We start from the raw sequence: 53,316 nt of genomic DNA, 5'->3' as shown, positions 1-53,316 counted from the left end.
ATGCCCATTCAAAGTTTGCGATTTCAATCGGTTGCTATAGCGCCCCCCTTTGGCCAATTGATGTAATATTGCTTCATTCACATCCTCCCATGACCCTCTACCACTGTGCCAAATTTCACATGGATTGACCAAGTCAGTGAGGAGAAAAACATGGAACAGACACACAGACAGAGTTTTTGTCATTATATAGTAAGATACAACACAGCCGCCTAAAACAGTCCGTTTAAAGCAAAGTTTGAGAGTTTTGATTTATGTTATTTTTCTCCTCAGTCAATGGGCACAGGTTACCTGAAAGTCACAGCGGAAACTTTCTTTAAAAGTTGGCAAACCAATACAGAACACTTTCACATAAAGCAGCAGCGGATCCAAACATTGTAAACATTCAGTGCTGAGCCCAACAAGCTCCCGAGGGGGGATTTGTTTTCCCATTTACAGCAGCTATATGCAGTGTTTTTTAAGCCATTTCAGATAATAGACTGACTACAAATCTGTGTAACATTTGGGAAAACATGATCGTTGCCATGGGACAAAATCATCCTGTAGAGCCTTCATCTTTGTTTGCGTGTAATTGTTCTCCAACTGTCTTCATTTTGAAACCATATCACAAAAAAAAGTTGAGCATGAATAACTTTCACTCCTGACAGCTACAAAAAGGCAAAAGTTGTCTGGTGTTAATGGAGTGATGCCTGCGAGCTGGTTCAGGCAGTCAGCTTGAGCTGCACTGATTCATACACATATGTCATGCTGCTGCTGCTCGCTCTGTGAGCCCCACCTCCACCCCAGCATCCACCTGCAGGCTCCAGCTAAGGAGGGAAAATATTTAACATCACTCTCCAGTATCTCGTGTAAACATATCCGCAGGGAGCGATGAGGCCGGAGTCAAGACGCAAAACTCTAACTATGTTCTACTGTTGAAATAAACATTTAAAACATGAGTAGTCTGACTGAATTCACAGAAAGGATGACTGTCTGGCACATCAGCTACATTTGAATCCACGGCATAATAATCTGGGCTGCTCTAATTGCAAATCAGGGATCCATAACAATGCCAAGTTAATGTGGTCTTCAATGCTCAGAGGAACATTTACATTTCTTTAGTGAACAGCATGTGGGGTTTTAGAGAAAACATTTGGGGCTGGAGTCCCCAGAGCCACCCCTCGTTTCCGCTCCTGATGTTCCAAAGAACTTGGATACCTCGGAAAGAGTCGACTTGACCCCTTCAAAATGTTCGGAAACATCTCACATAAACAATCCAGCATAATAATGTTTTGTGTTTTAAGTTGCTTATACTGTGTGTAATCCCAGTGTTATTAAACTAATGATTGTGACCATATGCTCCGTGAGTTTAATGTGAAAGGTATAATTACACACCAGAGACATTCGGTACACACAATGTTTTTATTTCCCGTTTGTTTTCTCAACAGAATAATTATGTTTATAGTGTTACGATGGCAACGTGCAGACGCATAATGTGATGATTTTTTAGACGTAAAATTTCTTTGATGAGCTCAGTAAATTAAGGGATATTTACATGTTCTATACACAATACACAGCACTAATACTCCCATACCGACTAAAGGTTGTAAGCTGTTATTCCTCCTGTCCTGTTTGTACAGTCTGAACCCACAATAGAGTTATAGTAAAACAACGAGGGATTTTCATACTGAAGATACTGCAACTCTGAAAGATAGTGACTGATTCACACTGCTGAAGCCTCATGAACGATTACTGTGGGTTTATTCCCAATCACTTCCATTGGAATTGCGTTAAGAGAGGATCTGTTCACAGCCAGTATAGACATGAAAAATGATGACAGCAACCAAGAGTTACTTCAACGTGCATTTGAGAAGAAGAAGAAGAAGGCCCAAAATACACACACATGCACAAACAGGACCTATAAATGCATTAAATGGAGGGATGTAAGAGTGAGGGGGCTGCCCGGAGCAGCTGGGGATTCAGTGCCTTGGTCACTGTGACGACCCCTCCCTCTTTGGTGGTTGTTCCTGTGATGTCCTTTTTTCTGCTCCCCTGCAGGAGGCAGGCCGGCCTGCGCAGGTGTGGCTGGAGGATGACCCACACCTGAATCCAGTTTCCTGATTAAGTCACTAGAGGGCTGGATTTATCAGTTCCAGTCTCTCTCTGCTCCTGGCTAACAGGGTTTTGGGGTTGTTTTGTTATGTTAGTTAGGGTCCGGGCAGCTATGCTGCCAGGACACTATTGTAATCCTAGGTATTCTTCTTTCTTCTTCCGAGGAAATCATACTTCCCATGGGTGAAAACTCACCAAACTTTGCACAAAGGTCCAGTCTCATGCCAGATATCCTCAGCTGTAAACTCAAGCCAATAGTCCTGATGGTGGCGCTACAGCAAGCGTCTAAAGTTCAAAACTTTGAAAATTCATAACAAATCAACCATACGTGCTACAACTTCACAACTTTCATCAAACTGTAGCCCCAATACTGAAGAAACTTTTGTACATTTAAACCTATTAAAAATTATGAAGTTCATCACTCTGTTTTTTTCAAAAACTGTAAAACTTCTTAAACCTATCTCCTCCCACAATTTTTGCTCAATTGACACCAAACTTGCTACAGAGCATCTTCAGACTGTCCTACAAAAACTATGTTTCTCAGATTTTTGATTTATCAAAAATTGAGCCTACAGTGCATCAAAATGTTTGACTGTAAACGGTACTGTAAACATATACATGCAAATTCTTGCTAAATAAATCTTCAATGTTCATGAAAAAAATGACAAAATTCTAGAGTCATGGTAGATGATGTGTGGCAAATTTCAGAATTTTATCTCAAAAACTGAATTTTTGACAGCATTTTGAATTTTGCTCTAATGTGAACAATTGGAGTCAATGTAAAAATGGCAATTTTAAACATCAGTTTTTCACTTATGGAGCAAATCAATAATTGTTACAAACAAATTACCAACATCTTCATGCTGTCTAGATGCAATATGTGTATTTTCAGATTTTTGTTTCGATAACTTGAATTTTTTACAGTGGTTTAAAATCTGCTTTTCTGTGCATGGACGGCTGCTAAACCTGCATGTCTGGCTTAGTGAATTTGTAAAGCTACACATGACTTGTCACTGACTAATTAGCTCAGAGAGATAGAAATTGATTCTTAGTCTCAGAGGTTGTGAGTTCAAGCCTCAGCTGATGCAAAAGGCAGATTGTGCTGCTAAATGTCTTCCAATTCTTCTGCTTGTTGCTCAGAATTGCCTAAAAATGCCCGGACCCAACCCATCGCTGCGCAGCAGCTATAATTTGATTTGCTTTCCCTCACACTCACCTACACCACACATTCATTCCACCCAAGCACTCTTTACATCTTCCCGTGGGATCCTGGACGAGCCCCCATTTTGTCATGAACCGGCTCCATGCTCAGACAAACAACGGAGACCACACAAGTAATTCTGTTTAAAGTAAAATAAATGTACTAAACCAATTTTAAACAATACTAAAAAAAATAAGGTGAAAAGTGCAAATCAGTATTATCAGTGATGTCATTGGGTGGTCACAGTCAGGGGCACTTTGGCAGTGCCCAGGAGGTGACTTGGCACCTCTCCTGCTACCACTTCCAACACTCCATACTTGGTCCAGACAGGGCCTTAGCCAGCAATCCTTCAGTCCCCAGCCAAAGTCCCTATGGGCTGAGCTACTGCCACCACGAGCCAGTACTGCTTTGAAACACATTTGACAACGTGAGCCCATCCTTTAACTTCACATTTTACTACCACAGCAGTGGGTGCAATTGATGCAACTGTCTTATAATCTTTCAAATACAAGTTATAATGCAGCATTTAGCTTCAGCGGTCTGTAAACACCTTCTTCTACACTTTGTCAGATCAATATATTGTTGAAACAAAACCACATAACAAGGAAAAACTAAATGTAGTTGCAACATTTTTTCTCCATAGACCTTTTTTTTAAACAAAATAGATAAGTTGCAGGTTACTAATGATGATATGTAAATCCCTATTATGTTGCGGTGGCAGCAGTTGTTTCCACAGGACAAAAAGTGCAGTTTGTGCCTATGAAAGAAAAACCTAAATCTAATCAGCCAAGACGTGCTCACCTGACAAGGCTTTCATTACTGCAACACTGAGGTCGTTTTCACTCGCTTTATTCAGGCATCTTAAACAAACCCCTCCATAAACCTGCTCAGGACGCCATCTGGACCAGCTGCCTGTCTCCATTCACCTTCCTCAACCTCCTCTGAGCCTTCAATGGATAAACTGTCAAGCTGAGCTGCAGACGAGTCAACAAAGCCAGAGGAGGGTCGGCCGGGGGAAGGGACTGTTTACTACACAGCAGATAAAACCTGTTGGGTCTGTTCGTTCTTCTACTGTCACCTGGACGGAGGGTAGTCGAGGTCGATCTGAAAATTTTTAAATATGGAATTTTAGTGAATTTGTTATTATGGAAGAAAATGTCATGTTTGCACAGAGCAGATTAAATCATGGTTGGAAAAGAGATCTCCTTTGAACAGATAAAAAATAAATTTGGTATAAGGTGTCCCGTAGGTGTGGGACAACAGAGAGCAGGTTGGTCAGTAGTGTGACATGTGTTACCGTTTACCTGAATGTAACAGCAAAGAAAACAGTCGATTCCAATTTAAACTCTCTTGTAAATTGGATTTACTCTAATAATAATAACCTCAAGTTGTATAAAGCAACATTTGCTTCTTTTTCTGATAACTGAAATGGATTTCTTAAAAGCATGAATTTTAAGGAATCCATCTAGTTTGATCCAGTGCTATTTTCAGTTGCATTGCTCTTTTGCAGGAAGTTGCTGCTCCTCAAAAAGTTGCGCAGCACAACCACTTTCTAACGTGTAACACTTTGATATAACTGGATATATAGGCTTTTGAGGAGTAGTCACGACACAGTGTGGCAGTTAGATTTGCTTAAAGAGAGAGTTCACCTTCAAATCAAAAGTACACATTTTTCCTGTTACCCATAGAGCTATTTATCAGTCTAGATTATTTTGGTGTGAGTTGCCGAGTGTTGGAGATAACAGCCATAGAGATGTCTGCCTTCTCTCCAATATAATGGAACTAGACGGCACTCAGCTTGTGGTGCTATACATTTTTGACTGAACCTGGCCGTCGGGTAGGCCTACCGTCGGGACCCGTCGGGTTCGGATCGGGTAGCCACACTCTAGTGTGTGTATGTGTCCCCTATCTATAGGGGCCTATCTGAATTTCTGTCTTCGAGAGATGTTATTTTGTAATATAACTGAATTTTCTATCTATACATATAAACTTTAAATATATTAAAATTATAAGGCATCTTTGAGTAAACTGCGAGTATCATTTAAGTAGGCTATCTCGTGGCCGGGCCAAGTGTCCTCTTTTGTGGAAATCATAATATGGTCACCCTATACTACAGGTAATAGGAAAAATATGTATTTTTGATTTGCCGATGAACTGCCCCTTTAAGCTCAAATATAACGTGACTCTTTAAAACTCAAACTGTTGCTTGAAGCCTGTTTATGCCATCGCTGCATTCATCAAAGAACAGAGATGAGGGGACAAAATGCACCTTGTATTCTCAACATGTCAGCCAGGTGCCATTCTCACCACTGAGTGGCAGTGCTGTGCAGACTGTGCTAGATTAACCAGCACTGCAGCTCAGATGAGGAAGATGTAGTGTTGTCCTGTGGGTGGGAAAGAGGTGGACTGAAGAGTACCACAGATGTCTGGTTTACACCTGTCCTCAGATCCTCTGCGCTGGTAGCATTTACAGTGAAAGGATGCTTAGAGGAATGCAGGTTTGTCTGTATCAACAAGGTACAACAATCCCACAAGATACACAGCCAATAAGAAAAAAACAAAAGAGGTTCTGAGAATATATTTTGGCCTCTGCGTTCTTCCTCTTTTGCGCAACACACAGACTGTTTACCTGCAGGCAACCAAAGCTCGCTCAAATGTCGTTGGTAAATACTGCTCAGACTACACGCACAACCCAAAATGCCTTTCTTACCAAAATGGTGTCCTGTTGCCTACATATTCTGCAAACATATGCAGATATCTGTTCATAGAGATTAGACATATTAGGATGTATATCACTGTCAGTATAGAAACAAGACTACAGTTACGCTAGCACAGCTGCGCTTTGACTTAAATGCTAACATCAGTATGCTAACATGCCCACAATTATAATGTAATGGGAGCACATTCAGACAAGAATGTTCCTGTAAAGAATAAAAATACCAATGAAAACCTAAAAAAAAAGCAGAAATCTGAGTTCATAAAGCTGCTGCCATTTTTGTCCTCTGTTTAAACACACAAACCATCTATTGGAGGGACTGCCCCTGAGACCACTTTATAGATTCACAGTGCACCACTTGATTTTGTTGACAGCAAAAAATGTAATGGCATGTATTAATATTTGTTTTGTATATACGTAGGATTGAAGGTTATGAATTTGCACTATGTTTTATAGGCATATGAGCAGTGGGGAACAAGGGAGGGAGGGTTGAGGGAAGAGGCCACTGAAACAGTTTTTGGCCTCTCCATGGAAATAACTGGAGGTGGATGTTCCTGTCATTAAAAGGCTGTGGCACACTCATTTTTTAAGCTATCGCAAATATAGTGGTATCTTGTGTAACTAGACAACGTAAGGCATCCATTGGTACCAAGCATTTCAGCATAGCTTCTTTGTAAGGGTAATAAATAATGCTGGGAAATTAGGCTTAATTTTGGCGAGGGAACAGTTAGCATGGCCATTTTCACAGGGTTATATCTGATATCTGAATGAAAACGGGACCAATGGATAGCCTAAACTTGCGCAGGCTTGTTGGCAGTAAATGTTTTGTTCCTTATAGTCAATGTGCTCCTTCAAACTTAAGCTGTATATCTGTCTTTTAATGGAAGGGGACAACCAGACTATTTGACAGTGAAGGCAGTGCGGTTGTGCTGTGGCCCATGGGATGGAGCGGCCCGACTGCCACCTGGAAATACGCCCGTGTTCAAAGAAGAACTCACATTAAAACAAAAATGGTGCTATTTTCCAAACATGCCCTGAATAAGGCAAACCCATCTCCATCATGGTTTTCTGGTTTTGTAAAACAGTGTCAATCTTTAACAAATTATAAACTTATTCTACATAAACTATTTAAAAAACTATAATTTACCAATAAAAAACTATCAAGTTCAACTAATAATTTCCTGTTTTCTTTTGTAGATTTGTCTTATACAGATATGTAATGATGATTGCTGTGTAATATGTATGTTAATGTGACCAATATAAAGTATCTGCAAGTGGATGTAACGTAAAAGTGGCAGTAAGACACACTGTTGCTAAAATATATATACACCTAAAACTGTGCGTGTGTGTGTGTGTGTGTGTGCTTCATAACTCGTAACTAGGGCATAATAGGGCCGCTCATAATAGCGTGCACTGGGGCCCATTGTCACTACCTTACGCCACTGATTTGACAGGGATGAGCGAGTACACCACTATCTGTGTCTGTGTCCGTATCTGTTGAATCAACTAAATCATCTGTATCTGTACTCGGCCTTTGAGAAAAGTATTTACAGAGCAGCCTCAGAATTGAGCTTCAAATTATTTATTTGTTTTTTTTATTTATCACAAGAATAATACATTAAACTTAGCTACCCAAGGGTAATAATAAGGGTTTTGGTGTGCCAACCAAGATTTTCAGATGAAAGATTTCTGGGGGCATCACTGCTTGAGGTACAAGAAGAATCAAAGCGTAACACATAATAAGATTAAATGAGCTATTATTTAGTTATCAGTTTCAGTGAAGGAGGAATATAGACAGAGAAGATAGAGATCATCGGCCTGTTTTCATGATCATTCGTGTTTTTCCTACACCTGCTGGCTTCCCACGGGGCATCTGGATCGTTGACCTCTGACCCCCAGCTGCAGCTCTGTGCTGGGGACACTTGAGATGCCCTCTGGTGTATGTATGGAACACACATACAGATGCACACACACAAACAGAGGCGGACACCTAATCACATTACCTGCCATAATGCAATACACTGACGGACAGGTGCTCTCATAAACTGAATTAGGAAACACCATGCGTCTGTNCCTGTTGTTGCCCGACATTATGGTCTGTGTGTGTGTGTGTGTGTGTGTGTGTGTGTGTGTGCCACTCATGTATTTGTGTGCAAATAAACGGCCTATGGAGAGCAGAAGGCTGCAGGCTGTTATCTGTTCATGTGAATGTTTGCTGTTACAACAGAGCCCTGGCTTCTGTGCAACAACCAAAGGAAATTTACTCTGACATTAAGATAATACCATCTCTCTCCCTCACACACACACACACACACACACACACACACACACAGGCAGACACTAAGAGAGTAGACAGATGTGATGTGGACACAATCACTGGAGAGCACTCGTGGGAATATTGGGAATAGGATTAGGGACAAGAGCACTAGTCAGGAGAGCTCTGAGACAAAGAAAACGGGATAAGGTTGATCAGATATGATGAAAGATATTGTAAATTGAGCAGAGGATTGATCTTTTGAGTTACCTATAGCGCTGTAAGGTCATATACAGCCCAGTCTGATGAGGATAGTCACACCCTTCTGCACTTCTAATATGTGTAAAGCATGACAGATGTGCCTGCCTGGTCTCAGTCCTCCAGCCCTGGAGTAACCAACCACCTAATCAGTCCCGCAAGCCTTCTGCAGTGGGCCATAAAATGCAAATATGTGCCACTCGGATACCGACCTACTGCTCATTCAGTCTCACAGAATAATACCAATCATAGGTGGGAGGGCCCTTTCGATTGATTCTGAAGGAATAGTGGCTCAAAGTGGGAATAGCAGGTGTGACCAGTAAGGATGAGGCCCAGTTTAGATAATCTTATCCAGGCATCTACTGTCACACTGTATGTGGATCTGTCAGTTTGTGATCTAACTTAGATGTAACATCTTTAGCGACACCTCTGGCTGCGTGGCTGTGTTTGTGTATGTGCGCATATGTGTGAGTGAGATGGCTGTTTGCAGAAGCTTTATCAGTCAGCAACACAAAGAGCTATTCAGTGCCCAGAGAGACAACAACAAAGGGACAATTTACTGCAACAAAGACACCTCCATCCTGGAGGCCACGCCGGGTGCAAATTTGAACAAAAACCCTCCCATGAGCTGGCATTAAAACTGCAGGCTGCCATGCAGAATCATAACCTCAGGTGGAACAAGCCTTTTTGTCCTCGAGTCTAGATGAATAGGGGAACAGTGACAAGTTAAAGGGCCAGTTCAACCAAACTATAAAAAAGTACATTTTTGCCAACCATGAAAATGTTAAATTCCCATGTTTCATATATATCAACATTTCTAAAGTGATGTAATATATAAGCTGGCTTTGTCATCTGGAGGTGGAGGGGATGGTGGATGGTGTGACACCTAGGCAAGACCCCTGCCAAGCTGCAGACCATTGTTCCAGACTGACAAACAGCAAAACCGATCGTGATTTATTGAGTCAGTGCTGTTTCCAGCTTTTTTTTAGGCACAATAAGCAGCTGTTTCTGAGCGAGACATGGCTGCTTTCCCCGCCTGGATGAGGCTTAAAAAGCGATTGTTTTTCACTGAGACATTACTGCTTTTTTGTGACCCATCACTGTTTTTCCAGCAGCTTGTTAGGCACAATAAGTAGTCGTGTTTTTTCCCAAGACATCGCTGCTTTTCATGATAGGATAGTGGCCCAAAACGCACTTGTTTTTGAGTGAGACATTGCTGCTTTTCCTGCCTGGATAGTGGCACGAGAGGCGATTGTTTTTCACCAAGACGTATCTGTTTTTTAGCGACCCATCACTGTCATTCTTGCAGCTTTTTTAATGACCCATCGTTGTTTTTCCAGCAGTTTTCAGGCACAATAAGCAGTTGTTTTTTACCAAAACATTGCTGCTTTTCATGATGAGATAGTAGTCCAAAAAGCAATTGTTCCCAAATATAACTAAGTGTTTTTGTGCCTAAACCTAACCTCATGTTAACCACAGCATTGTATCTGCTACATAATAACATGCAAATGTTATGTATCTGCAGTTTGCAGAAACTTACAATGCCAACTTTACTTGCAACTTGATTATTTGGTTGTTCTTGTCAGCGAACCTGATCATTTAACTGCATTGTGAACAGTTTTCTTAAAGACTATTTCTACAGTGCAAAATAGTTCCACTAAGTAGGTTCTCTTCATTATCCAGAGTAATGTGGGCAAATAAAAGTTGTTTTTTTATTTATTTTATCAATTTATAACTTCATTACATTGAGGTGGAGGCAGGCATCTCAGAGACAGATATCAGAAAACCTAAAGAACTTAAAACAAACTGGTCTGCAAAGGTAGGTGTCACCCTAGGTAAATGAGGAAATATATTTTTTGTCATGTGGGTGAACTGAGCCTTTAATAATAAGGAAGCACAAGTGGATGGACTGTGCAAATCGAATTTAAATCTTGTGGTTTTTACCGAGAAAGTAAATCATTGCCACCTCTGCTCAGTGACACCACTGAAATACAAAGCATTCACTGGCACACTACAGGAAACATACTTCCTGTACGCTGAGATAGGATTATAAGAGATGGAACACATCCCAACGATCCCAGAATAGAGTCATCACTGTTGATGGATAGGTCTGTCAAACAGGATGAGCTGATCAATGCTCTCCGCCCAGCCCTTCAAACATACAGAGTGACAGCCCTGAGTCAAACAGAGTAATCAGCCACACAAAAGGGAATGCAGATTACCTGTTGCTATGACGACTGCAGCTGCGGTGTGACAGCCATCCACACTGACAGAGACCTAAATAGAGCTAGCTTTACAAACACAGTGACATGTGATAGTGGGCCAGGTGCTTTCTAATAACCAACAGTAGCAACCAGTAACCTGGTTAAAGTGAAAGTGTTTGTGCTTTATTCTTCACACTTTATATGATGCATCCACATGCATGATCACATATGTTCATTTGTTCTGATATGTTTGTGTCCGCACGTTTATATTTGCATGCACAGGCAACACAGCAAAATCTAAAGGTGACTACAAATGTGCAGAACTATGCTTAAGTCAGACATTTGGATTGACACATTCTGTATGTGGCAGGGCAGCTGGGAGTCAGAGAATAGACCCCTTCCTCTCCCTTTAACACCACCCCCGCCTCCACCCCACCCACCCTGGTTCACCCCCTCCCCCAGCCCATCATCATCAGACACCAGCAGCTGGCAGCCTGCCCCATTTAGCTCCCTCCAGCACTTACTGGGCCTGGCTAATCACTGGTGCTCAGCACCATCCGTGGCCACCACACCTGCCCCCTCGCTGGTGGGACTGTCCCATCTGGGACCTTACGATGGGGAATATCTGCGGGGGTGTCTTCTTACTTCCCAGAACTGCACAAGGTGCTGAGAAAAGGGAGAAATCAAGACATCAGTGAGTGGAGTCAGACTGATGAGGCTAATGTGTTACAACGATGGGAATGTAACATTCTCATCACTATAACTTTTGTACACGCAGGAAATGCTTTCAGGAATGTAACAATGTGTGTGCTCCAAACCCTTCCTGTGTACACACTTGGCAGACGCCCAGCAATCATAAAAACAAACTTTATAACGTTTAGTCTAAAAATATTCCCTGAGTTTTAGGAGAGGTTATGAATTGCTTTTGTGATCAGGTGCTTCTGACTGAAATAAAAGCATTGTATAGGTGACAATGCAGGGTGGAGAGCTGTGTGTAGTTTGTGCTTAGATAAGCTCTCATCATTAGCAGCCACCAGATGGTAAGTTGATCATGCACATTGCTTTGCTTCTCTGGTATCTGTCTTCCTCATTAGAACCACATTAACACACAGTGACTGCGATGATTTATTCAGCTCCAATCATGAGAAAGAGAAATGATCCCTGTCTGTTTATGTTATACAACAAATAATCCCTTCTGTTCACACCAAAGGATAATACACCAAAATATGAATGCAGCTTTAACTCTTTTTATACAAACAAACTGAAGTGTTACTCATTTGCATCTCCCCCAGCTGATACTTGTTTTGTACTTGAATAAAAGTCATCTGCTCTTCATCTGCTGACGGGAAGAGTGACCCTCTGTTGTTTCTCTCTTTAGTCCTCAAACAGAAATGAGCACAGTCAGACACACACACACACACTCACTCTTTCCCATACACACGAAAATGTAATTTGCCAGTAGCCATATAGTGCTGCTGGTGGTGGGGGCCATTTATGAGGCAGATCATATGGTAGGGTTGCTTGTCAGCTTTGAGTTCAGAAACAGGCGATGAAGATTCATCTCCCTTGACACGCGCTGACATAGAAAACTATATTTAGCTGTTGGCGTCCGTGCGTAAAGTGACGCTGGCGCAGACGCACGCACAATGGTTGTGGACTGAATACTGATGGGCACAAGACGCAGCAAGCTGTGCCACACCGTGTAGTCTAGTAAGTTTTAATGAAGACGTGTCAGCGGAGACTTTCTCATTCAAAAGCGAGCAGATGACGTGATTAACATAATGTGACATGGCACATTCTGGAGTTTCATTCATCCTGATCTTGTAGGACTTTAATTGGCTTTGAGTAGGAAGAATACCCTGATTAATACAGAGTCTGTTCGAGGTTGAATGGGAAATAAAATCAGTTGATTCCAAATAAATCAGACATTCTTTATTGATGCCTTAGAGGGAAATTGAGACATTACAGTCGCTTTGTATTTAACAATACAAAAATATATGTTTATAATGTTTATAATAAGTATGGAAAGTGTGTGAAAATATACAAAATATGTCCACTATGCTCCAGTGTATAAAACTTGTATGTGGTGTTTTTAGAAATATAAAAATATGTGTCTTATCCGCAGTATGTAAAGTATGTAAAAGTTATATAAAATATGTGCATTGTGCTGTAATGTTTAACACCAGTATGTAAAATATTTAACATTGCAAAAATTATGTGTATTATGCTATGGAAAGTATGTGAAAATGTATAAAACTAGTATGTAGGCTAGTCTTTAGAAATATAAAAATATATCTGTTATGCTTCAATTTACATTTATAGAGAGAAATAAGAATAAGAAATGTGCACAGCGTGTGTGTCATATATGATATACATTCAAGAGTAGTGTAAGTAAGACAAAATTAAATACTTACCATATAAACATGACAAAACTATGACATAGTTTCAGCCCACATGATAGCCCAGCACTCACATTATATTATAGGGCAACCACAGTGTCATTATAAACTCATTAATGAGAAACAGACTCACTGTAACTCTCTTCAGGAATATTAATGACATATTTGTCTGTGATTAAGCCCACAGTGTCCCTCAGCCCACTGTAGGCTACTTCCCGGGGCTCGGTGAGGGTGTAGGCCTACTGCACTTTATGAATAATGAAAAAAATGACGTAAACAATGCGGTCCTCTTTGCAGCTCGGGCTCGAGGCTGGAGGCGGGCGCACCGAGGCGTGATGCGGTCGTGACGTAGATTCAGTCGGGGATCTTTAATCCTCTGCCGCAGCAGCGCAGCCGGTAACCAGAGGAGGGGGGAGCACGGTCGGACGGGAATGGACCGCACAGGCTAGGCTAGCCTACAGTGAGGCCGACATATCTCGGTCTTTAGATACATGATAATATCACCGAGTCAAAACGAGAGTAGGACCAGAACGAGCCGAGTTTTAGCGAAGGCCAGACCCCCTCCTCTCTGTGTCTGCCTTCAGCCTACAGCCTATTCACAGATCCTATCAAGCAGACCTCATTCACAAACGGAGGTTTAGGTATATTTTCATTTAAAAGCCGAATTCGGTGTCGTTTAGCCGGCTGCCGGATCCTGCGCCTCGTCCTGCCGGTTTCCTGCGCCCCGGTTCGCCCTTCAGCAGCGTCTCCGCGTCCCCGCTGTTCCTGTCAGCTGCTGCGCATCAGCAAAACATGCAGGATGAGCCTGTGGGGGTGACAACCACGCAACTACCCCCGTCAACCGAGGAAAAGGACAGCGAGAGAAGCACGGTCAGCAAATCCGGGCACCGAACCGACAACCAGGACAGCCAGCCGAGCTCCGTGACGCCGGATTATAACCATCTGTACCAGAAGAGAGCTTTCCCCGATTTCGATCGAGATCATTTTTGCCCTACGCAGTCTCTGTGTGACCTTCAGCACAGCCGAAAAATACATCAGCAGTTAAGTCAGCACACTGAGTTTAGCCCCACAGAGTCGCCCCCACCCCAGAGACATTTCGGTCACCTGCCGCAGAGGCAGCCCGGGCACAACGCTGCTGACCCCTGCGGCTCTCCAGTGGAAGAGGCTCAAGCCGATGCTGCGTCGCCATCGCCCACTTCTGTAAATCCACACAAGATCCAAATGGACTCCCCCATCGCCCACCATATAAATAACGGCAATGGCAGCAGCAGCAGCACCGGCAACATGTTGTCCGGAGGTCTCAGCGCCGCTTTCCCGAACCTCCCCACCCAGGAGATGCAGAGCGCCAGCGTAGGCTCGTCTTCACCCTCGATACCTGGGTTCGGCACCCCGTGGTCCGTGCAGACCAGCTCCTCGCCCCCTCCCGCACCCAACTCCATCAACCCCATCCACGCCAACGCCATTAACCAGATGCCCAACACGGACTCTGACAACAGCTTCTACCCAGGTATCCCCTCCTCCATCAACCCGGCCTTCTTCCAGAGTTTTTCGCCAGTGTCAGCTAATCCGTGCGCCGGGATTAATGTGCAGGGCTTCAGCGGTCCTTTCTCGCCCCAGATAAACGTCCCTCAGCAGGCGCAGAGTCGCAGGTCCCCGGTCAGTCCCCAGATGCATCCCCAGCAGGGCGCCTTCCTGCAGCAGAGGAACAACTACAACCAACATCAGGTGAGCTGGTACAGGACATCAATCACATGAAGGTGACACAGCATGGAGGCAGCTCTCCTGTCTTATTTCTCCCACTGCTGTTACATTTGATGAGCAAACATTAGGCCTCAGGCCCACAGCAGCTCCATTTTACTTAGCACATATGAACCATGATGTCAGGTTGGGTGGTGAGGGCCACCACCAGGGTCTCCTCAGGTTAGGGAGCATCTTGTGACACCATAAAGAGTTGTGTGTGTACATTAGCAGTCTTTGAAGCACAAGTAGTCTTTTTGTTACTCATAATGCATTTGTCATGTCCTCTGCAAGGGCTGAAGTCACTACTCTTGAGGCAAAGGAAGGGAGGGGTGGTCAGGGGAACAAGGGAGCATCACTGAATCTAGCTGTTGTTCTCTGGAAGCTGGCAGTGGGATGCAGTCACATGGCAGCGGACCATCCCTGTCTTGTGGTTCAGTCAGTGGGAATACAAAGGCTCGCAGGGTTTGGTGTCCTAAATGGAAGCTTATTTGGGTGAAATGAAGGCATCTAGTATCTTAGAGGTGTGTGTGTGTGTGTGTGTGTGCATACAGTTAGGGGACCCCAAGGAAGGAGCAGGCTGAATGAAGGTTCAGATTGTGCAGTGGTCTTGAGGCCTACGTGTTTGTAGCCTTTGGCCTCAGGTTTCTCATGTGATTTGCACATTGTGTGTGTGTGTGTGTGTGTGTGTGTGTGCTTTGAAGTGCATCTATGGTGTTGTTTCTCTGTCCTTTAACCCCTTGCTTTGATTATGAGTGCTATGTAAATGTTGTAATAGAAAGACAAAGACAGCCAGCCCTGTTGGTTCCACCATCATACGCACATCAACATATTCAAAGCAGAAAAATTTAAAGGTCCAGTGTGTAAGATTTAGGGCAGTGTAGTGGCATCTAGTGATGATGATTGCAGATTCTTTGCTCAGGAGTTTTTTTCCAGAGGACAAATCACCCACAGATGTGTTTTCTTTCCTATTACAAACAGACCAGGTGATTAAAACCAGTTGAAACACTGAATAAAGCAGTTTCACGTTACAAATCAGTGTTTCTCCGATGCTATTTGACACATCACAGGCCCTTAGCTTAGCACCTGCTAACGTGTGCTCATGTGATTAAGACGGAGGTTTTTACCGGTAGCTGAATTATTCGCAGAGGTCTCTTCCTTTCCAAAACAATCAGACCCGGTGCTTTAAACCAATAAAGACCCTGAACAAAGCAGTTTCATGTTACAAATCAGTGTTTCTCCTACGCAGTTCAGCATGTCGGAGACGGGCTAATCAGTGCTCACCTATTTTCTATAACTTAAGATCCAGACCTTTGGGAGGTCTTTATCAGGGGCCGAATTATCCACAGAGGTCTGTTCCTCTCCAAAACAAACAGAACTGGTGATTTAAACTGGCTGCTAACTACGGTGGCCGCCAGGAAAACTTAAATGGTGCTACTTAAAGCCAGTGTTTGGTTTGTCTCTTCTTGGCTACCGTAGAAACATGGCGGACTCTGTGTACGAGGACCCGCTCCCTATGTAGATATAAACTGCTCATTCTAAGGTTATGAAAACATGACGATTGTTATTTTTGGGTATTTTTGTTACGTTTGGGAGTTTTTCCTCATCCACTGTGAGGGTCGAAGAACAGAGGGTGTTGTAAGTTGAAAAGCCCAATTGGCAAAGGCAAATTATGATTTGTGATATTGGGCTATATAAATAAAAAACTGAATTAAACTGAATTATTTTCAGGTGATTACTTATCATATTACATGTCTACAAATGTATCCCTCTAAATCCCACACTGGACATTTAGAAGGAGAAAAAATAATGAATGAATTTGTTAATATTGTACAAGAGTAAAACAGCTACTTTAACGTTATAAATGTCTCCTACGGTTCAAATCCAACCTCTCCAGGAGCGTCCATTTCCTTTAACAGCACTTGCAGTATCCCGTTTTTTATTCTCAAGGCACACCACTATCAGACGTCCCATAGCTGTTTGCAGTTGACACAAAGAGAAAAGGAATTTAGATCACATCATGCACCAAGTGTGTGAGAAACAGAAAGTTGATTGTCCTCTGAGTAGGATTTTCACGTGAGAGCACGCGAGATTAAGCGCGATGCGATTTGATGTATGATATGCTTAAGAGTTGACACAAGGTCCAGGTAGAGAGAGAGAGAGAGAGAGAGTGTGTTACGCTGGTGGTGTCGCAGCGCACGGGATACTTAGTATTAGTCTTAAAGCCTTAAATCTTCTTATCTACCCACCCGTTACAGGAGCAGATCAAGCTGTGGCTGACAGGGAGGAAAGAAAGGATAGAAAGACAGGATGAAATAAAGTGGAAATGATACAGAAAGAGATGCACGTGCCCTTTTTAACCTTCCATCCCTCCACTCCCTCTGTGCCCTGTCCTGTGTGTGTGTGCAGCCCATGGTGAAGCAGTCTCCCTGGGGCAGTCACCAGGGGAACGGCTGGGGTTCGGGGGGGATGTCCTGGGGCCGAGACCACCGCAGAGGGAGTGGCATGGGCGTACCTGGCTCAGTCAGCCACGTCTCGCCTCTGAAGAAGCCCTTCTCGAGCAACATCATCGCTCCACCCAAGTTCCCACGCTCTGGAGGATCACTGGGGCCTAAATCCTGGATAGAGGAGAACATGTTTCGCACAGACAGCAACAGCAACACTCTGTTGCCCCTGCAGGTATGTGTTTGGGGTGATATGTTGATGGTTTTGGGGGAATAATGGGTCTGTGTGTGTTTGTTTGTGAATGGGTTTTGTTTTCATGTTACAGTGTGAGAATCAGTGGCTTTAAAGGTGGGAAAGAACTGGTAACAGAGGCGTTCCTAATTATTTGAACTAGAGATCAGACAAAGGGAAGGATGATGTGTGTGTGCTGGTGTGTGTTTCAGTTGAGATCTCTCTGTGAAATAGAAACTAAAAGAGAATTATTGTAATCAGTAGAGAAACTGAAAGAAAGGGGTCCTTCAGACACACATAGCAGTGTGTAGATGTAAATTACCATAAAAGACCAGCATTGTTAGCATTTCAATCAAATGGGAGGAGTTGGAACTGATTTGCTCTGCAGGTTTCACTGAAGGTGTAACAAAGTGGGGGCTGGGCTGAATTCATTTCAGGAAACCAACATCTTGTACATCTATTTCAGGTGCAGAGACAGCTCCCACTCTTTCTGTGCTCACCTAAAAGAACCAGAAGTCAATCTTATTTCATGATATACTGAGTGGTTTCAAAGGAAATTGCTAGAACTCTGTGAGAGGTCTATCAGTGGTCATCACACGCTGCTGGATTGTGTCCTGTATAATGACATGCTTCTAATTTTCCTTTGTTAAGGTTGCATTGGAGTCTAGATGGTCACCATGTGGTCCTGCTTTAATCAAATTTCAATAATTCTTTTGATTTCTACGACACTGCCAGCAGCAAAATCCCCATTACTTTTCGAAATAAGATTACATCACAGTTATTTTTGACAGATATCCACAATTGCAACATGAGTCACAGGGATTAGTTTTGTGCATTTAATTTTCACTGGAAAAAATAAAAAATAAAATGATGATGATGTGATATTTGCTGGATTCCGTACCAAACAAGCAAGTTCCCTTACGTCTGGAATAAAATTTGTAAGCCAGGGCGTCTCTGTAGCACCGCAATCGTCGTTTATTGTAGTGTGTTGTGACACATTTTACCTTAATCAAAAAATTGCAGCTCTCCTGATAAGGATGTGGCATTTGGTCATGTTGTGATCTGATAATATTTCAATTAATTGTGCAGCCCTACTTAAAATTTTATCTGATTATGCTGATAGCCATGCAGTGTCTCTGTGGGTTCTCTGGTATTTTTGCAAAGAATTAATAGGCATTCTTTAATTATAATATTGGGTCATAATTTCATCACTTTAATGTTGCAGCTGGTAAAGGTGGAGCTCATTTTAATTACTCTATGCACTACTGGGTGGCTTTACTTACATTATAACCTGTTAGTACATTTATTTTTTGTATCAGTAATCTAAATTTGCAAATAACTTAAGTTTTAACATAAATATAATGGAGTAAAGCGTACAGTATTAGCCTCTGAGATGTAGTGGAGTAGAAGTAGCTTCGCATGGGAATACTAAAATAAAATACCTCAAAATTGTGCGTAAAGTGGAAATATACAAGTTTTTTTCTTAAATTATAATATCAGATTATAATTATTGATGTATTTATGCGTACATCACTTAAATGTGGAGCTCATTTTAATTTCTTTATACTGCAGGGTGGCTTATCGTACATTATAACCTATTAGTTTATTTATACGTAGTTATCAGAGCGTACATTAGCAGGTGCTAGGCTAACGGCCCATTTCTGTTGTAGAGACTCTGATTTGCAACATGAAACTGCTTCATTTTTTGTTTTATAGTGGTTTAAATCACCTGGGGTCTCATTTGTAAATACTGAGCACGCACAAAACGAGGCCTGAAAGAGGTGAACGTCACTCCCCACGCAAAAGCTGTGATCTATACAAACAGAGTTGAGATGAGATCTCTTAAAGAGTTGCAGCTGGTGAAGGTGGAGCTCCCTCTAATTACTCTGCATACTGCTGGGTGGCTTAACGTACATTATAACCTATTAGATCATTTGTAAATAACTAGTGACTAAAACTTCAACATAAATATAATGGAGTAAAACACACAATAATTGCTTCTGAGATCTAGTCAAGTAAAAGTAGCATAAAATGGAAATATTTAAATGAAGTACAAGTGTCTCAAAATTGTGCTGGAAATAGTGGACATAGTGTTTTGCTTTATCATTATGCGGTAAATGTTGATTTCACAAATGGCTTAGGAATAATGACACTATCAGCGTTTAGATTGGTTCCCTACAAGCGTCGCTTTCACTGTGTCATTCTGTCTGCCACCTGGTACCATCTACCTGGAAAATGAAGGCTCACTTTACAGCACAAAGGAAGTGCGTCAACCATTGTTCAACTAAAACTGGAAGAGGATAGCACCCTTCCCCCTGGTAGCTATCAGTAGTTATCCCAGTTACCAAGGAGTATCAGTGTAGGTTTTTTGCAGGTACTATTCCCAGTAACGGAAATGACGGACTGTGGAAAACCAAATGCATTGTGTCTTGTGTTGTTGGTAGTTGCTAGGCCCTGAGGAAAACAGAAAGCGTTCTGGTTATCTTTGTGACAGTGGCGCCAACACTAATACCACTTGGAAACACCATTTTATTGGATGTATTAAATGCAGTTAACCAGAGGTTAGCGAAAATAACATATCAGTAAATGATTGTAAATTGAATGTGCATGAGATGCAAACAGAATTGCACTGACCGTAATGGATTTCTAATAGAAATAATGGTTATTTGGGCAAAGAACAGTATTCTACAAGTTTTATACTCCTCACACTGGATTGCTGTCTTTAATTGTAATGCAACACTATTTCCTGAAAGCCCACAGTATCACTGTCTGTTATTAATTTATCTGTAGTTTATGGTTTCTGATACTTTACAGTGTTGGTAGTTAAACTAAAATGACGTTTTAACTCTCAATCAGTCCCAGTCTGTTGAGGCTGTATGTAAAAGGAGTTCACTGTTAAGAGCTGATTGTCTCATGATGTACTGCATAAAAAGAGACTGACTCACATAAAACTGTTCATAAAGCAGTGGTTTACTTGAGGAAAGATCCTTAATACTCACTAAAAGCCATGAAACTGCAAGCTTGGCTCATAAATAAAATGTGTGCTGCCGCATTGTCAGCTTATGTTAAATACACATATTCATTGTAAGAGCAGTGGCTCAATTTAATGACTGCTAACAGAAAAGATATTCATTACCGTGACTCATTCAGACTAGAATAATGATATCACCTAAATAATGGTGTCACCGCATGGTATTACTGTTGCTAAGAGCTCAAATTATTAGTGATATCGATGCCAAGAATCACAGCGCTTCCTATTCCAGGAAACAGGCCTGACTCCATGGATTGTTAATTTCCATAAACAGTGCCGGACCCAGAATTTTTCAGATTCCAAGTCTTTTCCTTCCTTCCTTTCTGTTTAATGTTTGGCAGTCAGCGACACATCTCTGCTGTGTCACGTTTTAGACATCATTCGGAGGTAGACTGAGAAAGAGAGTCTCAGTGAGTATTGTGCCTGCTGTACAGCTGGTTACTTGGTTACTGGTCATAATGCATACCATCACCCTGAAACAACATATTCTTAAAGTGAAAGAGAATACTGACCTAACGTCATGATTCCCACATCCGTATGGTTAATGGTTTCATACTGGCAGACAAGTGAAGTCTTTTTGAGGACACACATCCAGTCTGACCCCACCGATTTTACATATAAATGTCTGTTTACAGATGTTGGGAGGAATGCTGCATATGTGGGAAATGTATGCAGCATGTTGTGGCTTCAGTCTGATAAATTGCCTCAAGTAATGTGACTTGAGTCAGCTGGGGCTGAAGACTTTGGCCCTATCTTACACCCGGCGCTATGCGACACACAGGGCAACTGTCACTGCTAGTTTCATACCAACCGTTATAGTTTTTACAGCCAGCGCCCCCCTGGTCAAGAAGCGAATGTACTTGCACCACTCTGCGCCCGTGGGCGTGTAGGTTTTAAACTGAGATGTGGTCAGATACACTGTTGGCATATCACTATGTTGAGGCAGCAGAGAGCGATTGGAATAGTCTCAAGATTTGCATACTGGTATGTCACAAATCTTTAACAAACTTTGCAAATCACCTGAAAACTGAAAATAACAGCTTAGCTGCCTTGTAAATTTTTCTTTTTTCTGGCTATTATGGCTAATGTGCGACCTGTGTGCTAACAAAGTGACTTATTGTCACATTATTTTAGGTGCATGAGAGACAGGAAGATCACTCCTGCTCTCATAAATTTACCCCCATAAGTCTAAAAATCAGACATAAATCTCGCATGTGGAGTTAGAAAGAAATTAGTTTATCCAACTCCTGTGCTAGAGTCCTACACAGGACTTTTTTCCTAATCCCGCTCCAGCAGAGTGTGTGATCTATTCCTGCCCATTTCCATAGGGTGTGTGTCAGCTCCCGCTCACACCCGCAAACATTCTGATCATACATGCCCGCACGATATATAGATTACCAATAGATTGATGCTGTGTTTCAAATCACATACTTCCATTAGTAAACTTCCATGTAGTATACTATGTGCACTATGTACTCATTGGCGTAGTGCACAAATTTCTACGGGGTAGTGTTGTCTCAAACCAAACACGGCTGTTGTGCACTTAACGGAAATGACGACCGCAAATTAGCTAGTTAGCAAACTAGCATTAGCATTCGCGTTATTGTTCGCAGTACCAAATCATTACAGACTGCTAAATTAACCCAGTAAACATACTGCTGGCTTAAACCTGACAACAGTATAGTGGTGCTCAGTGCAGAAAACACATGTATTTGTACAATGCAGTCCTCGGCCACCATTTCCAGTTTGAAAAGTGGTCCCTCCCCTTCTGCTGCGTAGCCAAGATGGCGACCATTGAGAGCGAGAAGTGTCCATAGTTCCACACTCAACTTCTTGACCGTTTTGAGTGCACCATGCGGGTACTCATAGTGCACTGCATTTTTCCATACTTCTCAGTGTGAACGCACTTATGCACTCAAAATATTAAGTGTAAGTACGGAAGTACACGATTTGAGACACTCTTTGAGTCTTCTCCTGTCCTGCAGAAAAAAAAACGTTAAAACATTATTAAAAAAATGTTGATTTATTGTGGTATTAAGAAAGATGTGCATACCTGTCTGTAGTAAGTTGCAAAAGTAGGCTCCAGTGCATAATGACATTCATAATTACAGTTATTCTGGGGTCTCTAGGATTCAGTTATTATTATTATTGCTATGATGAGAAATTAATCCAAATGTCTGTTGCCTTGCTTTCCTTTTGTTTTGCCTTTATCTTTTCCTACTTCACCTGTTGACGTCTCCATCCGTCATGATAATTCATTTCCAGGACCCACACATTTTTGTTTTGTTTGTTTGTTTTTTGACCACCCACTCCACCTGTGACAATAATAAAACCCCTCTACTCTGTAGCCCGCTCCTTCTGTCTGACGCTAGCGGCTCGTGGCTACATTAGCTGCTACAAGCATATAACTCCTGAATCAGTACAGTAAACTAAACTGACTCCAGTTGCATTGTGGGTAAAGTTGGAATAAAATAGAGCATATCTGTGGTCCTACTGCATCGATTTTGATCCTTTTTGAACTGTCTATTGTGTGTCTGACTTTGTTCGAGGAGTGCAGCACTAAATCTGTCGAGTTGTCTTTTATGTTCCTCTGGAAACACTGACCTGTCATAAAAATGACTTACTGACTATGAAACATGTTGAGAACTCAGCTCTTTTAGTTTTAAGATTGATTAACGATCCTGTTATTAAACTCTTTTATACAGGTAGTATAAGTATATGTAGTTCCTGGATTATATTTCCAGCCATCAAACTGTCCATTTTATCTGGAAATGGGAAAGCACAGAAATAGCATATTAAGCAACCTATGATCCGTCACTATCAAAGTATGAAGAAATGACCTTTACCCTGCGCTATGCTGGGTGTGGTAAAGTAGGATAGGCGCTCCACGGTACGCTAGTCACCAGAATATTACCATATGAGTTTGTCACAGTCGATCATGAAGAAGAACTATCTCACCGGCCCACTGATGAGCTCATAACCTCCATCTCAGCTCTGTGGCTAAATGCCACTCCTGGTTTTGGTTTCCATTCTCTCTCCGTCTGTCTGTGGGAGCAAGTCCAGAGATCGTGCTTGGGAATCTGTCCTATAGGCTGCTCACAAATATACCTTCAGACCCCTGAAGTGAATAAATACAGAAGGAATGTTAATCCAGGCGTGAGCTAATCACGCTCTTAAATCTCTTACATCTTAAGCCAAATACCCGCACTTCAGAGGCTTTATTGTTCATAAGCCAAATCACAAAAGTGTGTTAGAAACGTGAGGACACGCATCATGACGTGTGTATTGTCACCTCTGATATCTGGATGATATTAAACCCTCACATCTGTGTTTTTCAGGACCGCACCAGAATGTATGACAGTCTGAACATGCACTCCCTGGAGAGCTCTCTGATCGACATCATGCGGGCCGAGCAGGATCCGATGAAAGGTAAGATTGCCTTTCACTTTCTATCTACGTTTGGGGGGGTGGGGGGTCAAAGGGAGGTGATCGTGTTCGGTGAGGAGGCCTGACATCGCACGCAGTGACTCGGTGCAGGGAAGTGACAGGCCCATTGCTCCCAGAGCTGTGTTGTTTTTCCGCACACCAGCTTATTTTGTCCCCGCTGAGAGCTTAATACTTCTGCCACCAGCTGCACATTTACATGACCTTCCAGCTCTGATCCTGTCGCTACTTAACCTGACCTGCACACCGAGCTGAGTAAGGAGTGGAGGAGAGGAGTGATGGTGCTTTTCCTTTGCTGTGAATATATCCAATTAGGCACAGATGTTTTCAGGCCTGTGCGTATCACACATGACTTGTCATTTTTAAACTAAAAGATATATATAGTCCTGGCTTTCTTTTGAATTTCTCCTCATGGTTTGGCAGTAGCAAGCGGAGAATGTAGTGTAGTGTGACACTGCCCCGGCCTCCTGGGCTCAGCTGCTGGACATCAGAGGAGCAGTGTCAAATAACTGCACCGCTCTCACCCTCCTCTCCTGGAGACGGCTGCTTGTAGCTCATTTACAGCCTCACAGGCCAGCTACGCTTTCACTTCAAACTATGACCCAGAAATAACAACAAACCATGCATGCAGTTGTTATTTGTTGGCATATGTGTAGAGGCACACAATTCTTGAACAGGTTTGGTTATTTGTAGTCTCATGAAGACCCTGGTAAAATCAGGACTCAACCTGTGCCCTCCTTTCTCAGGCGAGTTTCTTGTTTTTCCTGCCGGAGCAGATGGAGAGGACATGGGCCAGTGTGCACAGCGGAGAGAGGGGGATCTAGACTAATTTTAGACGTGATCACACTTTCACACACTGCGTATGACAGCCAAGAGAGGAGACGGGAGGGAGGGGAGGCTTGCGAGGGTGGGCTCTGCCATTTATAGCATTGCCATAGCTAACACAACAGTGTACAGTATTCGGACTAGCAGCTCCAAAATACAGGACCTTATAAACCAAAAAATAAAAGTGCTGCAAGTTATTATTTTAAATTAAGCTCATATTTTCTTTGGTTTTTCTTTTTTAATAGCACTTACTGGTGCTGTTTAACATTCAAAGCTGCTTTGGTGCCACACTGGCAAACTGGCAAACAGCAATAAACATCCTCTCCCAGATAGAATAATTAAAGGGTAACTAACACTATATTCCCATGCTTTTGTGTCTAGGTGACTATTGGGAACAACAGTTTTTGAGATGGAGCAAGAGGGCTGCAGCTGACAGCAGCAAAACAGGCCGCAATTTAATCGGAAATTGTCCACTGTCAATACACGTCCAATAAAAGTGCTTGTTTTGTCACTGACAGGCTCATATTGTTATTCTTAGTGTCTGACAACATTAGGGAAAGATTATTTTTTTATAAGCAGAAGCCACCTCAAAATCACTATCACAAAACACACCAGAGTGCATTTAAATAAACAGTCATTTTATTATCTTAAAACACACTTTATTCAAAGTCGACAGAAACAACATAAGACTCAGAAACGTCATCTTGAGTCTTTTTTTCACTGTTGCAACAACCACCATCTTTGATTTGGCCAAAATAAATCCTTAATTTATCCAGTTAGATGTGAAAATATGCTGGTTCTATACTCTCTAAAATTACTGTTAATTTAAATGGAGTCTGGTGGGTTTGCCGATGACGGTTTTAGGGCTGTTTCTGGTTAAACAAAAAGGATCTTACTCTTTAACAAAAAAGTCTATCGCTGTAGGGATCCTTTCCATAATGTTGTCAGACACTTAGAATATTGATCTGATCTTGTCAGTGGCAAAACAAGACCTTTCAGTGGACATAAACTGTGCACAAATGCCACAAGTTTAATGCTGAGTACTGGACCAATTTTAAAAACTATTGTTTCCATTAGTCACAAAAAAATGAGAAAAAAGTCCAGGTTGAATATCACCAATGATCCCCTTCAACTTGACGCAGAACAAAACGTTCACCAGAGATTATAAAGGGATCAAAAACAAAACAGCTGGATGAATCACAGTCTAACTTAAATATCACTGAAATTGGAGACACAAATAATGATCATTTTCATTATTAACATGGCAATTATTTGTGTGTATCTAATCTTTTGGTCAATAAAATGTCCATCATAATTCCTCAGAGCCAGAATTGACACTTTTAAATTGCATTTTTGCTCATGAAAGACTTAAATGATTCATCAAGTATCATTTTTGGTGCAGATCAATATTCCATCCACCAACTAATTTATTAAATAACAAGCTGATTCAGCCGTACAAATGTTTGAGTAGAATATTGCATTTCAGGTTGATTTGATATTTCATTGAAAACCTTAAGTTAAGTTCAGTTATTGAAGCTGACAAGGAAATGATCTGTTTGATCTAAAGACTTCCATGGAACTGTTTTACTGTTGATGAAACAAAGGAAGTGATTCATTCTGCCTCTGTTTCCTTGTATTAACAACTCAACGTAAATTTGGGGATAAGAAGAGCTTTGTTCCCTCTGCTGACTGCCGTGCTCGCTGTCGACGTGAGAAGGCTGTTGTAACACATTTACAGGCGGGCACTGTGGTTTTAGTGTGTGTGTGTGTTTGTGTGTGTGTGTGTGTGTGTGTGTTCTCGCTCCCATGTACACACATTGGCCTCGCCCTGTCCTCTCCATCTGCTCTGTGTCTCATCCCTATTTCTGTGTGTGTGTGTGTGTGTGTGTGTGTGTGTGTGCGCGCGCGACATGTGTGTGTTTCTATTTCTCATGTCAGGCCGTGTGGGATGCCCTAACCCCGGGGCTGACGGCCTACTCATGCTCAATGGTAATTATCTCTTAGCACCATCTCCCTCTGTCGCTGGTTTCTGTCCAAATGTAGAGAAAATTTGATTCAAATTTGCAGAAAATTAGCAAATGGAAATTAATGTGTCAGCTTCAGTAGACGTTAAAATCACATGCTTCATGTACATCATGATTTATTCCCTGAATCTGTGTTCACTGCACTTTGTTGCATTTTACTGTTATGGTTTCTCCAACATTTCCACCTCATCCAAGGGTCATATTTTGAGTTGTTTTCAAATTTCCTCTTTTGATCCTGTTTTTTTTTGTGTGCACATTTTCAATTTTCATACAAAAAAACTGGAAGGATACGCACCTTGTGTCTATGCTTCCACTGTTACTCTTAAAGGAGCAGTGTGGGAGATTTAGGGGGATTTAGTGGCATCTAGTGGTGAGGACTGCAGATTGCAACCAGCTGAAACTCCAGGTTAGAATTCCTTAAGTGTTCAGAAGGTTTTTACCAGGAGCCAGATTATCCACAGAGGTCTCTTCCTCTCCAGAACAAACGTACCCAGTGATTAAAACCAGTAAAAACACTGAATAAAGTAGCGTAACGTCACAAATCAATGTTTTTCCAGCGCTGTTCGGCACATTGCAGACAGGACGTTAGCCCAGCCCCTGCTAATGTGTGCTCACATTTTTTCTCTGATAACTTCATGTGTGCTCACATTTTTCTGATCCAGATGTTCAGGAGATTTTTTACCATGAGTCATATTATCCACAGAGGTCTCTTCCTCTCGAAAACAAACAGACCCTATGATTAAAACAAGTAAAAAAAACTGAATAAAGCAGTTTCACATTAAAAAATAAATCAGTGTTTCTCTGATGTTGTGACATGCCGCTAGCCCAGCACCTACTAATGTGTGCCCACCCTTTTTCTCTGATAACATAAGATCCAGATGCTCAGGTGGTATTTATCAGGAGCTGAATTATCTGTGGCGATGTTTTCCTCTCCAAAACAAACAGACCTGGTGATTTAAGCTGATAAAAACACAGAATAAAGCAGTTTTATGTCGAAAAAAATTGGCGTTTTAACCAACGCTCTTGTCGGAGAGGGGCTGCAAACTGTGGTTGCCGACGCGAAAAAGTCGAATAGCCCGATCTAGAGTCAGTGTTTGCCCATTCTGGGCTACTGTAGAAACATTGCAATGCAAAATGGTGATCTCTGTGGACGAGCACCTCATTCTAACATGAAAAAAAACAGACAAATTCTTATTTTTAGGTGACTATACACTAAGGAAAACGCACTTTTTATATTATATTACATTTCTGCCAATATATCCCCTTATATCCTACACACTGGGCCTTTAAGCCTCATTAGATGCAGTCACCAGACTCACAGTGGAGTAATAGAGTCACACTAGGTGACATGTGGTTGGTCTGGTTTAGAAAAGAGAATATCTACTATTATCTTCACCTTCTTTTGTCACATAAAGTGCCATTTGTGATTAAAATGTCTGTGTAGTGACACTCTTGGCTATGATATTGTATTTTATGTTTTGTAAAGTACCATCAGTGAAGCATTTTCAAACCTTTTAACTGCCACTGTTGATTTTGTGCTTTTTTATTTAAAATCGAGATCTACCACACTAATGCTTTGCAATGGCGCTCACATGATGAAGAGTGTTTTCATTGTTATACAGAGTACCTGAGGACTTGTCTGCACCACAAACAGGACTTTGTTCCACCCTTTCATTAAGATGTAAATTTTCAGTGCCACTCAGAGTAATTGTAGACCTGCAGACTCCTTTTTATTTTGTCCTCACATGTGGACACACGTCATGTTGGTGTCAAAAATAAAGTCTTGTTTTATAACTGTCTCAACAAGACACAAATCTGGGTCAGACAGCATTTGCAAATAATTGCGAGCGTGCTTTTTGTTGTCTCTGGTATATGCTGTTTCCTCCTGAGACCCAGGAATGAGCGATTCATTTTCATCCTCTGGTGGAGTTTTTTTGGCTCATGTCTCTGAGGCCGAACATGTTGCTGAAATGAGCCTTGTCGTCCCCGACAGAGGATGTCCAGGGCTTTTCAGTGATGTAACATATGTGGAGTTGGACATTGACAAGTTTATTTCTCTAGTTTTCCAAATGACTTCCATCAGATTTGGCACATTTTACGGAAATGGGAAAGTTGAGAGTCTAAGGAGTAGTTAAATGAGTTTTCACAACAGTGAAATTATTATTTTTTTTAGCCAGAAAAATATAAATCTTGTTTTGAGTCTCAGGACAATGTAAGTTCAGCTGTTTAAAGTATTAACAAGTCAGCTGGAGCACTTTTCTGTGACTGACAGCTTATTTAACTGAAATGATATAGAGACGGTCATGAGGTAACTCTGCAGATTAAAGTCCAGAGAGGTTACTTATACGTTTTTTTGGAATGTGTGCGCAGCTGAAACTTGTACTCTGTACTTTTTACATGCAGCCAGGAGCTATGGGAGACGTCGAGGTAAACTGAGCTTTTTACAACATGTCTTTTCCTTGTGGCTTATTCTCTTGTGGCATGCTTTATTGCTCGAATGAATACCAAACTGAGACCTTGAGTCTGGAGTCAGACTTCAAATTATCTTTCTGTTTTTGGGAAGACATTGGATTTTCTTTTAAACGTTGCTATACAATCTTTAAGCTTAAATTTTGCTCCTATTTTGACCATCACCAAGAACAACAAAAATATGATTCTATTGTTTTAGTATCCAGACATGCATGATGTCTGGGGTTTCAGGTTTGGTCACATTTCTCTGAAGCACTACAGCACTTGTGCCTCTGCTCTATGGAGACCCAAAGCCTTCAATATTATAATATATGATAAATAAAGAGACGATTTAAAAATAGATATTCATATAAATAAATTGTGTAAAAAAAAATACAAATGAGCCAGTAATTAGAAAATATTTATAATACTCCTTATTTTGAGATGTTATTTCATCACTTTTCAAGTATTATATGAAATAAAATGTGGCATTATTAAATAAGAAATTGCATAAATTGAAAGTGTCATTGGGAACGCCATTAAAAAAATAAAAATTATTATGAATACAAAATTAGAAATACAAAGAAAAACCTCCTGAAGAACTTCTCTGAAACTGTTTAATTTATATATATTTATACAATTAATTAACAGGACTATTTATTTATATATTAAATATTTGGAACACTTTGGGGCTCCGTACTGCTCAGCAATGTTAACAGCTTTGTGCCACACAGCCTGCATTTCCACACCTGCTTCATCTGCCACCCTGCTCAGAGCGGAGCACACATGACAAACAAACTTGTACATAATCCTCACTTTAAACTTTAATAATAACAACAGAAACACAATTCTACAGACAACCTCTCTGATTTGTCCCAGTCAAAACACGTTGCAGAAATGAGAGGCCGATATGTTTAGGTACACGTTTGTGATTTGTGTTTCTGCTTGTGTGTGTTTGTGTGAATGCTGAACATTTGCTGCTGTAGCCTTGACTGCCTTTTCCTCTCAACCAGGCCGCTCCTCCCTCTTCCCTATTGATGACAATCTCCTCGATGACGGCCACGGCAACCAGGGCGTCCCAGGAGTCCTCGGCTCCCCCAACTGTTACCCCCACCAAAACGGGGAACGCATTGAGCGCTTCTCCCGCAAGGTGTTTGTGGGAGGTTTGCCCCCTGACATAGATGAAGGTGAGGATAACACAGCCTTTCAGCCCTCTTCTGTTCTATCAGCCATCTTTGTTTGTCTTCACCTGTCTGTTGTTTCTCTCTGCCTCTTCGCCTCAGATGAAATAACCTCAAGCTTCCGCCGCTTTGGTCACCTGGTGGTGGACTGGCCACACAAAGCAGAGAGCAAATCCTACTTTCCACCTAAAGGTACTGACAAAAACAGCATATTTAACCTTTTCCACTCCACAAGGACGCCGGCGCCCTCGGCCGACATTACTGTCCCTCAAAGACTTCAGCGGGCTCAGTGTTATAAAGCTAGAGTGAAGAAATTGGTATCATATGGAACTAGAAGAAAACTGAACTAGGAAACTAAAGGAAGGAATTCAGCATCGGCCTCTAGTGTGACATATAACATATGAGTCGGCAGCACTTTATAAATAATAACAATGGCATAACATGGCAGCAACAATCACTTACCGTCCCTGTTATGTAGCAGCTTATCTCGTCCTCTGCTCAGAGGATAAGAAGCTCCTGGACCGCATTATTTTTTCCCAACTTGTGGACATATCCGGCTGCTGTTCTTCGTCTTTGAGTTAGCTGCTAACTGCTACGAGCTGCTTTTTAAAATCTCCTGTGGCGAGTCAAATACATAACATGTCGTCAAAAGATCACATACGACTGTACCTGCGACTGTACCTTTTATACAGACTCTCAAGGCGGCATAAAAACCTCACTGTATAAAATTAACTATTGCGACCTCGAGGATAATAACAGCCTCATGAAACCTTACAATCACAAACAAGAGACCTCGGGCTCTCAGAGGATGTATGACTTCCAGAGGTATATTGACAATACAGGGTTTCAGAACAAAAGTGCTCACCATCCAATCACCAAAAAATGCATTCTTGCAGAAATCTCCGATTGTTGAAGGTTTTTTCTAAGGTGTTTCTCAGAGTCTTGCTGTCTTATATTTTGTGTGAATAAACAGTAGTATGTATCTTTTTGGACGCACTGAGCTATAATTACCATCACTTTCTGAGAGCCTCCTTGCCAGTTGGAGGTGCGTATCCATGGTAACCCGTGCCACCCTCAGCTCTACCGGCAATTTAAATACCTTTTTATAAACACATTATGTCTAGCATGTGAAACCTCACACTTCTTACATACGAAAACTTAAATCGAAGCGTAATTAGTGTTACAGATCTGTCCATTATGATCGTTGTTGTCTACTGCACTGCATTGTGGGATATTTATGCCAGTGTAGTGTCCAGTATTTATTCAGTACATCTCACATACTGTTTCAGCTTACTAAATAGCATGTTAGTATTGAATTTTGAGCACAGCCTGTTTACTGCACGCACTGAGGCTGTGAATGTGTGTGTGTTTCCTAGGATATGCATTCCTGCTGTTCCAGGAAGAGAGCTCAGTGCAGGCTCTGATTGAAGCCTGCATGGAGGAGGACGGGAAGCTCTACCTGTGTGTCTCCAGCCCCACCATCAAGGACAAACCTGTGAGTCAGACATCACCTGCTCACACTAAACAGACACAGAGCTGCCATTTCATTTTTATTCCTGAATAAAGACAGAGTGGAATTAAAGTTAGATGTGACTGTGACTTCAGGTGCAAATTCGACCTTGGAACTTGAGCGACAGTGACTTTGTGATGGACGGATCTCAGCCCCTTGATCCCCGCAAGACCATCTTTGTGGGAGGCGTCCCTCGCCCCCTGAGAGCAAGTAATTACACATTTTTCTTATAATTTCATATCAGTTATTTGTTCAGAAAGTACTTCAGATTTGCAGCCTTGATAGACATGTGCATGTAGCAATCAACGATTAACTGTGGTGGGTGTCACATGAGTATAAATTCCATCTCCAACAAGAGTCTAACAGCTTCTCACCCTCTGACTAGTTGAGCTGGCCATGATTATGGATCGTCTCTACGGTGGAGTGTGCTACGCCGGCATTGACACCGATCCGGAGCTCAAGTACCCCAAGGGGGCGGGGCGAGTGGCCTTCTCCAATCAGCAGAGTTACATCGCTGCCATCAGTGCGAGATTCGTCCAGCTGCAGCATGGAGACATTGACAAGCGGGTACAGCCTCCCCTTCATTAACAGTTCTCATATTCTGCTGTTTTTCATAAAGTGCATATGACTCAGTCGTCACCAGGATGTGTCATTCACACAGTTTATGAATGCGAGCATGTGTGCGATAAGCAGCAGCTTGTTGCTATGGTGAGCCAAAGCTTATTAGAGCTGATTGAATTAGCTTCCTCCCCAGTCTCTGCTGCTGTAAGCCCTGTCCTTTCATGAACCCTCACATATTGTTTTACTGTATGTATTAATGCACTTTCCATGTCTCCTTTAAATGTGTGCATGCAGGTGGAGGTGAAGCCGTACGTCCTGGATGATCAGCTCTGTGATGAGTGTCAGGGTGCACGCTGCGGAGGGAAATTTGCTCCCTTTTTCTGTGCTAATGTCACCTGTCTGCAGTACTACTGCGAATTCTGCTGGGCCAACATCCACTCCCGCGCAGGACGAGAGTTTCACAAGCCGCTGGTCAAAGAGGGAGCCGACCGCCCGCGCCAGATTCACTTCCGCTGGAACTAGAGATGCGACCGCGGCCATGGCGACACAGTCAGAGGGAAGGGGAACGAAACACTGGCTAACAGGAAAAAGAGTATCGCTCTGCCTCTCCTGCTTTCCTAAGCTATCAGTATAATCGAGTACGTAACACTATACAGTATATACTATATATATCTATATATCTTTTGTAGCAGCCAAACACCACAAGCCTCAGTTTTTCACCAAAACCCCCCTCACATCTCAGGCTGACAACTCTACAACTCTTTTGTGGTACTTTCATCTTTTCTAAGAGGAGATTTAAAAAAGAGATTGATTTTTGTAGGTTTTTTTATTATTATTATTTTTGTATGTGAGATTTAAAGTAGATATGGGAATGTTTTTTGCATGGGGGCAGCTTGTCTGTCTGTCTGCTGCTAGCCACCCCAACAGTGCGTGTAGTGCACACTTGTTTCTGGGAAAACCTTGATTCTCCAATGTTGACACCGGCCCCAGGTCATTAACCAAAGGTAGCAAAAAGATAGGAAGCATACAAATTGACACATTTTCTGACGCAAAACAAACGGTTGTTTTTAACGTTGCCATGGGCTCTTACTTCCTGTGAGAGAGTTTATTAAAAACAAAAAGACAATAGGGTTATTTCTGCGCTCACACTGACCCATAGAGTGATACCTCAAAATACTAAATCTGGTTTCTGCTAACCGTATTCAACATTTATACTTAAACAAGCTATTTTAGAAGCTTCGCTGCTATATATACATATATATGAATAGATGTGTAGGTATTATATTTAATGCCATTTATAAACCAGAATCATGTAAAATGAAATGCAGTATGCACTCAACCACTATTGGCCCCCATTGCCATGGAAAGTGCATGTTACGACAATAGGCTTAGCTACACAACTAGCATGCAGGAAAAACACTGAGAAAAAAACAAAAAACAAACCACTGAAATCATAATTAAAGAAAATAAATTCTATAGCGAGTAGCATGAACATCTATTACAGATGCTTACGAGGGAAAAAAAATCAGACAAAGCTAAATAACTGAAAAAAAAAACCATATTTAAACTTGCATGCATTGATGTTTATCTGTTGTTTGATCCGTTTACATACTTAACGATACAAAAAGTGATATTGGTTCTACTGTAGACTTAGTGGACGCCATCATTTTGTGACACGGTGGCTTGTATGGCAAAAAAAAACTCCTGTTGAGAAGCAGAGTGGTGTTCAGTGGTTTGTGTTTGTGTCGTCCCTGTGCGTGCTGTGTGACTGTTTTTAGTCTAGACTGAGGCTCTAGTTTAGTTACCAACAGATTCTGTAGAGGAGAATTTAACCATTGAAATGACTCTGCCTTCACCCTTCCTATCCCGCATCTCTGTGTGGCTCCAAAGGTCAATCCGAGACAGCGTCACCCCGGCAGACCAAACAAAAGACTTGATCAGTTTGGAAGACTTAAAGCTACAGTTGGTGACTTTTACAAAAAATAACTTTTTGTCATAGTTGCTGAAAGTGTCACTTTATCCTAACAGTAGTACATGAGACAGATAATCTGTAAAAAAAATTTAAAAAAAATCCTTTCAATCTTCCTGTTGCTCCTCATGGCACTGCAATGCATGAATCCACCACATCTGAACAAAAACAACCAATAGGAGCTCGGAGGATTCTCTGAAGCCCCTTTCCCACTGCACAAAACACCCACAAACATCCGCTAACATCTGGCTCACAATCTGCATTTACTCCCGGGTCAAATGACTCTGCAGTAGTCACAGGTTTTTATTGGCTCCGGCTCTGATCAGCAGTGATGGAAATACGACATCCAGGTGGACGCACTAATTTTAGTTCCTTTGCTGGCGCGATGCAGTGACTCTGAGTTTGATTTCAGTTGCTTTCACTTTAAAAACAAAAGACGGACGGTGGACCTTTGCCTTGTACGTATTTGTTGGTAAAGGAGTTTTTTCATTGCTGCGTGACAGCATACATGAGGAGGCGACACTAGATTTCCTAGGATAGCATCCATTGGTTTGTGGAGTCCCATTTTGAAGCCTCAAGTTCAGCATTTCAGCCGTCACCATCTTGGTTATTTGGGCAAAAGGCTGACCCTGTGGAGCGAGGGGTGGATCTGACTGGAAAAGCGGCCCCGCCCTTAATTATGCGTACCTTTTAGCCTTAATAACATTTAAACCGATGAGTCGTATAGAAATTCAAATGATTCTGTGCGCCCCGTTCCTCTGTCTTATCATGGGTGTGTCCCGCCGCCACATTTTCTTCACTGATGCTCGGTCAAACGTCTCTAAAGGCTCTGACAGATGTGAAAAATGCAGAAAAGCAAACCTGTTCTGAAAATTTTAATGATGGAGGAAAGTTTCGGACTCAGATTGCAAACATGTTTGACACCACATGAAGTTGTATTTATTTTTAGACGTGTAACAATTTCAGTCAAAAAAAACAACGGACTAAATGTGCAAGTAGGGCCAGTCATGCCTTCGTTATCCAAGGAAACGCTTATTCGTACGGGGGAGGGGACCAAGCAGTGATTGATATGTGTTGGAGACTCCTCCTGGCTCTGATTGGTTGTTTTCAGTCAGGCATGGTGGAATCTTACCAGTGCCATTAGGATCACTATGAAGACCTTTAGGAACATGATTTCATCACAAATGATCTGTCTCATGCACTCCTGTCAGGATATAGTCAATGTTTCAGCAACTGAAACAAATCTTTAAGAAGTGACCTACTGTAGCTTTAACTGGGAAAATGGACTCTCTTAATGAGTCGTTGAATCAGTCAGGCTTTCATGCTGTTTGGCTGCAGCTCTGTGAAAAAGACAAAAGTATCTCTGCATCTCCTCGTCGAGCTTCTACGACAAGGATGATGACACTTGGTCTCTTGGCGTGCTTAAGATGAAACTCTCCTCTCCTTGTTTGTGTTGTTTGATTTCCACCATGAACCCTTGAATTACTTAAAAATTATATTAAAAAAATATTTAGGGACAATCTTTTCGTGAGGATGGTGGCCCAGCCATCCATTTGGTACTGTACAAGTATGTCGCTCTCGTGTTGTCGTGGTTTTTGTGTTCCACGCCCCGGTGTGTGCTCCTCAGTATCGGTGTTCAGGCGTCAAGTGTGTACTGTTACAAATCCGTAATGGAACTCTACGTTTATTTACTTATAGTTGAGTCAGATCATTTAATTTGTTTGTGTCAACTACTTACCCATCACTGGCCCTTCAACATGTTTTTATAATATATATATTATGCACTACTTTTCTATATCCCTGCTTGTTTTATTTCTTATCCACCCCCTTACGTGATTTCAGTGCTGATTCTCTGAAACCTCCACCTATTTATAATTCTACAGATGATTTATTAAATTTTTATTTTTTCATGATTACTTATTTAAGATGTAGCGTGAAGCAGTGGTCTTAAGTTATCTATGTTCTGTATGAGTAGAGCAGGAATCCAATATTTTCTAATATATTCTAATGTAGTCTGGGTGTTGTGAGGACGGGGAGTCAGACTGGCGTTTGATGGAGGTGAAAGTCTAAAGAGCGAGCTCCCGTCGTCTCACCGTGGCTTTAGTTCTCATGATGCGAACATGTTTGAATATCGTCACCTGTAACACTTGACTCGTGCTGTTTTTGTGAGGTTCTATTTTCTATGTTGAACACTGTTACTTTGTTCTGTATGTGTCTTTGTTTTTGTAAAAATCATATTTATTTCACTATTTTTGTAGACAAAAAAAACTATTTGATTTTGATTGTATTTTTCTATTTAAATAGGACTATTATACAATTTATTTCTCCCCCTGTGCTAATTACGTCCAAAAGTTCTGTTCAAAGACAAAGAATCATGTCATTAGTAACAACATCAAAGTTTTTTGATATACAGTTGATTCTTATTTTGATACACATGACACATTTCATTTGAAGGAAGGAAACATGAAGGTTTTATTATATTCTTGGAAGACACTTGAGATTCTCCCCTGTTGCATCGAGGCCCCAGCTGCCTGTCCTCGTAGATGCTCTGAAACTTGAATATAACACATTTTGAAAGGCTGACTAACCTCGAATCTGTGTTGTGATGTGCAATACTGTTTCTAATGTTTGTATAAAAGTAAGAACTACAGTGTAAACCTTTTTAATGCAGATTTATTTTTTTCATTGCATATTTTGCAGATTTCTGATCCACAGTGTCATTTTTTACTGTCAGAAAAAAAATAAACCCCGTTTTTTCATTGCAACTATTTTTAAATCCAGATATCTTTGTACTGATGTAAATGATTGTAGTTATTTTGGATAGTGTTTTGCTAACAAAAGGAGAGACTTTTTCATGCATATTTCTATTTCATTTCATCTTGTTTTATCCCACGTTTTTATTTCGTTTAATAGTAGCAGAGTTCTTGGAATAATTTTTCATATTTAAATGTCATTGGTATTATTTTGTATTTTTATGTGGAAATACACTATATATAAATTTAAGATGCTAATTGCTAAGATATTATTTTGAGTTTAATTATTTTTAAAGCTAAATATTTGTAATTTTATTGTTAAAGTGACTAATTTCTAAATCAGAGTTTGTGTATAGATTCACAAAAGTGGTTTATGGGGTGTTTGGATTGTAATTATTACTGAATGGTTCTTTGATATGCAAAATGAATATCATGTTTATTTTTATTTTTGTTGGTTTTGTATTTAAATGGGGTGTTGATTACAATCTTTTTTTTCTTTCACTTCCTGAATAAAGACCCATTCTGTTTGGACACAACATGGCTGCTGCTGCTGCTGTGTGAGTTTTAACGAAGTCGTAGGGCTGCTGTGAAACTGCGCTGACTTAGGGTAACAAAATTTTTTTATGTTGGGTGTGTGGGTACAAAGGACAACCCAGAAAGGATGGCAGAGGAGATACAACTGGATTGGACAGCCACAATTAAATAATTTGCTCAAGTGCTGTACTGAAGTACAATTTCGAGGTACTTAGACTCAGTAAGTAAGTACATTTTATTTATAAAGCCCAGTTTGAAACAAGAGTTATAAGGTGCTGGACAATAAAGACGTTGAGGTAAAATAATTACAACATTTAGAAACATGAAAGACATTCAAACTGTGCAAAGTAATAATAAAAAGAACTTGAAACTGCACAGGGGGCAGGTACACATAAAACAAAGTGCTTACATAACAAATTAGTTTTAACAGCTTCCTACAAATATCCACTGACTCAACATTTTTAATAGCTGAGGGAAAACGATTCCAAAGAGTGGGAGCTCCAACTGCAGACGCATGTTCACCCTCAGGTTTTAGTAGAGATTTCGGGACAGCCAGAAGATTTTGATCAGGAGAATCATTATTTCCATTTTCTGCTGCTTTTACTAACTTCAGAGGGAAATATATATTTTTAGCGCACTACATAAATTCGGCAGCTGTAGTTAGCAATTACTTTGCAGTGTAAGAATTCACATAAAAAGGATAATTAGATCATAATCTTATTAAATACTGTGCACTGCTGAGTATTAAACCAATGGTTTCCAACCTGTCTGACTTTTGACCCCACAAAAAACACCTGTCTATTTGTGGCCGCTTGTAATTTCACTAGAGACGCATTTCCATTCTAAACTTCTCACGTAGTTTCTGTTAAATAACAGTCTGAGGCCCACAGAGGTGAAATGATGTCATTTTAAAAAAAAAAGCGTATATAAGTGTGTGAAGCAGAACTTTGTTTTTCCTTTATTCCAGCCTTCAATGTCCAGATTTATCTTGTGACCCTTTGGCGGGGGCATGGACCTGATCCACTGGACTTAACTTGCTTACTGTATAAAAGAATCATTAAAACCAGCTCCACCTGGAGCTATATGTGCATCATGCATTGATGAATCAGCATCAATACATCTTTCATTATTATTTCATTATTTCTCTCTGGTGGTATTTTCTGCAGAATGAGAACATTTAATACTTTACTTCTCCACCTAAGCTTTTGAACGCAGTACTTTTACTTGTAGTGAAGTAAATTTACACTGTGGTATGTCTACTAGATGGCACAGTGATGCCATGGGTCGGGGGGTTTCTGTAGGTCAACCCCTCACTAAACAGCAGTGTCTATTTGAGTCTTGTCATGTTTCAGCTGTCTATGAATTGTTGGCAGTTCTACCAAAGACACATTTCTGCTCTAAACCTCTCGTATGGTTTGTGTTAAGTAACTGTCTGATGCCCGGAGAGATAAATGATCTAATTTTTTACAAAACACTACAGAAAAGCCCAAAAGAATTTATATAAATGTGTGAAACAGAACTTTCTTTTTCCTGCTTTCCAACTCTCTTAGACTGGACAGAGAGCGGGAGACACAGTTAAATTAACAAATGAAGTGATTTATTAACTAAAAAGTAATCAAAACAAGTCACCAAATAGATAGGGGAAACCTGTGGTGTCAGCTGTGTACAGCATGAATGAGTGAAAATGTGCTGTTTGGGTGTTGCGGTGTAAAAACAATTAAAAGAGGAATGAAAGACACAAATTAAAGAGGTATGATGAGCAGGTATAACAACACCAGACTGACTGCTCTGTCCTCTCTGTACATGGAGGCTGCACTGAGCCCAGGTGTGTCACATGATGCTGATTGCACTCAATCAAGGTCTGCAGCCCTGAAATTAGAAAGCACAGACACAGCAAAGGAACCAAGAAAGGCACATTCGCTGCAGAATGAATTGAATGCAGGATTTTTATTTACAGTGGAGTATTTTTACACTGTGATATTGCTACTTTTACTTAAAGGTTCTAAATACTTCTTCCACTGATGGATGATAATAATACACATGAGAATCTACACTGATCAGCCACATCATTAACACCACACACAGGTGAAGTGATTAACACTGATCATCTCGTCACAATGCATTGTTCTGCTGGGAAAACTTTGGTCCTGATATTCATGTGGATGCCACCTTATGAGCACGACCCGCACAAACCCTGTTAGAGACCAAGCACACCCCCTCATGGCAGTGGCCCCCCAGCAGGACAAAGCACACTGCAAAAACTGCTCAGGAATGGCCCAAGGAACGTGACAAAGAGGTCCATCTGACTTCCAAATTCTCCAGATCCAAATCTGATCAAGCATTCATGGACATGTTGGTACCCCACCTCGCAACCCACAGGACTCAAAGGATCCACCACCACCAACGTCCTGGTGCCAAACACCACAAGATTCCCAAGAAGGTCCTGTCCTGAGGTCCCAGCAGACTTGGCTCTGACCTGTCGAGGCATGAACACAGGACCTCTGGGTTACCGCAACATCCCACAGACGCTCAATCAGACTGGAATTTGGGGCCAGGTCTGCACCTTGAGCTTTGTGTCACCTTTCTCCGGTCATTCCTGAGCATTTTTATAGTGTAGCATGGCACACTGTCCTGCTGGGGGTGGCCACTACCATAAGGAAATGCTGTTGCCACGAGGGGGTGTACTTTGTTTCTAACAGTATTTGGATGAGTGATCCATGTCAAGTGTAACCCACGTCAATTCCAGGACTCTGGGTTTCCAAGCAGTAACAAGATGATCAATTCACTTCACCTGTGGTGGTTTTAATGTTCTGGCTGATCAGTGTTTATCCATCTACCTGTACATTTGCAACCACTGTACAAAATACCTCTCCTGTGTTATATGAAGTAAGCAAGCATTAACACCTTTATTGGCTGAAATAAGAACTTAATTTTAAATATCTAGTCATGCTAATATACCATTATGATGTTGGATCTGTAAAGGTGGCCTCTGTTATGTGCCACTGAATCCCCCAACACTCCTCCTGACATCAGTTCTGGCCCCATCTAGGGGTGAGTGTCAGAAATACAAGTGAGATCAACACTGAGGTCAGCGAGGCGCAAATGACTTCTTCCATTTATTAATCTGACTTTCCATAGAACAACAGCCCTTATTGAGAATCCAAGCTGCTGGCTTCTACTCTGGGTGTCTCGTATTTAAGAAGTCTTCATCCATGACATAATGGAGTAGATTCTGTATGTACATGCTGTGCTGCTCTGGATGATAGTTGTTTGCCTTGGGACGTTTATGAGGCAGAGAGAAGGGAGTGGATAAGGGGGAAGGTGGTGAGGAGGGAGGGAGGGTTGGATGGAGTGAGCGCGGACTGCTGCTGCACTGCAAGACGCTGTCAGCAGTGAGAGAAGCAGCTGAGCTCTGCACGCAGACATCTGAGAGCACAGCAGGGGAAAGAAAAGACGAATAACATGTTAACCAAAGGGTCAGATCATCACAAAGAGCCGAATCTGAGCAGATAGGACGGAGATACTCACTGAGAAACTTGATTTCAGCTTTGGAGATGAACAGCTGCCAACTGTGGGGTAAGAACACTGATTACATATCTCTGTACTGTACTGTTTGCTGACTTTCACAGAACATCTTTCATTCAGGATATTTAAAAAAAGATGGACATCATAGAAAAACTGCTGTCTGTAAGATCTGCAGCTGAACTTGCAGAGCGAATACCTTGAATAACTTTGCAAATACCTGTCTGTGTGTGTCAGTGTTTGTGTACAGTTGCACCCACATGTATGTGTGCATGGCTTCAAAGTGTGTGTAATTGCATTTATACAAATATATGTGGTGAAATATCTCCCTGATGTTTGATTTGTTCTTTTGAAACCTTTTCCAAGATGATGTCCTGGTATTATAAATCAACTTCCGCCTCAGGAATCTTTGCTAAACTGGGGTCTGACATCAATTACAAACACCCAGAGGCCATCATAGAGGCTGCCACTGCTTAAAGTGGACACAGACATTTTCAGAGAGGGATGGCCAAACACAGTCTTTTCATTTTATCTGTAGGATCCGCCTTGCTCCACCTGTTCACTGGGAAGAGAAGATGATCAGAGGCTAGATATTTCACTGTTTTAGAGGAACTCCTGATAGAAGACAAACTTATTATCAACACAAAGAACAATAATGGCTTTATTTTGAAATTATTGTGAACTTATTTCCCTTTTTAAAGATGTAACTTATGATTTAATGAGTAGCGTACATGTGAGAGTGTTTTTCCACATGCATTTATGTCCTCATGCACGCACCTGTGTGTGTACAGAGACGACCATTTCTTTAATAATAGCAGTTCTACTAATGCTGACATCATTGCTGCAGAGCGGAACTGGCGGGCGGGGTTTCTCTCTCACAGGACCTCACACTGGCTCCGTGGCCAGGTCATTACCCTCAAAATCAAAAACATGCTCAGTATGGAGGGGGCTTTGTGTGTTTCACAGAGCAGCCTCAGCTTCTTTGTGTCCACGCGCCTGTGTGTCTTTCCTGTTTATCACATTGTGTTTACTGTCCCGCTAGGACACACACCATTTGTCTGATAATCCAGGCATCTTGTGCTGACAGACAGAGCGCGTGGTGCCAAGGACAACATGTTGCAATAAAAAAGACACACGTATTTTGAAAGACAAGAGAAGTGGATGATCCCTCTCTGTAAACCTGACGCACATGTTCCGACGCTCCCACTGACAGGCAGCCAAAGAGCAGATGCAAAACTCACATTCTCACACCCACGTGGACAAAAATGCAAAGAACAAGCATCAAATCCATAAATCTTTTCTATGGATTTGGTCACACCCCCTAAACATTTTCTCCTAGCAGCAAACATCTTGTTGGAAAGCATCCATAGATGGTATTAGTATGCAATTCTTGTGTGCAGTCCCTCAGTCACCACTACTGGATCTTCATCAGTGTTATAACTTTTGAGCTTCATGGTAATTTTCTGTTAGTGAAGCGCAGTTACACATGATTACACGTGATGAGATCTTGTCTTTCTCTTCCTGTAACATACATGTGTAATGCTTCTGTCTGCACAAGTGCCATTGCTTCATGATTAGGTTCCCTTGACAGAAATTGTGCTGGGTGTTATGTCATAACTTGGGAATGTTTAGGCCAAAAAAAATTGGAACAGAGACAAAGGTTTCGTTTGAGGTCTCTCACATGCAATTCTGTGGTGGATGAGAACATCAGTGTGTGAGACAGAGTCAAATAGCAATTGCTTCTCATTACAAGGCTCACATCTGGCCTCATGCTGCACACTTGATCACAAATTAGATTCACGGATACGCTTTTGTTCTGTCTACGGCCATGACAACACCATTGTAAGTGTTTTATGGTTGCATTGTTAAAACTGATAACTGGTTACCATCTCTGGACAGAACCTGTTTAAGAGTCTGGCACCACAACACACTGTTTCTGCCACATTGTCCACTTTTTATTTTCTCTCTTTGCCCTTTGCTCTGAATATCTGCAACAATTTTCATCTTAGACAGTTGATGCTTTATATTGAGCACTGAGCTTAGATAAATAATAATCTCACTGTGCAAACACATCAGAGATGTGCTAAAAGCATATTAAATGTTAGTAAAGTTCTCTCACTGTTTGCATTTGCAGATCTGAGGATGTGGACGTTGATGGGAGTAGTCTGTCTGTGCCACTGTGTCTTCGGACAGCTGTTTGAGACCAAACTGAAAGGAGCACCGCGTCTGATCTGCAGTGTCCCCGGGTCACCGGGCCCGCCTGGCAAACCCGGTCCCAGCGGGCCCCCAGGAGCAGATGGGAATGTGGGTATCCCGGGAAGAGATGGCAGAGATGGCAGGAAGGGTGAAAAGGGAGAAAAGGGAGACACAGGTATAAAACATAAACAGGTACAGCATCAGTTTATGTGTGCTGATAAATAAATACTACCGCTCTGTGCAAGAGAGAAACTGGCACAGAGAAGTTTCCTTTACTTGACAGCTGGCATGAGCAGGAGCTGACGTAGAGAAGATGAAGTGATGAGTTCCATTGAAAAATGCTTTTCCATTAATAGCATGGTTATGAAATGAAGTATCAGACAAACTATGCAGGAGTTGTTTAGAATAGCACCCACTGCAGGTTTAAGGATGAATAACAAATCTATCAGGCCTCAGGCCTCCAACTTCCCCAGAAGGACATGATCATCACCGACAGTACAAAGCTAATGAGCACTGTATTTGAAAACTGCACCTCCTGTGCATTATAATAAGAAACAGCAGGACACAACAGAAAACCACACTGAACTCAAGGCTCACTTACTAGCTCCAGAGCTTTCAACTGGAAGTGGGGTGCACCTGTGGCTAGGACACTGACCCTGAATCAGACTGGGACCTTTGTTGAATGTCACTCCCACTGACTGTAAAAATAATGGATGTAGCTATCATGATGTCACTCACTATGTTGTGGACTTTGGTTTTGAAACCTCAAGTTAGCCATTGCTGTTTTGTTTTTGTTTTTGACAAGCCTGTCACTCAAAGTAGCCTTCCCTTAATTATGTGGGGGATTGGGGATTGATTCACTTCTGGAGCCAGCCTCAAGTGGCCATTCAAAGAACTGCACCGTTTTTAGCACCTCCATTTTGGCTTCATTTTTCAGGACCGGGTGTTGCCACTTGGATGCTACCAATTTTGTTTTTGTTTTTAGCCAGAAGTGACCATATGTGGAGGAGAGGATGGAGCTGTGGAGGAGTGAGGGGTGGATCTGACTCATAAGCCCCTTTTACACTGCCAGATTTTCCGCGAATGTTGGGCCGTTTTCCCGGCGAGCTGCGAACATTTAGACACACAGAGCCGGATTGGTGAGTTGATCCGAGGTGCCCAATTTTCCACCTCGTAGGGTAGTCATATTGGCGGAACCTTTTTGGTTTAAAAAGAAAGAGGCGCTTTTCCGCCACGGGAGGGGCTGTTGAAGACTTGTGGGAGGAGCTGCTGATGACGCCGCACGTGCGACCCACTGGCGGTGGATAAACAGGAAACAGCTGATAGCAGGAATGAGCAAGCAGCTAGTAGCAAGAGGGAAACACAAACCTGACAGACACTGTAAAGATGAGCAACTGGGGAGACAAGGAATTGTGTGCCCTCCTTGCCCTCGCAAACGAAGAGGCCATTAACCGTCAAATGATGGGAGTGGTGGACGGGCCGACTTATGAGAGAATCGCCGAAGGACTGACCAGCCGCGGCTTCCCTCGGAGTACGTCACTATTTACGTCACATGCTGAGCTACACGTTTTGTTACTTGCTCACGCCCCCCATTGCCCCGAAAAAGGTGCATTCTGTATAAACAAAAGTAGGTGGGCGGCATTTTGCTGCGCTCCCTGATTTTGTTTCCATACTGCCAATGCTGAAAGAAGACTGATTGGGCTTTCCTGCAAAGCCACCCCACCCTTAAATATGCAGAATTTTCAGCCTTAATAACATTTAACCAAGTGACATGTATAAAAATTCACCCCAGGACAGTTGTCATGAGTGTTGAAATTAGCTATGGAGACCAAAACCGTTCTTTGTACCAGTCTGTAAACATGTTCATTTCTGCTGTAAAGTTGGGTATTGGGGTCTACGGGGATTGGCTCACTTCTGGAGCCAGCTTGCATTTGATGACTGCAGTTTTTGGCACTTCATTTGGCTTCATTTTTCTTCTGGAGGTTGTCGATTGGTTATTCCCCATCTTTTTCCTACTTATTTCCATGGGCGGATTATGAGACAATGGGCCCCTGGGCACAGATATGCAAAGGGCCCCACCACCTCTTCTACATAGACACACAGACTTTATGATGGTTTTGCGTGTCTTTGTCGTTATTTTGTGTCTCCTTGTGGTTGTTTTGTGTCTTTTTGTAGTTGTTTAAGTCTCTTACATCATTGTGTGTCTTACTGAGGTCATTTTGTGTCTTTTTGGTCATTTGTGTCGCTTCACAGTCAATTGGTGTCTCCTTGTGGTTATTTTGCCCATTTTTTGTAGTTATTTTGTGTCTCTGCAGGTGTTGTTGTTGTTGTTGTTGTTGGTCATTTTGAGTCTCTTCCAGTTAATTTGAATGACATTTTGCCCTGAAACTCTGGGCTCCTGGGCCTGTGTCTGTCTGTCCTGTTTAGTAATCCATTTATGCTCATTTCCTGTCATCTCTCTACTACTTCAATCTAATAAAGGCTCCATAAATGCCCCAAAAAATCATTTTTCAAAGCTAGTAAGTGAAGGTTGAATTCAAAATATGTTAGAATTTTAACACAGATGTCTGCTGACAAGGACAACATATTTTCTTTCTTTGAAAATAAAGTAAAATTTTCAAGCTGCTATAAAGCTGCAAAAACATTTGGAGGGACCAGCAGCACCACTGTAGTGATATCATCTATGCCATCTGAGCTGCAATGAATCTGTCAGTGATAGGCATCGTGCACCTGTGTTTTCCATTATGTGTGGAAACAGGAATTCAGACACATACCTCCATCTGAGCATGAAGCTACGCATTCAGAATACTCTGCTTGTGTTTCCACAAACATACGGTGATTTGAAGTGTTCCCTATCTGCAGGGTATTCACTGTGTCGTCAACTGAATATAAGATAGTTTGGATGAATCAAGCTGAATCTGTGCTGTTCAAATGTCAAGGTGGCTTTATTCCAAGGGTGACTTAATACATAACATTGGGTGGGGCTTTGTGTTTCCATAGACTATTACTTTAATAGCCAGGTTCAACAAGTGCAGAACAGAGACAGACTCATATGGCAGAGATTTTTTTTTATTCTATCACTGACTGTGCAGAAATAATGACCCCAACATGGTTTTTCTGTTTCAGGGTTGAAGGGCAGAGTTGGCCCGACAGGTAAGATAGGAACCCGAGGTGATCGTGGCCCTGCGGGGAAACGAGGCCCCACAGGAGGGAACGGAGACGTGGGCCTTCCTGGTTCTACAGGCCGCAACGGAGAAAAAGGAGAGAAGGGCGAAAGAGGGCCACGTGGAACTGCAGGAACCTGCAAGTGTGGCAGCCTTCTGCCTAAATCTGCCTTCTCGGTGGGGATCACCAGCAGCTACCCTGCAGAGAACACTCCCATCAAGTTCAACAAGGTGCTGTTTGATGAGGGCGGACACTACAACCCACAGACGGGCAAGTTCATCTGTGCATACCCAGGCATTTATTATTTCTCCTATGACATTACATTGGCCAATAAACATCTGGCCATCGGTCTGGTGCAGAATGGCCAGTACCGCATTAAAACCTTTGATGCCAACACGGGAAACCATGACGTAGCATCTGGGGCCACTGTGATGTACCTGAACCCAGAAGATGAGGTGTGGCTGGAGATCTTCTTTCACGACCAGAATGGTTTATTTGCAGACCCGGGCTGGGCCGACAGCTTGTTCTCTGGCTTCCTTCTCTATGCAGACACAAACTATTTTGACGCACTGGCCGAGGACTATGCATAGAACCTGGGAAACACAAAACACAAACTGCTAGTTGTTTTGATAGTTTTATTACACATATGGTATGGCTAAACTATATTTTTATACAAATGTTTGTACTGTTAGTTATATTATTACTATAGAAACCTATCTACTGATTTGAAATTATAATATTTGATAAAGCTTGAACACATTTCTTTATTTGTTTTTTTGGCTGGGAGTTGGATCAATAATAACTTAAATAAACATTGTTGACTGTAGGGAGTTGTTTGGGGGTTTCCTTTACAAAAAAGCTAAACTGAAGCATGTGTGAGACAAATATACTGCAAAATATAATATAAAGAGTCAAAACAGGTCAGCCGTAGTGTTTTTATTGGCTATGGAGAATGTGAAGTTGATGTCACGCCTTGTTAATTTTTTTGGAAGGGGGCGCCATATTGTGAGGGTGAATTGGCAGACCAGAGCTGGATTACAGCCCCCAATACACTACCTCCACTCACATGCCCAGACATTGTAAACGTAATTGTTGTTGGACTGAGGATACACTTTGGGAACAGAGTTAACCTTACAAGATTGTGCCCCCTGTCCCAAATAGTGTGATGGTGTTGTTGTGTTATTGTGCCTGCTACAGAGGTCGAACAACAGTATTTGGACAAACTAATCACGATAAAAAACATTGATCCATATGATCCATATGGCAGCCAGGTGCCTGATTACAGACCCTGATGCACTACCTCCACTCTATCTCGTATACACCTCGATCATTGAGATAACAGAGCCTGTACCTCACAATCTGGCGCCCCAGTCTCACACTGTGCCAAACATTCTTTTTACTGCCAAAAACACAACAGCTTAACAGGAGAACACCAGGTTAGCATTACGCATTTACGGCTTCTTGGACCCTTTAGTGGGCCGATCTGTCAATTCACTAATTGTTTGATTGACAAGTGCTGAAAAAAGGGGTTGGATAATGCATTTTTTCCCCACAGACTGTTCAAATATGGACATGAACACAGTGACATCACCCTCATGGTTTGTGAAGTTTTACTTTGAAGCCTTAAGGTCAGCATTTTGGCATCTTGGCTTTTGGAGCCAAAAGTGACCATATTTAGACGAGAGGGTGGGGCTAAGGAGGAGCGAGGGGTGGCGATCAAAACGAACTGAAATATGCATTACCTTAAGCCTTAAAAAAGTTACATAAAAATTCACCCCCTGTACAGTTGTCATGGATGTTAAAATTCCCTACAGAGACCAAAACCATTTTTTTTGTGTTAGGCTGTAAACATATATAAGCGGATTGACTCAGTTTTGGAGCCAGCCTCTGGTGGACATTCGATGAACTGCAGTTTCTGGCACTGGCTCTATTTTTCATCCCCAGAGGCTGCTGCTTGTTTTTTTTTTTTTTAATTTTCAATTACAAAACAATTAGTCCCGATAAATTCCATTATTTGTTAATATAATCTTAATGTCAAGAAAATGGCTAAACAACAACAACCTACCCAGTGGAAGTTGTCTGCTGTAGCTTTACAAGCCTCTCAACCAGGCGCCTCCTAAGGGACATAGGGTTCATGTCAGCAAAGGTCAAGAAAGCCCTTAAAGACCTCTCAGAAGAAGCGTCAAAAGGGAAGCTTTTGGCTATGGCTACAACGGAGATATAAGAATTGGGGGAGCCAAGAAGCCATGTAGTGGAACCACCTGGAATCTGAATCCAGCTGCAGAGAGCTGCAGGGAGACATCTCCGATGGTTGCCCCACCATTCTGAGATGTTCTGGTGATTAAAGGGGCTAAACATTATTGAAGGATGGCTCCCAGCTGTAGTCCCTGCAGCTGGTGCCCAGGCACTGGCAGAGGTGCAACAGGCTGGTCCCAACATCAACCTGTTATGAAATAATTTCTGTACGTCAGAAGACAAATGCTCTTTCTGTAATTTTGTGGAGGACATGCTAGTTCAGTTTAGGACTTGATGTTACAGTCCCTTAATGCACATACTGAGATTATGACTAGTGTTTAAGTTAGATGTATAGAAAAGGAGGAAAGAGCATAGGGAGATAGAAAAGTAAGGAGGAGCATAGTGAAGGCAGAGCCAAGGAGAGACGTCTGCACAGACTCAACTCTCCCCCGCTGGTGCTGGCCGTACGCTCCACCTCCCCCTACTCACTCATTTTGGACAGAGAAGGGAGAAGAGAAAAGAAACTAACAGGAGAAAAACTTAACAAACTTTAATTTAGGTGGAGTTTAAATGGTCAATTATTGCTGCACATACTTGCGATTGTGAGTGAAAGTTGGAGCCATACTGAGGGAGGGGATGGGGGTTTAGGGAGGGTAAAAGCTTCATTGGGGTCATCAGGTGGGTACCCTCCTTCACTGGTGTTTCAATGATGGGCCCACGACACCTCCACAGGGCTCATCGGCAACACCTGGCGTCCCATGTGTGCCCTCTCTGCTTTTACTCCCTCAAACCCTGCTGTTGTGAGCGGTATTTCAGGACCCAAGTGGCATCTCTCCTCTTAATCTATAGCCACCGACTTGCCTGTTCAGCTGTGCCAGAGAGGGCTTTGATGGCCTGACGTTGGGCTTGGCCTCCAGTTCCCATTTCTTTAAGCAGCCTGGTAGGTGACTTGCCTGAGAAGCCTCTGCAGGCCGCGTCAACTGGGTAAACCTTTACTTTTCAGCCACATTGCCAACTCGGCGTACTTAAGGTTCTCGTGCTCGTAGGCCTCCTCCACAGTACCCTCTTAGGGCGCAATGAGCTCAGTGGTGGAGAGGAGGCACAGTGAGGAGGACCAAAGCACAAAGTGGTCTACAATCTCAAATAGGAAGCACAGACGCTAATTCTGATATACCAGTAACCTCCAGTCATGTGCCGCTCCCTGTTGGCTGGTGTCTGCTCTGTAACATTTCTTTTTTTCAGTGTTTGCATATGACAGTATTGTGGGGCTGATTTACAGTTGGATTAAGCAGGAAATTCTACTTAAAGAACATGATTTATTATTAATATTTTTTTCTTTTCCAGAAATGAACAACATATCACATATATTTGCCATTGTTTCAGCCAAATTTTACATTTGTAAAATTAAACTATTGAAGAAGTTAACATCCTATATTGCATTTAAACAAACAGATCTCAACATATATTCAAATCAACTCACCCAAAAGCTTGTAATAAAAAAACTAAACTATTAACAAACTCTTTCAGTATATGTTAGTTTTGTTTTTCTTTTTCTCTGTCTCTCATATGGAACAAAACATTTTTCCTTGAAGAGTTAAAGTTGTGTTATGATTACAAAATGTATTAATGTGGAACTCCAACGCAAATCTGACCAATCATCCTCGTTTCCCACGAGTGTCACCAATCACAGCAGCCCAGTGCGTGACGTCACCACACACACTTCCTTATTTCTGTCTGTGAGGACGCAGACATGGGCGACAGGAACGTTTCACATGTAGCAACAAAAATTACAGCCAAAGACCGAGCGAGGCAGTTTCCTGATTTAATGTATGAAAGCGGAGGTAAACTGTTTTGCACCGTGTGCGACGTTCTGTTGGAACACAAACGGAAGTCATCGATTAACAAACACTTTACTACCGCAAAACACATCCGGAGAGTAGCTGAAAATCTTGGACATCAGACAAGACAAGTCACGGCAACAGCGGCTGTTGTATCCAGAGCTGTTACAAGTGCTGAAAGAATCAAAGTAAGTCTGATTAAATATGCATGTGTAATTAATTTAGCATAAATCGTGTTTGTCTGTTTGAAAGTAGTTTAGACATAAAAGTCTCAAAAGTTTTATTCAGAAGATCAAATTGGATGAAGATGAAATCAGAGATGGAAGCATGAATGTGTGGGATTTATTAACCAGTTGTGATTGTATGATATCTTGATAATGTCATCTTTTTTTTACCTCAGGGTGAAAACCCTGCTGTGAGATTCCTGAGGAGAAAAAGGTATTCAATAAAGAACCCATGTGCACTTCTTCATTTACAAATTAAGCACATTTGGTTACAGAATTTTTATCATCTTAAGCGTTTTTGGTAAGGTTACGCAGAGCATCTCAAGTGCTATATCGCAGTTTCTTGAAGACGTGTCACCTCTCATCCAAGAGGCTTCTTCTCTTCCAACAGACTGGTGTGACGTATCGGAGTTTTACATCAGTCTGTTAGAACTGAAGCCTCTTGGATGAGAGAGGTGACACGTCTTCAAGAAACTCAAGCAAGTCCAGTTGCCTATGATAGCACTTAAGATGACCAAATCCTGGATGACTGAGAATCTTCACCAACATGTTATGTAGAACACTCAGATTAATGGGGGTTTAGTCTCACTGGAATAAGTTGCATTGGTTTTTAATGAATTCTGTATGAAAGAATCGCAATAATTTTTGCAATTTTCACTTCTCTTGTAGTTTCGCTGCAAAAAAGTCTAAAGACATTGTAACATGCATCACAATGTTTTAGAAAAACAGCCATGAAATCAGGTATTTAAGGCTAATCGACAAAAAAGCCAGCTAAATACTGAAAGGACAGGTTAGTAATATCGTAGTTTGGTGTTGAAGTAGCTGACAAGTGACCTAGCTACTCTTGACACAGCAACTAAAGCAATTGTTCATGTTGATAGGGGAGGAAATCTCAAACCTCGCATCAGCAACGCAAAGCGGTTTCCCTGCACAGCTCCTTCTGAGAACATAGACCAGTATTCTGACTTGATGGTAAGTGGTTTTGAAACACCCTGCGAAAATGTAGTGCTCAGTCCCACTGCATTATGTGTTTGTATAACCGTAGTGATTTTGAGGGGAAAATTTGCCGCCTTTTATGTGGACGTCCAATCTGTGTTGATGGTAAATCTAGTTGACTGGTTCTGGAGGGTCCCTTTCCTCTCATGCAGCCACAGCCACTCTCCGCTGCGTTTCCAACCATCCATGTTCATCTGCTTACCCGGGGCCAGGTCACGGGGGCAGCAGGCTGAGCGAGATACTCCACACATCCCTCTCCCCTCAGTAACTTTTTCCATCACCTCCTGGAGGATCCCGAGGTGTTCCCCAGGCCTGATGACTTATATAATTTTCCAGCGTGTTCTGAATCTACCCTGGGGCCTCCTACCAGTTGGACGTGCCCGGAAATCCTCTAACGGGAATCTACATGAGTCATCCTGATCAGATGCCTGAACCACCTCAACTGACCCCTTTTTAATAGAAGGAGCAGCAGCTCTACTCCAAGCTCCCTCTGGATGTCTGAGCTCCTCCCCCTAACTCTAAGGCTGAGCCCAGAGACCCTATGGTGGAAACTCATTTTGGCTGCTTGTATCCGTGGTCTTATTCTTTCTGTCACTACCCAAAGCTCATGACCATAGGTGAGGGTTTGGAAGTAGATGGATGCATTACTGCTGATGCTGCACCAAACCGCCGATCCAACTCATGCTCTATTTTACCCTCACTGGTGAACAAGACCCTGAGATACTTGAACTCCTTCACTTCACTCCTACAGCTGAATATCTGAGTCAGCTGACACACAACATCCTCTGCACTCACATTTTGGGTTACTCTTTTCATTGTTAGAAGCATAGCGAGTTTACCCCTTCCAACTATCCAACTATGTCACTGTCATGTGAAATGATGGCGCTAGATGCAGGAAGAATAACAGATTTTGCAGCTCAGCTTTGTCAGTCAATATAGCACTCACTGAGGAATTTATCGCTTCAGTGGACTGGTGATGATGAGCAAAGAAGCACATGACACACAGGCAGGGCTAATTTTGCTTGGCTACTTTACCTGTCAGGACGAGACCCACTTTGGTGACTGAAGATGACAAAGGTGACACGAAGGTACATATATTGAATAAATAATATTCTTAAAGGGAAATTTTGGTTTATTTCAACCCATCTCCTATCGTCCTAAATTTGTTCAAGTGACTAGTGACATAAAAATAATAGTTAGCATGTTAGCCGTTAGCCTAGATACAGCCGGGGCGCATAGTAGCATCAGACCTGTTAAAACGTAAGTGAACGGGCAACCTTCAAGTGCAAAGTTAATCCACTAAACAAGCTTTTTTTCCACAAAGACC

At 41.9% G+C, this 53,316-nt stretch overlaps 3 protein-coding genes across 7 annotated transcripts in view; all 3 read left to right on the top strand.

Moving 5' to 3' along the window:
* The first annotated feature begins 13,490 nt into the window (after window positions 1-13,490).
* cpeb2 (cytoplasmic polyadenylation element binding protein 2) lies at window positions 13,491-38,484 on the top strand. 4 transcript variants are annotated; one of them, XM_050054847.1, is made up of 11 exons: window positions 13,491-14,845; window positions 17,267-17,536; window positions 23,903-23,993; window positions 26,772-26,822; window positions 29,261-29,284; window positions 30,319-30,492; window positions 30,589-30,678; window positions 31,863-31,981; window positions 32,092-32,206; window positions 32,382-32,563; window positions 32,852-38,484. In XM_050054847.1, the coding sequence occupies exons 1-11, from the start codon at window positions 13,913-13,915 to the stop codon at window positions 33,077-33,079; spliced, it is 2,277 nt and encodes a 758-aa protein (XP_049910804.1). In that variant the 5' UTR covers window positions 13,491-13,912; the 3' UTR covers window positions 33,080-38,484. The 4 variants fall into 4 exon arrangements, with proteins under 4 accessions (XP_049910804.1, XP_049910806.1, XP_049910805.1 ...); XM_050054849.1 differs by lacking the exon at window positions 26,772-26,822; XM_050054848.1 differs by lacking the exon at window positions 29,261-29,284.
* A 2,725-nt stretch (window positions 38,485-41,209) lies between these two features.
* On the top strand, window positions 41,210-47,522 carry LOC126396725 (complement C1q tumor necrosis factor-related protein 7). The gene is made up of 3 exons (XM_050054996.1): window positions 41,210-41,389; window positions 43,470-43,706; window positions 46,658-47,522. Exons 1-3 carry the CDS (start codon window positions 41,368-41,370, stop codon window positions 47,284-47,286), a joined length of 888 nt encoding a protein of 295 aa, XP_049910953.1. The 5' UTR covers window positions 41,210-41,367; the 3' UTR covers window positions 47,287-47,522.
* Window positions 47,523-50,669: 3,147 nt separating this feature from the next.
* The window catches only part of si:dkey-75a21.2 (uncharacterized protein LOC794385 homolog), a 7,293-nt gene continuing 4,646 nt past the window's right edge, over window positions 50,670-53,316 (top strand). For both annotated transcript variants that reach the window (XM_050055153.1, XM_050055154.1), the window contains exons 1-3: window positions 50,670-50,957; window positions 51,170-51,207; window positions 51,875-51,965. In XM_050055153.1, the coding sequence (XP_049911110.1) occupies window positions 50,682-50,957; window positions 51,170-51,207; window positions 51,875-51,965 (405 nt within the window). In that variant the 5' untranslated portion in view covers window positions 50,670-50,681. The remainder of the gene's footprint in view (window positions 50,958-51,169; window positions 51,208-51,874; window positions 51,966-53,316) is intronic.

Source organism: Epinephelus moara, chromosome 10 (assembly GCF_006386435.1).
Source record: "Epinephelus moara isolate mb chromosome 10, YSFRI_EMoa_1.0, whole genome shotgun sequence".
Taxonomy (NCBI): domain Eukaryota; kingdom Metazoa; phylum Chordata; class Actinopteri; order Perciformes; family Serranidae; genus Epinephelus; species Epinephelus moara.
This window is presented reverse-complemented; position numbering and strand designations above follow the sequence as displayed.

What these genes read in the sequence shown, in the direction of transcription:
- LOC126396725 (XM_050054996.1), top strand. Translation starts at nt 41,368, where the DNA reads ATGAACAGCTGCCAACTGTGGG. An exon ending in GAACAGCTGCCAACTGTGGG is followed by an intron (nt 41,390 to 43,469) that starts GTAAGAACACTG and finishes TTGCATTTGCAG; the next exon opens with ATCTGAGGATGTGGACGTTG. An exon ending in GGGAGAAAAGGGAGACACAG is followed by an intron (nt 43,707 to 46,657) that starts GTATAAAACATA and finishes TTTCTGTTTCAG; the next exon opens with GGTTGAAGGGCAGAGTTGGC.
- cpeb2 (XM_050054847.1), top strand. Translation starts at nt 13,913, where the DNA reads ATGCAGGATGAGCCTGTGGGGGTGACAACCACGCAACTACCCCCGTCA. An exon ending in ACACTCTGTTGCCCCTGCAG is followed by an intron (nt 17,537 to 23,902) that starts GTATGTGTTTGG and finishes TGTGTTTTTCAG; the next exon opens with GACCGCACCAGAATGTATGA. An exon ending in CCCTCGCCCCCTGAGAGCAA is followed by an intron (nt 32,207 to 32,381) that starts GTAATTACACAT and finishes CCCTCTGACTAG; the next exon opens with TTGAGCTGGCCATGATTATG.